Below are 72089 nucleotides of genomic sequence, written 5' to 3' on the forward strand. Positions count from 1 at the left end.
CCTCTGAATGCAACATCAGTCGAAACCCAAACCAGCAATGGCACCTATCCTAAATGATTGCTTGATGCTCTTAACCATCTAAAATTACAACTGTAAAGTTAGCTGCAAATTAATCAATTTAAAATGGCTCGTCATGGGGAAATACTTTTGCTGAGCAAATTTCTAAAACAAGTTGCTTCGACTCCATGTTGTGAAGTCATTATGTGTGTTTCTCACACCTCTGAAACAGATCTGGATGAAACTGAACTGCAAAAGGGACCCCGACTGGTGTGTGCAGGAACAACAATGAAATAATGGTTGACCCTGGAATCCCCTCCAAACTCACCGGATTGTACACCAATACCACCAACGTCAGCAGAGATGCAGGACTCGTGCCACAATGGAAATCCTGCCTAAACCAAGGCTCTGTTTTAGCTCTACAAGGTTTTCTTTCACACTTGCAGATGCCTTAACTTAGTTCAGCACTTGATAAAACAGGTTATTGTAGTCCCATTAGGTACATAGTTGATGTGGGGTCTATGATTTCTGGGTTACTAACGATCCTTTTCAAAAGGTTCAGGGAAAAAGTGCTAATCCAACCCAAATTTTGTACTTTATAATATCACATCCAAGCTGTGCACAAAGAGAAAGACACTTTACGCTTAAAGGTGTTTTACTTCAACAGCTTCATCCTGTTGCTTAGCACATGTAAGATATTCATACAAAATTTTATTAAAACAGCACTACTGCATGTTGCTAATAGTGACAATAAGATGGACATTACTACCATAGTAAAAATATCATTGGGAAACCTAACACCCTAAAACCTACTTTTATGTGGTATCCTTTCAGAGCGTAGAGTTGGCAGTATCTTGCTCAAAAATCTGGGACTAAGGATCTTCCCGTCGAAGTATTCACTTGATGAGCCTTTTATACTGTTCTGTGCGGATCATATCTGATACGGGGAATTCAAAAGGAATTTTTTCCATAACCTATGTGCATCAATATGCTGGTATTAGACATCAGTATAAACAAATATGGTAAATATACTTCAATTCTGCATTATTTAAGTGAATGCTGTTAGCTGATCTTGAAGCACAGATAAGACGTTTGTCCTCAACTGATGTCACATTAGGTGTCTTATCGATGTCACTATCTGGATAACTTTACATCTTCATAGGCTCTTGGAAAGATAAGGGCAAACAGCATTTAACTGAAAGCTGGACATGCCAATGACCAGACGAAAATTGAGTTTTGTTCTGCTCAAAATGAAGTCTGGCATTACAATATTTATTTCAAAAGTCTCCCAGCTGCTTGATTCCTTGATGAGTCTAGTCGGTCTTCATTGAGAGCATGTAGGCTGATTCACTGTGTGGTTGTGTTTATGGTGGGCACCATGCCTGCTACCCACCCTCAAGATTAGCAAATCTTGAACACTAAACACACATTTTTTACTTTTTAGAGCAATACTGACAGAACCACAATCTTTCTTCTTGCTGGATTGGTGCTCACGGCTGCTCAGGGGGTATGTCAATGAACCATGTTCATTTAGAGGAATAATTACTACATTTAAAGGATATCTGCATGGGCAGATCCCCACGGAATGTGAAAACGCTACTACCTTTATCTTGGGGGAGGGGGAAATAATCCTGTTTTCCTGACCAAGGTAATACACAACGATCACTTGTGGACTTGTTGAATGATATAGACAACAGAAGTAGAACGATAATTGTTAATTTAAATGAACCTGAAGTAACAAGTGACAGTGGCCATAAATCAAGTATAGAATATGCGTTTGAGGCCTTCTTGAACACTCTCCTTCCCTCACTTGTTATAAGCCTCAGGGAGCCCCCCCACCCACTTCTCCATAACTTCCCACTTAAATCTATGATATTGTGAGAGCAGGATGACAGTTCACCATTTGCCACTGCATAGTTTGAGTTTATCAAATTAATAGAGTGCAAACAAATGTCCTTGGACTGAGAACTACCCATTAGTGCTACATGAGGTGATTGAAAAGCCAGTTTCCTAAAAGATAGCAGATTTGGCTGATTCCTTAGGTGTACAGGTAGTTGGTTCCAAAGATGGGAGGTGTAGTGGGAGAAAGTCCTGTCACTCCAGGATGCTTTAGAAATTCTGGGGATGCTTAATTTCCTGGCTGTTTATGATCTAAGGTTCCGCAAACCCTGCTTTTGAGAGGAGCCATGCCAGTCTGAAAAAGGGTTTATGGACAATGCAGAGTGATTTAAAAGCAACTCTTTTGTTAGTGGTGTTCCTCTAGGGAAGGAAGAATCTTTTTACCTGTTTTCAAGGTGAAAAAGCAAGATGTTAAGTGATTCGTATGATCTGTGAGAGTTTGGGATCCATAATGACACCAAGATTTCTGTCTTTGACTACTGGAGTAGGCGGAGTTCCCAGAGACTGGGGCCACCAATCAGAGTTCTATGAGGGCGATTCGAGGCTAAAAAGAAGTACCTCGGTCATGTCCGAATTTAACTTTAAGCACTGGGTGCTCATCCTATTGACAATCGCAGACATGCAATTCTTCAAGTGCGAGGCTGTTTCATTAATGCTGTCGGTAATGGGTACCACGATATTAGTATTGTCTGCATAAGAAACTGAAAAAAGAAAAAAAGAAAGAAAAAAACATGGCCCCTTACCAGTTTTTGGAAGGGCAGGTAAATAAATATTTAACAGGGTGTTGTGGAACACCACAGGTATGGGTGAGAAGTTTAGAGTTGAAGTCTCCCATGGAGACAGATTGCTCCCTTTAATCCAGAAAGGAGCAAAGCATATTGAAAGTGTAGTCCCGAAGTCCAACATCCACCAGATGTGTCTTAACCTGTTCTGTGCCTTGGAGGAGGTGACCTGGTCCAAGGCTAGAGTTCCCCTGTGCCTTGGACAAGGTCTCCTCGTCCAAGGCACAGTGGAACTTGGGGGAGCGCTAGAGTGCCCCCCGTGCACCCCCCTCCCCCCAAGGCGGGGATATAAGACCTTCCCCTTCCACCCCCGGCAATCCGATGACATCAGCGCGCGCACAGCGTGCCGACGTCATCAGGTGTTGCCGGATGCGCTGGAAGTCATTTGCTTCCAGCGCGCGAGGAAGAAAGGACCCGAAAGGTGAGTCCTTTCCGTTTTGGGTGAGGGGGAAAATAGACACGGGGGAAAGGAAAGGCAGGGCCCGCTATCGTGGAGCAGGAATCTCCATTAGACACCAGGGATTTTTTTCGCTTTGTTTATTTTGGGGGCGACCCCTTGGGCAACGGTCGCCCCCCTGGGGGGGCAATTTTTTTTTTGTATTTCGCCCCCGCCCCCCCAGGGGCAGATCCGCCGATATTTCGGCAGATCTGCCCCCGGGGGGGGGGGAGCGAAATCCACTAGACACCAGGAATTTTGTTTAGTTTTTTTTATTTTGGGTGTGACCCCTTGGGCAAGGGTCGCAACCGCAAACCATCCCCCCCCCCCCCCCCCCCTTCCGGGGTCATTTTTTTTTTGTATTTCACCCCCCCCCCCCCCCCCCGGGGGCAGATCTGCCATTTTTTGGGCGGATCTGCCCCCGAGGGGGGGGGGGGAATCCACTAGACACCAGGGATTTTGTTTTGTTTTTCTATTTTGGGGGCGACCCCTTGGGCAAGGGTCGCCCCCCGGGGGTCAATTTTTTTTTGCTTCAGGGTTTGTGTGGTGTGTGTGTGTGTGGTGTGTGTGTTTGGGGGCATCCCTTGGGCAACGGTCGCCCCCCTAAAGTGGGGAAAGTTCGTATTGGCCATCTCTGCCCCCTTTGGGGGCAGATGGGCCTATTTTTGTAGGCCCATCTGCCCCCAAGGAGGGCAGAAACCAACAATAGGCCAGGGTTTTTTTTTTTTTGTACTGGGGGTGCCCCCTTTAGGAAGGGTCGCCCCCTAAAGGGGGCACAGAGGTGTTGCACATTTCTGCCCCCCTTGGGGGCAGATTGGCCAATTTTTTTACGCCCATCTACCCCCGAGGGGGGCAGGATCCACTTAGGTACCAGGGACAACTTCTAAGTTCTTGGTGGTGGGGTGTTTGTCAACTGGCGAAGTATTTGTATTTGTGATTATAACAATTTATTTCTTCTTTTTCTTCTAGTTCAACGCTTTTGCTTCCTTTGCTGTGGGGATCCTTGCGGTTTTGGCAGAAGTTGTCCTGCGGTTTGCATAGTTGCATGTTATAAGTAAGTGAAAGCAATTTACTCCAAAGGAGTATTGTTGACATGCATGAATGACATGTTTATAGGTGGTGTACTAAATGCAGTACTGTGTGTTTGACATTTTCCTTAGATTTGAGCACACTGATGTTTGTGTTGTCATATGTCTAATTTGCTTTTTTCTTTTTAGTGGGATATCATTGGTGATTGCTGTGTCTGTGCAGAGTAGTTACTTGGTGAGTAGCTTTTTCAGGCAAGTGGGTGGTATAGTTTTTTGTAGTACATAACTCTTTGTGATAAAGCTACACTTTGTTTATTACTTATTTTAGTGCTAGTTGTTGTTGGCAATCCATTTGTTGTTAGTGAGGATCATGGCTAGCCCCAAAGTGACCGCTCAGCAGGTTGTTTGCATGCTCTTTGAGTCGTCTTCAGACCATGATTACGACACTGACTCTGCATCTGAGGCAGAGGAGGAAGCAGGAGATTCTGGATGTGAGTTTTCTGTTCGAGAGTATTCTTCTGATGAGGAAGCTACTCTCAGTGCAGATGAAGGGCCTGTGTTAGAGGAGGACATTGATGTGCCAAGAGTGCAGCAGCCTGGGGCTGAAGGGTTTCCCATTAGAAACTGACACCTGGATTGCCCCAAACATGGAGCAGCCACAGTTACCTGCATTTACTGGTCTCCCAAAAAAAACTTTTTGCCTGTCCATTTCTTTCACTTGTTTATGGACAATGTATTTTTGGAAGAGATTGTGGAGCAGACAAATATGTATGCAGAGCAATATTTGCGGGACAACGCTGCCAGACTTAAGCCTCAATCTAGAGCTACTCAGTGGGTTCCCACATATCTGGAAGAGATGAAAAGGTTTTTAGGTTTGTCTTTTTTGATGGGGTTGATCAGGAAGCCGTCACTGGCTTCTTATTGGTCTACTAGTCCCTTGATGGTAACTGCAATATTTCCTGCAACTATGACACGTAATCGGTATTTGCTTCTTCTTCGTATGCTGCATTTTGTAGACAATGCTTTAGCCTTGCCACAAGATCACCCTGATTGTGACCGTCTTTTTAAGATTAGGCCTGTCCTTGATCATTTTGTGGATCGGTTTTCAGAGGTCTATGTTCCCGGCAAAGAGATAAGTATGGACGAGTCTTTGGTCCTTTTCAAGGGGCGTTTAGTTTTTAAGCAGTACATTCCTAGTAAGAGGGCACAGTATGGGATTAAATTGTATCTGCTGTCAAAAAGCAGTACAGGATATGTGTATAATTTCCAGGTCTACACTGGTAGGGATTCCAGTATTGACCCTCCTGGTTGTCCGGCCACTTTTGGAGTTAGCAAAAAAATTGTGTGGGAACTTGCTAGACGGCTGTTTAACAAAGGTCACCATTTGTACGTAGATAATTTCTACACTGGAGTGCAGTTGTTCAAGGAGTTGTTTAGAGTGGACACTGTTGCTTGTGGCACAATCCGTTCTAACCAGAAAGGCTATCCAAGGGAGCTTGTCTGTAAAAAACTTGAGAGGGGACAGTGCAGTGCCTTGCGGAATAATGAGCTGCTAGCTCTGAAATTTTCAGACAGGAGGGATGTGTACATGCTATCGACCATCCATGATGAGAGTACTTCCCCTGTGGCTGTTTGGGGTCAGGTTGCGGAAGTGCGCAAACCTGCGTGCATTTTGGACTACAATAGGCACATGGGTGGTGTTGATAGAGTAGATCAGAGGTTGGAACCTTACACTGCTCTTCGTAAGTCTTATGTGTGGTATAAAAAGTTGGCCCTACAATTATTTCATTTGGCAACTTTTAATGCCTTTATTGTATACAAGGATTGTTCACCTGAGTCAAGGATGACATTTGTTAAATTTCAGGAGTCGGTGATAGAAAGCCTTATTGTGGTGGAACCGGCAAGAGTTCCTAGAGTAGAAGTGGTGGAGGATGTGGCTAGATTGAAAGATCGGCACTTTCCAGATCACATTCCTCCCACTCCCAAAAAAGACTTGCCCACAAAGAAATGTAGAGTATGTGCCCAGAGATTAATCCGGAGGGAGAGCCGGATGTACTGCCCCGAATGCCCTTCAAAGCCTGGGCTGTGTGTGCCCAGCTGTTATTGAAGTTACCATACCAAAAACAAATTCTGGGAAATACCGTGAGCGTAAGCGGTCTGTTTTATATTTTCATATGTTTCACGGTTGGCATCTCTGTCATGTATTTAGTTAGAGCTTTTGTGTTTGTAGTTTTGTGCTTATTTTATAATTAGTGGTTTCTTTGTTGTTTATAAAGCTTGGCTGGCGGTGTGCGTGGGGTGGGGCTTGGCTGGCGGTGTGCGTGGGGCTTGGCTGGCAGTGTGCTTGGGGTGGCGCTTGGCTGGCAGTGTGCTTGGGGTGGCGCTTGGCTGGCGGTGTGCTTGGGGTGGCGCTTGGCTGGCAGTGTGCTTGGGGTGGCGCTTGGCTGGCAGTGTGCTTGGGGTGGCGCTTGGCTGGCAGTGTGCGTGGGGTGGCGCTTGGCTGGCAGTGTGCGTGGGGTGGCGCTTGGAAGGCGGTGTGCGTGGGGTGGCGCTTGGCTGGCGGTGCCAGCCAAACAGCAGTCCATACTCCCATCAGCTGGTGTGATTCTTGTATCAGGCATGTCGGCGTATGCAAGTGATGGGCCCTTGAGTGGCGCGGTCTGTCGATCTGAGTGTTGTAATGTGCTGGGCCCGTGGTTGGCGGTGTGAATGGTCTTGTGTGTGTCATGTATGAAAGCTGTGTGAATGGACTGTAAAGTGGTTGGTGCCTTGTCGCGGCTTTACAGCTCACGAGCTGTGAGTCATTGGTTCAGTTTTTTGCCTTTCAGTTATTAGCAGTGCATTTCATTTTTGTGAAATCTCTTGTTAATAAAATTTGATCCACTGAACCATCACTCACCCTCGTGCCAAATCCAACCAGCATGTGTGGTAAAAATGACAAAACCTGCTCTGCTGTAATCAGGCGTCGCAGCACACCTGTGACACGCTAGGTGCCTCGGGTGGGACCCCAATGATGAAGCATGCCACCAACTTGGTTGGTGGGTGAGGGGTCTTCTTCACATAACCTAAGTGTGTTTCTTTTCACAATTTTAGTGTTTGGCACATCACGGACGTATGTGCACACATCAAAATTATATATTACAAAAATACCTGTGTTTGGGGGGGAGGGCCCACCTACGTTTTTGGTCCTGGGTGCGGCCTTCATCTAGGGAAACCTACAAAACCCAGACATTTTTTTAAACTAGACACCCCAAGGAGTCCAGGGAGGTGTGGCTTGCGTGGCTCCCCCAACATTTTCTTACCCAGACTCCTCTGTAAACCTCAAAATTTGCATTAAAAAAGCATATTTTCCTAACTTTTCTTACTAGGATCACCGATCCAGCACAAAATTCCTACTCCCCAGTTTTCCCCCTCAGTCTCCAAAGTAAAATGACACCTCACTTATGTGAGTCCCCAAAGCAGCGTCCGTCTAAAGATGTATAAAAGAATATGCCCTTATAAACTTGCTGTGCTATCCCCTCTATCTCTTCAAGTTTTGGGCCTTATTCTGTTGCAGGCACCTGGCCCACCCACACAAGCGAGGTATCATTTTTATCGGGAGACTTGGGGGAATGCTGGGTGGAAGGAAATTTGTGGCTCCTCTCAGATTCCAGAACTTTCTGTCACCAAAATGAGAGGAAAGGGTGTTTTTTTAACCAAATTTTGAGGTTTGCAAAGGATTCTGGGTAACAGAACCCGGTCAGAGCCCCACAAGTCACCCCATCTTGGATTCCCCTGGGTCTCTAGTTTTCAAAAATGCACAGGGTTGGTAGGTTTCCCTAGGTGCCAGCTGAGCTACAGGCCAAAATCCACAGGTAGGCACTGTTTTCTTTCAAAAAATGTGATGTGTCCACATTGCGCTTTGGGGCATTTCCTGTCGCGGGCGCTAGGCCTACCCACACAAGTAAGGTATCATTTTTATCGGGAGACTTGGGGGAACGCTGGATGGAAGGAAATTTGTGGCTCCTCTCAGATTCCAGAACTTTCTGCCACAGAAATGTGAGGAACATGTGTTTTTTTAGCCAAATGTTGAGGTTTGCAAAGGATTCTGGGTAACAGAACCTGGTCCGAGCCCCACAAGTCACCCCATCTTGGATTCGCCTAGGTCTCTAGTTTTCAGAAATGCACAGGTTTGGTAGGTTTCCCTAGGTGCCGGCTAAGCTAGAGGCCAAAATCTACAGGTAGGCACTTTGCAAAAAACACCTCTGTTTTCTTTTTTAAAAAAATGGGATGTGTCCACGTTGCGTTTTGGGGCATTTCCTGTCGCGGGCGCTAGGCCTACCCACACAAGTGAGGTATCATTTTTATCGGGAGACTTGGGGGAACATAGATTAGCAAAACAAGTGTTATTGCCCCTTGTCTTTCTCTACATTTTTTCCTTCCAAATATAGGAGTGTGTGTAAAAAAGACATCTATTTGAGAAATGCCCTGTAATTCACATGCTAGTATGGTCACCCCGGAATTCGGAGATGTGCAAATAACCACTGCTCCTCAACACCTTATCTTGTGCCCTTTTTGGAAATACAAAGGCTTTCTTGATAGCAATTTTTTACTCTTTATATTTCAGCAAATGAATTGCTGTATACCCGGTATAGAATGAAAACGCACTGCAGGGTGCAGCTCATTTATTGGCTCTGGGTTCCTCGGGTTCTTGATGAACCTACAAGCCCTATATATCCCGCAACCAGAGGAGTCCAGCAGACGTAACGTTATATTGCTTTCGATAATCTGACATTGCAGGGAAAAGTTACAGAGTAAAACGTAGAGAAAGATTGATGTTTTTTTCACCTCAATTTCAATATTTTTCTTTTTCAGTTGTTATTTTCTGTAGGAAACCCTTGTAGGATCTACACAAATGACCCCTTGCTGAATTCAGAATTTTGTCTACTTTTCAGAAATGTTTAGGTTCTCCAGCATTGGTTTCATGCCCATTTCTGTCACTGACTGGAAGGAGGCTGAAAGCACAAAAAAATTGCAAAAATGGGGTATGTCCCAGTAAAATGCCAAAATTGTGTTGAAAAATTGGGTTTTCTGATTCAAGTCTGACTGTTCCTGAGAGCTGGGAAGCTGCTGAGTTTAGCACCGCAAACCCTTTGTTGATGCCATTTTCAGGGGGAAAACCACAAGCCTCTTCTGCAGCCACTTTTTCCAATTTTTTTAAAAAAAAACTACATTTTCACTGTATTTTGGCTAATTACTTGGCCTCCTTCAGGGGAACCCACAAAGTCTGGGTACCTCTAGAATCCCTAGGATGTTGGAAAAAAAGGACGTAAATTTGGCTTGGTTAGCTTATGTGGACAAAACGTTATGAGGGCCTAAGCGCGAACTGCCCCAAATAGGCAAAAAAGGCCTGGCACAGGAGGGGGAAAAGGCCTGGCAGTGAAGGGGTTAAGAACAAAGTGGCTTACAACGTCAAAGGCAGCAAATAGATCCAAAAGGACCACTGCTGCCTCCACAACTTAGTCCAAAATGTCTCTCCTTTCCTCAGTCACTTATCAGGGCTGACTCAAGGCTGTGGGCTTTGTGAAAGCCAAATTGAGTTGAATCCACAATGTTATTCTGACCGAAGTAATCTGTGAGAGAGATATTCAGATGCCATTCTAGAACCTCAGCTATCAATAGGAGTCAGGAGATCTGCCTTTTCGAGTCCGGTAGAAAAGTGCCAGTTGCCATGATGCTGTTAAATAGAGAGGCCAGGGGGACAGACGGCGACGCTCGCCAGTTCATGAAGCACCTTTGCAGGACAAGAGTCTGAAGGAGATATGGACTTCATGAGACATAAAAGCTCAGCCACTCGATCTGGAGAAAGGGGGGAAACTTGCTAAAAGTGGGGTGGCCTAGGTCCAGACCAACAGTAGCTACATGGGGGTGACGGGGTAGGGTTGACATTATTGGGGGGGGGGGGGGTTTGAGAGATTAGGAACCAGTGCTGATAAAGTTACTGCGATCTCTTTAAACTGTTTCAACTTCGTTTTTAAAAAATATGGCTAAGCTTTTGGATTGGTGCGTAGAGGGGGTGTAATCTCAGCTACAGGCAAGGTGGACAGCATCTAGACTGTTCATAAAGGTTCTCCTGGCGAGTTTGTGGCAGACTGAATTATTGGTAAAAATATGCTGTTTTTCAGATTTTATCCATTTTTTATGCTTTTGGATAAGCAGTTATTATTTGGACTGTTCCTTTGGTGAGTGTGAGGTTCTCCAGACTTTGTCCTGCCTTCTACATCTCTTTTTCATCTCTTTGAGCTTCAGAGAAAACCTAGAGGGGCTGAGGTATGAGCTCTAACTATTATCACCTTCTTCAGTGAAACCACCTGTAATGATGTGTGTTTTGACCACTGACTCAACGTTGCACTTAGCCTAGCACTACACCATCACATTAGTGACCACCAACTTCATTTTGCCTATTGACTATTTTAGCATTAGCCACTGCCACATTTAAAGCTGAAAGTAGTTTTCCGCGTTGTACTGTGCTCATGTTTTTAGTCTTCGTGTTTTTCCCCACCAAGGGCTTAGGCTGATAAGAAGAATGTACTCAGACTGCAGGGATGGTCTTGTTTTGAATTGGCACCTTGCGATTGTGGCAACGTCACAATGTGTTATTTTCAAAGCAGGCCTAAAGCAATCAACATTTTTTTTAATAAACTTCTGTAGTGAGAGGGATGTTCTAGACTTTTCCTCTTTTGTTTGTTCAAAGTATAAGAGGCTGAGACAAGATGGACCAGGGACAAAGAGTGTTTGCAGATCTCTGGCACATCCAGGACGCTGGATTCCCATGAGGATAATTGATCTCTCTCTCCTCAATCGATTCTGGGATCTGGCGATCTGATGCTGAATGGGATGGAGATGAAGCAGTGATGCCTTTTTCTCATGGTAATGCATATTTTTTAATTCATTATTTGCTTTGCATTATAATATAGATACAAATATTTGCTGTGTATATTGCAGTGGAGAATCATTTGTACATTTTTTCATTTCATTGCTATGACCATTTTTGAACGTGTGCTTTCAGCATGCTAATCTCCTTTTAGGAAACTTGCGTAGTAAAACAATATCTTCTTTGGACTAAGAAGCGCATTCCAGAGATTTGTGTCAGTACACAAGTGTTTCAGCTCGGTCATTAGCAAAAGCACCACCTTATTGACAGCATTGTCAATCCAATGCGCGTAATTGGATGCCAATGCATTTATATCCCTAAAGAGGGAGGGTTGAGAAGCTTCAAGAATCTCAGTTAAATCTGGACTATTGCTTCTCCCCCAGGCCCGCACCCACTTGGTCTGAGGTATGATGGGTGTAATAGAATTATTTCCCTTCATAGGGAAATGGAAACAGTGCCCTATGATCAGACCAGGTAACTTCATAAATATCATCCAGTTCAAGGCCTGGAAAATTAGAAAAAATGCCATCAAGAGTATGACCAGCGACATGAGCTTTTATAAATTGCCTAAGCTCACAAAATTATCACATAGCGCAGTAGTGTCACTACTACTCAGATCTTCTAAATGAAAATTAAAGTCTCCCAGCACTGTATAATTTCCAAAGTGTATACTGCTTAATAAGTAGGCCTCACAGCTACTCGCTTTCCTAAAGGGGCAATTTTCTTGCATTGTCAGAACGGTAACCCAACACCTCACAAAAGCTTGAATGCTGTATGTACAACCAGTTAATCCAGCTGGACAGGACCTCTAATATAAATGGTGTTTTGATATGCAGCCTTATGCTTTTTCCTACACTGGGTGTGACAACAATCGCTTTAAATGGCTGTCTTCTACTAATTAACAGTCGAACATTTCAGTATGTGCTTCAGCACTGACAAAAGTTGCACTGACTTTCCATCTTTCATAGCATCTCGATTAGAAAGTCCTTTTCTACCCCAGGAAGTTTAACCTTTTGGTGGACTGACACCATTCTAAAGGAAAGCATAGTATGTGTTGCCAGGTAATGATGCCTTGATCATATATGGCTCAAAAGAGGGGTCACCTGAGTAGTGACCATTATAGTCATGCCAACAGTCGACTCAGTCATCTGATGGCATTGGGTCATTATATGAGTCTGACTGGTGTGTATTGTGCCTATAAACTCTGCTGGGACGGTGACTACAAAGGTGATGGTGTAGACTCACTAGGCTCCTTTTCAGCACAGAATAAACCCTAAGCTCTTCAAAAGTTGCATCCTCAACAGATGTACGTAAATTCTCCTCTGCTGCACATAGTACAGCTTGCTACCATTTTTTTCAGAGGGTGGTTTGCTTGGCATCTAGGACATGGCTGGCCTTGAGGTCAGCTTTAAAGTCTCTGATGAAGCTAACCATCTGTAGAGTTTTGGCCTCGGATGCAAGGAGTTTCCAGCACAGAAAATATTTTCTGGAACAGAGCTGCATTGGGAACATTGGGGAGCAGTTACAACGGCCTCTTGGGACTGAAGATATGTCTCTCTCTCAGCCTTTCCTTGCCAATGCTCTGTTCAAGGTCAAACCACGGAGGGAAAATTCTTTACAAGTGTTGTACTGAAATGCCACACAGTATTTTCCTCAGTGCAGGTTTCACGGAGGGCCCCGGAGAAGACTGGAATCTTAAGTCAGAGGCATTAAAGGACACTCAAACTTGGCTCGACTCCCTCAACTATTGGAAACCCCTGCCTTTCACAGTCCAAGTTCATCTGACTTCCTGACAAGACAGGAGACCATAGACGCAGCATACTACAATGCACCCACCATCTAATCCTTTGGTGCTGAATGGTTTTCTTGCAATGATAAGTATTAACAGCTGACTAGGTAGAATCATAGTGGTCCCCACGATACAGAGGTTACCGACCCATTGCTGATCTACCCATGGAAGGGACTACAGGGGGGCAAAATTTTAAAGGTGTGCTCTTCATACCCTCGGCATACTCAAGTCCTACTAGAATGACTGGGGCCCTGGTCTTCATGAGCTGACCGTTTTGAAGATGTCTACAGTCATTAGGCTTTTTGAAGCAGCTAATTACCACACGAAGATCACACATTTTTCAGTCATTTGTCCAGTGTCTGAATGTAAAAAAAGATTCTCTGCATCTATACAGCAATATTGCAATGGTCCCGGAGGTGCATCATAGCATCCTCCTAAGTTTCTTTTTCCCTCACCAATGTCCTTGAGCATTTTGGGGGTTTCATTATGGTGGGGTCAGGGGGGGGTGGGGGGTGGGGAGGGGGAAGACTAAAGTGATCTTGAAACATGAAGCTCTCCCAACGAAGAAAAGCTGCCAACATTTGCACCTAACGGTAGACAGCAGATACATGCACCGGATGGGAGCTTCAGCAGCAAACTTGCAACCACATATCAACTGTTGAACAAATAACTGCATACAAATGCAACATTAATATTTGCCAGAGACCGGTATAGGCTGTGTACTGAGATGGACAAATTAAGACCTTAAAAGACAAGAATTCAACCCAAAGCGCAGGCACAATATGAATTTGATTCATTATGCTTTCATGGATGATTGAAAGTGAAGCAAGTTAGCAGAATTCCAAAAATGAAGGTAACATCACTCATATTGTGTCACTATTTCACCAGTGAGCCCCTGGTCACAAGGATATTTTCCTGGTCTATTCTAGACAAGATGTCTGAATGTTGTTGTAGAACTGAAATTGAAACTAGGTGAGTAAAAGACCTGACTGAGGAATGACAGCCTGTTTTTTTTTTTACATATGTTAGAACATAGAGTTTTAAGTACATTTTTCTTGTGTAGTGAAGTTGTTGCAAATGATTTCTTCTCAGTGTTTTTTCCTTTCATTTTAATTAGAACAAAGCAAATTCAGGAGGAGCATAATAAAGCACTTGTTTTATATTGTACTCCATAATGTACTGCAGAAGTTTCAAAGCACTGTAAATAACAGATGTTATGTATACTCAATTTGTGGTATTCAATTTACAGAACGCCAGAAGGACCGAACGCAGAATACTTGTTCAGATTCAAGGATTGTAGAGATTAATGCACTTCTTGATGCTGAATTTCAGGGTAACTAACAGGTTTCAATAAAACTGCCCATGTGACAGCAAGTAGACATGGCCTTCTGCTACTGTGGAATTAACTTCTTTTGAAACAGATGCAATATTATTGATTATATGTTATACACACACACACCCCACTGCTGTAGATTGTGTATTTTGTTCCTAGTTTCTTTCCTTACCCATCAATATGGTGTGGAACACAATGCAAGAAGCTTAGAAACAACTGTAACAGGTTTAGTAATGCTGCTTCGACAACCTGCAGAAATGGGAAGATTGCACCAATGCCCGAAGCCTTTGAAGGCAGCTTGGTGTGCTTTGAAATGGTCTTGTCAGAATCGGAGAATAGCCTACAATTAGGACTGGCTACCCCCTCTGAAACCACACACAAAAAGTTAGTCTGTTCTATGTTTTCCACATACACTGCATGTTTAGTACTTAGTTGTGTAGTAGTACCGTTTCAGGTAAAAGCATGGCCTGGACAAGGATATATTAGCTGTAGCTATGGGCGTGAGCGAGTTTTGAGTCTCTAGCCCCACACCACCTCCTGAATGATCCTTGGACTGCTCTGCCTCACAATCAGGAGCACTAAAGGGGTGTACTTCGTGTTTAGTCTTGATTCAACATTAGGGTAAGCATCTTGAAATGAGAGGTAAAAGGTCCCCGCTGTTTTAAGTTGAGCCTCATAGCCCTTAGGTGGCTGAAAGGCTGTCAAAAGGCCACAAATGGCCATTATTCATGTGTGCTTTCTCAGAAAATGGTCTGAAAATATATTTGCGGCTAACTACACGCCCACACTTTTCACAAAGCCTTCGAAAGAGAGCAGAAAGAGCCTATAATTCTAACTCTAATCGTACAACACTATATTTTACCTTCCCCTGTAAGACTTGTTTGTTCTCTTGCAAATACCCAATTTAAAATAATCAGACACCTTGAGGGCCTGGCATGCGCTATATGAAACTGCACAACTAATAAATCAGCTAAACCTGTCCAGTAACAATGCTCATTCAACTTTATTTTAGTCTAACTCCGAATTTCAGTTCCATGAACATAATGACTTGTACAAACTTGTTTTTCCTTTGATGACATCTACCTATTTTATTTAATTTTGTGAGCTATGTGTCACAGTAGGTCTAAAGACTACTTTGCTTGGTGTGATGAAGAAAAGAAAAAAATAAATCGGTGGCACCTGCAGAATGAGATTCTTTATTAGAAGTCTTTGTAAGGAGTTGCTCAATTAAATCATTTGTGAGGGAAATACAGATTTGTTTGTCTGTTTAGCATTGCATTTTTTTTTTTTTTTTTTTTAAATCTTAGCAGATCTTCCTCCAGCTGTATTTCACTTAAGTGATGTCATGGGGCAGTTAATGGAGAATCTTCCGTCGCTTTGGAATAACAGGCACTTCCTCTTAAGTAAGACATTTGTATTGCGATTTTAACAATGCAAGTAATTGTTTTGTTGTAAACATCTATGAGGCAACTGTAAGATGTTGTTTTGAAAATGGTGCAGCTCACTGACATTTTGAAAGTGCTCTTTCTCAGGGGTGTCCCCCAAGTGTTGAGTTGGCCCTCTATGCAGCTTCACCCTCAAAGTTTTTGCATTCATCCCTGTTTTTTTTTTTTACATGTTCTTGTTCACTTTTCGTACTTTGTGCACTTAACCACTGCTTAAGTGCTTGATCCCACTCTTTTAAGCATCGCACAATTGGTTTTACACACGATTGGTACATTTAATTTGCTTTTAAGACCCTCGTTTAAGATACCACAGGTACCCAAGTCCAGTAAATTAAATGCTACTAGTGGGCAGCAGCACTCGTTATGTCACTCACTAAAAGTAGTCTTTAAAAAATTGTCTCAGGCTTGGCATTGCAGCTTGTAATGCAGTTTTAAACTGTCCATTCGACCTAGCAATATAAATCTTTTGCTAGCCCTAAACCTTCCTTCTTAATACATAAAAGCCATCCCTAAATTAGGACCTAAACAGCTGATAAAGCAGAGTCCATTGTATTTACAAAGCAGGACATGTGGCGTCTGGTTCTACTGATTGGGTCTGATTTATTTTGGTGTCATTTTATTAAAAACGATTCTATTTTTTCTAAATTGGTGTGGGATCGCTCGTGTTGTGTTTTCATTTTATTACTGTGTGTGTGTGTGTGTGTGTGTGTGTGTGTGTGTGTGTGTGTGTAAGCCTGACTGCTTTTGTGCCAAGATACCATAGGGTTAGTGAGTTTTGTAGCTCACCCCAACAAACTTGTTTCTTCTCCTTGAGATCAGTCTGCATCCCTCCCCCAAACCAAGAACCCAATTTCTCACAACGCATTATCCAGTTACAAATAGCTGTAACTTTTGGGTGTATCTTTGTTTCTGGTGTTGCCATGCACTTTACCTTGGTCCGTGCCGGGCATTATCAATCACACCGGGTTTCCCTTGTTCAACTAGTACTTCACACAAAGTTCATGCAAAAATGAGAAGAGAATAAATGGTTTTCATGCAAGCAAACATCGACTGCGCATTCTCAAGCTGAGACCATTAAGGGCTTTAGGGAGCAAACTTGTAGATACGGAGAGACACAGCTCCATGTTAGTTTTGTTTAATTAAAAAGTTCACACAAAACTTTTCTTTTACCCTAACTAATCAGCCTCACAAAACAAAAGCCTAAAAAAAAAATCATTTGTAGTTTTTGGCTTTCCACTGCACTTGTTTTTTTTTAATAACACACGTAATCAAATCATAATCTGGTTTAAGAGGAAAGGCTGTACCATAATTATAAATATTTGTCAATACCCATTAAGGATCAAACCAGTTAGGGTTTAAATCAGTCAAAAAGGAGAAAAAAACAAAAAATAAATAAACATAGCAGTCGGCGCCACGTACGGGGGTATGAAAAAAATTTGAATATATGAAATTAAACAAAATATGTTTGCATCAGAGGGTTGCTTGGGGACAGAAACCACGATCGGGCTGGACTCATCCGGACATGCTGCGAGAGGCAGAAAATCAACATCCCTTAACTCCCCACTGCAAGCGGGCAACAAACATCCCTTTCAGAAAGTGGTCCACTACAAAAAACGAGCAGGTGTTTTAGCAGATTGGTAAACAAGATGTGAAACTGCTTTATCATAATCTACCACACCAGCGTAGTTAACACACAAAAGCCATATCACATCCATTACAAGTGAGACAAGGAAATTAAATATCCAGAAACATTTTTAATTGTTGGGGGGTATTGGCTAAAGAGAAAGAAAATGAATAATTAAGAATGCTTCAGTGGCTAGTGTGGGGTGAAAAGGACCAGCAAAAGATCTAGCGTCTGAAACTGACAAGACATATCTATAGGGCTCCAGGACAGTCACCCTTTGTTAGTATGAGTTACCACTGACCTAATATAGAATACACTTTTTATTTACAATTTCTGAACATAATAAACTACGTAGTGAAAATTGTGTCTTTCAGCACTAGTGGAATGTTTTATATGCGACTGCTCTCATCAGCAGGAACTCTGTTCATACCCTTCTATAAAATAAATTTTTAAAAAACTACCAAGGAGCACAAGGATGTTCATCCAACTCCCCGGGGAAAGTCAATTCAACAAACATGAAGAGTTGCAGCATTTGTCACTGGCTTTTTGACAATATCAGTAAAGAAATGCCACCAATTTGGGGGAAAGAGTTCAAAATCTGCAGGGAGCCGCCGCACCAATGCTACTGATTGGCTGCTTCACAAGCATCTATCCAGTCACTGTACACATCCACTGCTTCAGAGAGATCTGACAGCCTTATGTCAAGGAAAATACAAGGGATCCCTTGAGGGTGACAACTCACAAGCAGGGTCTTAAATAGAAGCAACAGGTAAATAGAAGGAACAGGAGAGGAAAGCAAATCTGGAAATGAAGCATACATCACACACACCACAAATGCATCATCATAGCTCGGCAGTGCCCTATTCTACTACATACGTTTTATCAACACTCACCCTAGACAAATAACTGCCTATGCCAACACAGAACCAGTCAGCTATATTGTACCTTATTCCAGATGCAAAGTAGTACCTCCCATTTCACCCCAGAGTCTCGCACTGCTCTTAAAAATCACTCTCAATCCTGAACCCCCATGCTTCTGCTATGCCAGCACCAAGGTCCTGTAATTCTATGATTGGGAAGAAGAAAGAGTTCATGCTTTTCAGCACCACACTATTTGTGGCCCCTTTCCACTCCCTAAATATATTCAATAACTCAAATGCACCCAACTACAGAACTAAGGATACACACAACACAATATATTTTTCAACTTACTAACCACTCATAGCTGGGATGTTCCCCCCCTCCATCAACCCTGACAAAAGGATACAGGTTATGGGAGTTTGAAATTCTTCTAGACACACGGTACAGGAAATCACCCCTGTATTTCGAGCTCGATCCCTGTAAGATAAAGAAAAAGGTGTCAGAGGAAATGAAAGATTGATAAGTTAATGCTGCTGTTGTCCCATTACGACAATGTGCTATAGTGAAGCTGTTGTTCAAAGAGAATCCGTGTTTCTCAATAATGTCAAAAACTATTTTTGCCTGACTAGAAAAACATAAATCACGTATCAGAGTGCTAGGGAGGCACTCTGAAAAAGCAACATCGTAGGCATTCAAAAAGCTCAGTATTAGGAAGCCAAGACTTCTTCAAGGCCACAACAGAGGTCAGTTAAGTTGAGAGGCATACCTTCAAAGTTAAGGGAGACTTTAAAGTCTACGATTAAAGGGATGACAAAAGATTACTGTAAGGTAACATGGAAAAGAAACTAAGTTACTTGATGCTTCCAGGCAGGGCTCCGATCTGCACATATGCAAAGTCATATTTAAAAGCTTTAAAAACAAAGTTTAAGACACTGGAAAAAGGCACACTGCACTAATGGAAAAATAAGACTAGCCCAGCAGGCTTCACACGCTCAGCTGGAGCCCAAAAAACCCCAAAAAGGTGACAAAACATGTGGCAAATAAAGGTATAGGGGTACTTCAATGTAATATAGAGCACAGCTCAAAGAAAGAGTGTGTGAGAGAGAGACATTGAGAAAAATTATGTTAAAGTAAAAATGTAAAAATGCTGGCAAACAGCTAATAAAAGTATAAAAGGTACATCGTGAGCAATGGCCTTTGCTACAAAACACAAACACACCAGGTCTACAATGAAAGTCAAGCAAAACGTGCTGCACATTTTTCATGGATTTAATTGCAACTGGAAGTAGAATTCAACAGTACAAGTCAGCAGTACTAAAAGAAAAATGTACATCTCTGTTATGATTACACATTCAACTAAAAGCCTATTTGAACAAGCATTTGCAATGCAATAAGTCTCACATTTGTGAGAAATAGGGATATTGGTGTTGTAAATGACAATATCTTTTACCTATGTTTTTTGGTTTGGAGTGGCGGTATGCCAGGTGCCACAACAACCCTCCCAGGCCTTTTGCTGCAGAAGAGAGGACAACAAGGCTGCCATCTTCTGTGTTTTTGCCTCATTCCTACAGACTGGCTATGACACCCTAGAGATATATTTATGAGTGCTAAACGTTTAAAGGAATAATTCCTCTACACTGGCAGTACCAGCTAAACTTTTAAAAACACTGACTGTATACAAGGAGAATAACAGAAGAGGCAGCTTAATTGAACAGGAGGCTTCAAATCTGTGCAGACTGGTGAAATAGAGCTTCAGTGGTAGATAGGCTGACAGCATAGGTTCCAGAAGTGCGACATCTGGGACCTTGGGTCAGTGTTTTAAATTGAAATAAAGAAGGGCTGATACTCTGTATTCATTTAAAGCACTGCCTTAGGTTAATAGTCTCATGACAGTCCTCGGCTCAAGACTGGACTCTGTAGAACAGATACGTGTAACTGAATCTCCTAGGCCTTGACCGTACATTTTCAGTGCATACATTTGTGCACTGACTGATGGTTTTGAAGTGAGAATGATCTCGGTTGGGATGGCTACTCAAAATTTGAAGTTGGCCTTGCCATCTGGACCACTCAGAGTACAGCAGGAAGCCTGGGTTTGGATGAAAGAGGTTTTTTATACCCTAGACCAGTGAGGCTCCTACAGGGTTGGTTCACTGGCATTTTTTTGGGCTATGAAAAGGATTCAAATGTACGTTTTTTTTGGGAATACAAGGTAGGTCCAGAACCATATCAGAGTTTCTTGATACCCACATAGAATACATTATATAAAAATAATTTATATGGACCTCAAATTTAAATGTGTGTAATGTGAACAAAATCTGTGATGCAACTAGGTAAAAAAAAAAAAAAATAAACACTTGATTTACACTATTCTGTTGTCTGGGGTCTATCCACAATGGCCCTGTGTGAGCCATATTATTATAATACCCTATGAATGTTGTTACAGGGCAAATCTGTACTCGTCATATCATCTATTTGTTGTCTTTCTTTGCTGTCTTACACACACAAAAAAAAGAAAAGAAAAAAAAAAAAAGAAGACTTGTCACAACAACACATTTGAGTAACATAAATACAAGCAGTGACTTGTCCTGATGGCCACAGTTAGTGAAACAACAGGTCTCCTGCGCATAGAGTCTTTACTATTACTGTCCAGGATTGACTGAGATGTAGTCCTTGGGGTGTGTACGCATATAGACAAACACATTTATTCCTATAGACACAGGGAGGCATGAAGCACTGAGAGGAAAACCAGTTGAAGCAGAAGTGAGAAAAGGGCCACTTGATAGGGTCAAAAAGATATTTGACATTGATTTTTCAGGAACTAGGTAACCATGGCAATCAGGAATAATGCATAGAGTTCACATCAAATGATGCATGGGAACTTAGTGGAGTGGTTACATGAAGCCTGGGGTTGGAAGAGAGGAGAGCAGGTTAAACAATACTGGACTGAGAGAGACAATGCCTGGATTATTATACACAGGAGTTCAGAGGCTGATGGGGAAGCACTCTGCGACTGTTGGGGGGGGGGGGGGTATTCATGGTGGGGCCCCTTCAAACAGGAAGCGGTGCTATTTGAACGCTGTTTTAGACAGCGCTTCAGGAAGTGGCATCTGCAAGGTCACAGTAGCTATCAGGGGACTGTCAAAGCCATGATATCAGTGAATTCTGAGAGGAGGAGGAAGAGATGGAATTTGCTCCACTTTTGTGCCATATGATACGCTGCTTTTCTCACTGTGGCACCCTTGTGTTAGCTTATCTGCACTACAGGGTTAGGAAAATGGCTGCCTTTACTAACTGAACTATTTGAAGAGGCTCAATTTATATCCAAAGCCTAGATGTCTTTTGCTATCAAGCTTGTGGCCGTGAAATGTTTGGGTCTGGAGTCACGATTCTGTTTCAAATATTTTGGAGATGTGCTTGGTTGGTGACCCTCCGGAGATTGTCAAAAGCATGTGTTATTGCCTAGTGTTAAGCTCTACTCACGTCAGTGGGTTAATGCACGCACTGCAGAGGTCTTGACAGAACGAGAATGTCAAAGATTACAATCCTGACATAGCTTCTTCTCTGCAAGGTCAATGCAAATTAATTATAGCAATTTTTTAAAGAATGGCACCTCCTTTGCAGCACTATGAAACAGTGGAACCTGTATTACCAAGAACTATATAAAAAAAACAAGGTATTCCAAGAATGCCCCAACACGCACCAATGAACCCTAGGGGAGAGGGACAGAAATCTGACTTTGAAGCTGGGGAAACACGGAGTAGATCTTGGCGCGTTCTTAACATCATGCGGTTCTAGGCAAATCACTTAATTTCCTCATGCTATCAAAAATGAATGTGTTCTTGTGTAATGTAACCGGTGCTCATGTAAAGCACTGTAATACATTTGTTCACGCAATATAAAAAGTGCAAAATAAAATAATAAATAAAACGCACCAAAACATTTGCGTAGAGTTTGTACTACTTAAAACTGCCAATATATATATATATAAAAATAAAAACCCACAGATATTGCAAAGAAACAGCAAGATGCCTGAAAACAAGGAAGCGGAAGAAATAACATAGGGCCACACAGGGCAAAGCTGCGAGGCAAAGGAGAAAAATAGTGTGCCACACTAAGGCACATGGCTGATGTGCAATAAGCCATGTAACAAGGTCAGTCTCCGAGGCGGTAACAGACCAGCCTCAAGGCAGGAAAAACAAAGCATTTACTAACAACATCAAGGGATTTCTGAAAGACAGGCCCAGAAACCAATGAAAGTGACGGGTGTGGTTAAAGCCTACAGAACAGATTACAACATGTCAAGTACAGCATATGGCTTGTGCTATGCTCAACCTAAAAAAATAAATAAAAAAAAACCATAAATAACAAAAAGTCTGAACTTCCTATTTCACTGGCAAAAGAAAAATAAAAATCTTCGGATACCAGAATGATATTTCTAGTAAAGGTACACCCTATAGTGTCATACAGTAATAGTCATACCAACAGGAACAATTATCAAACATTTACAACGTTTAAGAGGGGCATAGCTGCACAGGAAGTATTTACAACTTTAGACCGATGCATACTAGTGTGCCAATCCAAGATCCCCATAGGATCAATAGGTATAGGCAATCACAGCTCACTTTATCTGTGAACTCAAGTACAGACTACCTATCTCTGCAGAAGAAACCTAAAATGTAAACACAAGATAACTTGGATCATTTGTCCTTGCACAGGGTGGCAAAAGAGGTGCCTTTAAAGGGAAAAGGGAGGGGGGGTGTGTGGGGTGATGTGCCCCTCCTTGCAGTTTTTACAACCCCCCCTCCCACTTTAACTACAGAGTGCCACCCAGGCATGGCACCAGTGACTTACAAGAACTCAGATACCGCACCATCAGGTGTCTGTGATGCCATTCACACTAAGTTCCTGTGTGTCGCTGGAGGGATTCCCAGCGGGTTGTCAATCACGCTTAACAAGCAAAGTGCTACCGACGACAGCCATGCTGTGAACTCCTGACCTGTCCGTCAACCATGCTCAATTGTGCAGGAATGACCCCAGTGAATGTGACAAATCTAAGGGTTACAGAGTGCTGCTGATTTCATCTACTCAAAAGCATCCTGAGCCCATGCCTTAATTTGGGCACCATCCATGTGACTGTCCTTTCTTTGTCTGTCTAGCATGAAGTGGCGCTCACCTGCCCAGCTGAGCAGCCGACGAGGGACTCTCAAATCACAACACGCCCTCGAGGAGACCAAAACCTAAATAGGAATATAGCAGGTGCAGTGGCGCCCAGAGTGTTGAGTGGTAAATAAGAGTGGATGCAATATTTATTACTCTAGGAGTCACTGATAGAATGGCCATAAAATAATCTGTCTGTCTGATACACTTACCAGATAACAACTGCAATATGTTTCTTAACCCTTATGATTTATTCAGAGCCTGCTCAATGCTGACCAGGCAGTCCTGGACTTGCAAGTTGCAGTCTTAAGTCTTTCCTCTAGTGGGACTAATACGTTTAAAGCAACTAAGGAATAAATGTTAACCAAGAAGGATTACTATTGGGCAGCCTCCACCCAATCGCAAGTCAAAGTTGATAGTGATAAAGACAACTTGCACTGGCACAGCCAAAAGGTCTCATATCTATGCAAGAGCTCTTGGTTTTGCCAATGTGTTTTCGCCATGTTGTACACCAGAATGGCTCCTGTTCAGAAGGTGAGGGGCATAGAGTGGAGTATGCATTGTGTGGTAGTGCACTGCCATTTACAAACACATTTTCAATTGAAATGACCATTACATTTGCACAGGCATACAGTTTTAGTGATAAAACTATACAGACCACAAACAATGTGTGAATATGTCATCACCTAGTGTATTGGTTTGTTTTTATCATATTAAAATATTTGTTTCCGCCACACTTTAGAATTATAAAAAAAACTGTGCTTCATTTGTGCTTTCTTAATTCTATGCTCTGAAATATTTACAAAGATCATTTACAGACATTTACATTTTGTGTGCTAGAAAAACGCCTTCCTTTCACACCGCTTGATTGTCATTAAATCATGTCATTTTTAAGTGAGAGAAATAAAACACCAAGTTCTCATAGAAGAAAATTTGGCATTTAACTAGCAAATGTGACAAGATGAGAACAAAATGAAAAGGCCCGTTTACAAAAAGTGAGCACTCTGGGAAGAATAAGGTAAATAAGCTATGCTCCACGGGAGGGAGAAAGACATGCTGAACAGCCTCAAACAAAAAGAAAGTAAACAGAAAACCAGCAAATTCTAGTTACAAACCACAAAACTATGGTAAGCAACGGGGGAATGCATTCCCATATCAGCTTTCAGAATGTCCCCTTGAAGAGGCTTTGGAATTTATTTAAAAAAAAAAAAAAACACTGTTGAATGTTAAGGCTACAGCACCAAGTGCTGCTTCCAGACACTGATCTCATTGTAGAGTCTGGGATCGATAAAAATAGCAAACTGTGTATTGCCAGTAAATAATCATTAACAGCCTCAGACAGGTAGTGCTAGTTAAACGATGGCTGGTTGGTACCACGGGTGTATCAGAGGGGTGTGAAGTGCCCTATTTGCTTCTTCTGAAGAGCTTTTTTCACCACAAAATAAATCTGAATACCCTAAAGCACTGAAAAAGGTGCCATAAATACATTTTGGGAAAAAAGCTTCTTAGTTAAAAACATCATGCTGTATTGCGGAAGCAGGAGACTGAAAGTTGAGTTTCAATGATCACATCCAGGGGCACATAACAAGATGTTTGTTGGGTGAAGGAGGACCTGGGCAGTGGAGATCATTTTGAGAGTTTCATTTCGATATAGGGTTATCCATACTCCTGCCACCTAGTTGTGCTACAGTGGGCTGGTCATAATCTGTGGAACCTGTCAACATGATTTTTTTTTATCCCTACCTTTTCAATTGGCCAAACTGCACACTTTTGAGCACTTTTCAAATGTATCCATCTGCCTCCTTTTTTCACAGGATTGTAAGTATTTAGATGTAAACTAAAAGCTGCAAGGGTGTTATTAAAGAGGAAAACCATACAATAAGTTAGTAGTGCTGGGAAGCTTCTGGTTACACTGTCTAGACACCAAAATATATTATGGGAATTAAGTTATAGCCTTGGGATCATAGAGGACTGCTAATCCTACTTTAGCAAACTATCTGATCTTGGCGTTATCACATCCTCCCTGTGGCCCTGTTCACTAATCAGACAACAGGTGATCTGTGGACAGATGTGACTGTGAAGAGATCCAAGGTCTGTTGAAATATTGGACAGGGAAGAGATGCCAAGATTGTGGCTAAATGAGATCGTGACTAGATGCTGAGCCTGTTCAGGAACGACAAAAAAAACAGGGAGGCTGTAGAGCGATACGAGTGTTAAGATGTAGGGATCATAGAGATATTGAAGGGATCCTGAGACTGTAACAGGGATGTGGGTCCAGGGCAACAAGTTTTCATGTTTATTTTGTCCTTGGGACAAGTAGGCCTAACCCACTACAGCACAAACTTTTGGCTGCCAGTTTACAGACATGGAACTGTCTGCAGTTGCGGTAATGTGTGTCCATATGTTAATGCTGTTCGGACTTCTATTTATGGTACATTACTGAAAAGTTGTTATTAGAGTGAGTGCAGTAAAAAAATGTTTTAAGATCACACTACACTACTTCCAGTGTAAACAATTAAAAAGGGTACACACGTTTGAAACGTTTTACAATATGAGGCTAAGTATAATGCTACCTGAAAGATCTCTAATTAGTTGCAAATGTTTGCAGAAGCTTGTAAGCAAGAATGAGGATTTTTGCTTTCAAAATAAAAGGTTCAGGAAATAATGCAAGTAGGAAACAAAATGTTTCGCAATTATGACATTTTAGGTACTATTTCTTTGAAAGGTAATTTAGTAAAATGTGTTGATGCATGCTAGTAATACAAAAAATATTTCTTATGGAAAATCAGTGTAACCATTATCAACAAGAGAATGAGAAGCATGAAAATAATAAAGCACTAACAAAGCCAACTGATGACATTTTTTGTGAGACTTTTGTTTTTGTCAATGCATGTCTTGTTTTGACATGGCTTTTGTAACACCTTATTGTTGTGGGAACTGCCAGGCCCTCCCCATTATCACACTGGCAAAAAGGGAAAGAAAATAAATTGGGGTCTCAAAAAGCACACATTGCCACCAGTGGCGTAACATAGGCCCCGAAACCACCCTCCAGAGTACCCCACCTTCAGCACAGCACCTGCCCTGAGTGAGTCTGAAGGTGGGGGGGGAGATCAATGTTCTTTGTAGAGGGTCACCCTTCAGTTTTGTTAGGCCACTGATTGCCACAGTAGTTGCTGGCACTGAGCAAAACTTTGTGTGCAATATGCTCCTTGTGGGACAGCAGAATGCGATCACTCGCAATAAGGCCACCCGACAGAGAGCGATATATAAGTTTAATAAAAACAAAATGTATTTGTTAACACCAGACCTACTTATGGGCCCAATTCTTAAAGAAAGTCACAAAAGTGCACCCATGGTATAGGTCTTCGAATGTGTGGTTATGATGAATTCACAAGAACTTACAGAAGGAGACCAGGAAATGGTACTCCTAGAAAATATTTGTGAACTGTATTTTAACACTAACAAATACGAATTGTAGATTTGCTCATGTGAAAATCTATTGAGCGTTGTAGGGAGTTGGCTCTGTATGTGCTATTTCAAAGTAAGGAATAGCATGCACAGAGTCCAAGGGTTCCCCTTAGAGGTAAGATAGTGGCAAAAAGAGATAATACCAATGCTCTATTTTGTGGTAGTGTGGTCGAGCAGTAGGCTTATCAAAGGAGTAGTGTTAAGCATTTGTTGTACATACTCACAGGCAATAAATGAGGAACACAGACTCAGAGACAAATCCAGCCAATAGGTTTTGTTATAGAAAAAATATATTTTCTTAGTTTATTTTAAGAACCACAGGTTCAAATTCTACATGTAATATCTCATTTGAAAGGTATTGCAGGTAAGTACTTTAGGAACTTTGAATAATTACAGTAGCATATATACTTTTCACATAAAACACAAATAGCTGTTTTAAAAGTGGACACTTAATGCAATTTTCACAGTTCCTGGGGGAGGTAAAGTATTGTTAGTTTTTGCAGGTAAGTAACCCACCTACAGGGTTCAGTTTTGGGTCCAAGGTAGCCCACCGTTGGGGGTTCAGAGCAACCCCAAAGTCACCACACCAGCAGCTCAGGGCCGGTCAGGTGCAGAGGTCAAAGAGGTGCCCAAAACACATAGGCTTCACTGGAGAGAAGGGGGTGCCCCGGTCTGCCAGCAGGTAAGTACCTGCGTCTTCGGAGGGCAGACCAGGGGGGTTTTGTAGGGCACGGGGGGGGGGGGGACACAAGTCCACACAAAAAGTACACCCTCAGCAGCGCGGGGGCGGCCGGGTGCAGTGTGAAAACAAGCGTCGGGTTTCCAATGGGAGTCAATGGGAGACCAAGGGGTCTCTTCAGCGGTGCAGGCAGGCAAGGGGGGGGCTCCTCGGGGTAGCCACCACCTAGGCAAGGGAGAGGGCCTTCTGGGGGTCACTCCTGCACTGAAGTTCCGTTCCTTCAGGTGCTGGGGGCTGCGGGTGCAGGGTCTTTTCCAGCCGTCGGGATTTTAGAGTCAGGCAGTCGCGGTCAGGGGGAGCCTCGGGATTCCCTCTGCAGGCGTCGCTGTAGAGGGGCTCAGGGGTGACAACTCTGGTTACTCACGGTCTCCGAGTCGCTGGAGGGTCCTCCCTGAGGTGTTGGTTCTCCACCAGTCGAGTCGGGGTCGCCGGGTGCAGTGTTGCAAGTCTCACGCTTCTTGCGGGGATTTGCAGGGGTCTTTAAATCTGCTCCTCTGTAACAAAGTTGCAGTCTTTTTGGAGCAGTGCCGCTGTCCTCGGGAGTTTCTGGTCTTTCTTGAAGCAGGGCAGTCCTCTGAGGATTCAGAGATCGCTGGTCCTGGGGAAAGCGTCGCTGGAGCAGGTTTCTTTGGAAGGCAGGAGACAGGCCAGTAGGACTGGGGCCAAAGCAGTTGGTGTCTTCTTTCTTCTTCTGCAGGGGTTTTCAGCTCAGCAGTCCTCTTCTTCTTGTAAGTTGCAGGAATCTAAATCTTTAGGTTCAGAGAAGCCCTTAAATACTAAATTTAAGGGCGTGTTTAGGTCTGGGGGGTTAGTAGCCAACGGCTACTAGCCCTGAGGGTGGGTACACCCTCTTTGTGCCTCCTCCCAAGGGGAGGGGGTCACAATCCTATCCCTATTGGGGGAATCCTCCATCTGCAAGATGGAGGATTTCTAAAAGTTAGAGTCACTTCAGCTCAGGACAACTTAGGAACTGTCCTGACTGGCCAGTGACTCCTCCTTGTTATTCTCATTATTTCCCCCGGCCTTGCCGCCAAAAGTGGGGCCGTGGCCGGAGGGGGCGGGCAACTCCACTAGCTGGAGTGCCCTGTGGTGCTGGAACAAAGGGGGTAAGCCTTTGAGGCTCACCGCCAGGTGTTAAAGCTCCTACCTGGGGGAGGTGTTAGCATCTCCACCCAGTGCAGGCTTTGTTACTGGCCTCAGAGTGACAAAGGCACTCTCCCCATGGGGCCAGCAACATGTCTCTGTTGTGGCAGGCTGCTAGAACCAGTCAGCCTACACAGATAGTCGGTTAAGGTTTCAGGGGGCACCTCTAAGGTGCCCTCTGGGGTGTATTTCACAATAAAATGTACACTGGCATCAGTGTGCATTTATTGTGCTGAGAAGTTTGATACCAAACTTCCCAGTTTTCAGTGTAGCCATTATGGTGCTGTGGAGTTCGTGTTTGACAAACTCCCAGACCATGTACTCTTATGGCTACCCTGCACTTACAATGTCTAAGGTTTGGCTTAGACACTGTAGGGGCACAGTGCTCATGCACTGGTGCCCTCATCTATGGTATAGTGCACCCTGCCTTAGGGCTGTAAGGCCTGCTAGAGGGGTGGCTTATCTCTACTTGCATAGGCAGTGAGAGGCTGGCATGGCACCTTGAGGGGAGTGCCATGTCGACTTACTCATTTTGTTCTCACCAGCACACACAAGCTGGCAAGCAGTGTGTCTGTGCTGAGTGAGGGGTCCCCAAGGTGGCATAAGACATGCTGCAGCCCTTAGAGACCTTCCCTGGCATCAGGGCCCTTGGTACCAGAGGTACCAGTTACAAGGGACTTACCTGGATGCCAGGGTGTGCCAATTGTGGATACAAAAGTACAGGTTAGGGAAAGAACACTGGTGCTGGGGCCTGGTTAGCAGGTCTCAGCACACTTTCAATTCAAAACATAGCATCAGCAAAGGCAAAAAGTCAGGGGGTAACCATGCCAAGGAGGCATTTCCTTACAAGCGTTTACAAGTTCACTTCCCCTCCAACCACCTTTTTTCCCCAACCCATGAAGAACGTCTGCCATTGTCGAGAGCAAGTTTCCACCCTTTCTCACTATGGGAAAAGATTAAAGAAGAGCTGGTGAAAATCTTTAAAACATAAGTTAGTATGTTTGCAGACTCAAAGGCATTCCAGCCCTATAACTATTGCTTACTGCTTCCTCTAGCCCCAGTATGTAAATCTACAGAAAGGTGGCAAAATAAGGAAATGTCTATGGTAGGGATTTAAATTGCAAGTATTCAAGCTCTACTACAGTAGTATCCCTGGCATATTCAGAGAGGCTATTATCATTGCATCACCACACTGCACCAAAGGGACAAGTAGATTTAAGAAGCAACCTGTCCCATGGACAGGTAAATATTTTATTAAATTCCACACCCCTGCTGTAAAGAGCTCGGGAAATAAAGGGTTGCTAAGACTGTACAGATGTAATAGTGAAGAGATACAAGAGTGTAAAGAAGACGTAGTGAAGAAATGTTGGTCTTATACAGTTATGGTAGAATATTAATAAGGTCACTGTACTGTTGTGGTTTTTACAATGAGAATTTGATTCTTTGTAATGTTTTCCATATTTGACCTCAAGCATTCAAGCTCTTCCACCTAGCCAAAAACGTTAGCAAACAAACACACATGATGGACGGAATATGGAACAAATCAAACATTCACTCCCAGTCACAAATCTGGGTTTAATCCGTCAAGTCTTTTGCTCACCATGTCACCTCAGGTTGGACCCAGCCATATGCAAATCAGTTTTGACCATGTTCACCATGGGTACAGTCCGGGCCGAACTGCTGAGCCAGGTCCTACCTAGACCAGAAATAATCACCCTGGGACTGGTCACCCTTCATCAGTCAGGCTAGCTTGAATCCATGGGAAATAGTGAACCTGGGCCCCATATCTGGGCATATCCAGTGCACTTAGTAATTATAGAATTACCAAAAGGAACCCATTTCACAATTTTTCCAGTCCTAAGCTTTCCTTTACTAAGCACTTGTAACTAGGTGGTAAATTCAACAGTGACCTTTCGTGGGACTCAATACTAGAATGACCACAATGCACTATGTTGTGAAATTCAACCACAAGACCTGATCGTTATTGCCTTGATGGCATACAGGCACCTAGCTACAGTGATGAGGGATGCTCTTGTGTTGCTTGGTTGACTAAAATCAAGTGCATGACAGGCTAGTATAAAAGCCTAATTTGTTGACACAAGACACCACAATATTTTTACACAACATTTGCACAGAGCTACAAAATGATACGTGCATGGATGCCAAAAAGCCCCACATGAAAAGTCCGACAATTTACATGCGACGTGTACACTCCTTTATTTTAAGGTAAACATTGAAGCTACATGTCCCAACATTCAAAAGTACTACTGATATATATGTGTATGCGCATGCACAACCTTCACAGTACGACATTTTAGGTCCCCTAACAAGTATTATCCATGGCTCCTCGTGTGCAGCACATGTACCATCCTTCATTACTCCAAACAAGACAAGGGATTGTTGTGTACACCAGTTGTGAATGGCACACGTTATAGTATGGACGAAACCGATTAACGCAGAGCCCACTACCCATAAGGTATTACATCTCCTGCTGACAGCTGGTGAGGAGGCCCACTTAATTACTAAACTATATCGGGTCCAAATTGAGGAAGGTTTGGACCCGCTGCGGCCAATGAGAGAGAGAGAGAGATGGGGAAGGACGATTGGTAGGGAACTGTTGGACGCAGAGTGGAACAGGGCATTGGCCTACCCCCGGAAGGTCTCCTGCAACACACTGTTGCGATACATCCAATACAATTACTTCCATAGGACGTACCTCACACCACAACAACTGGCGCTAATGTATGGCAGAAATCCTAGGACTTGCCCAAGATGTGAGGTCACTGATGCCAACTATGAACACATGGTATGGGACTGTCCCGAGATCCAGCCGGGCAGGGGGCGGTAATGGCTGATCTATCGAGATTATATGAGCTTACCCTGTCCCGGACTCCTGCTGCATGCCTACTAGGCCTCGGGATGGGACCGCCATGGGGGAAGGTGGGTAGACGTTTTCTGGACCTGGCCCTAGTTGTTTACAGGAGACTGATCTCAAAAGGGTGGAAGGCCCCTGGACGTCCCCCGCTGACTGAGTGGCGACAAGACGTGTCGAAATGGTCCAGAGCTCAACTGCAGGTTCTGCGGAGCGAAGAGACGAGAGGTCTGCGTCAAAACCCAATCACACCAGAGTGGGAGGTCACAGTGAAGAGATGGGAAGACATAATGGGGGGGGGGGGGGGGGAACGGGAACATCCATGGAGGAACCAGCAAGAATAGAGGTCTAAGTAGACAGAAAGAAGGGTGGGGGATATCATGCCTACTAGAGTGTCCTATCAGAGGGTCAGCAGGACCGAGTGTGAAACTCGGTACAGAGATGACAATCGGACTTAACCGAGGGCCCTGGGGAGCAGAAAGTCTGGATACGGAATGACGCCCGTCCAGTGAGGAACGAGGGGAGTAAGAGTATAGCGACATCCCACTCACCGGAGTATGACGTACCTCAGCAAAGGTAGTTACCTACTCTACACAGGGCCATCAAGTTTAATGTTTAATCTTTGTTCAACACGAGTTAAGTCTGTTATGTAGTCATAAAACAAAATAGTTATACAACACTCACATTTGGGGAAAAAGCAGACAAGTGGCGTTGGTACACTTATTTTAAAGTAGTTCTACTCAGAATCACAGACTGAATGAATAACGTGACAAAAACCTCATAACTGGTAAAAAAAATCAGCTGTGCTATTAACACTGATAACTGTGAACAAGATAAGAACGCGATTATGTCATAACTTGTTATGTGTCTGTAAGGCAGCAATTTGTGAATAAAAGTATATTTAAAAAAATAATAATAAATAAAATAAAAAAATAGTATGGACGAAACTTTGAACTTAGGTCCAGGCGGTATACGTCAACTCATAACTATCCTTAAAAGGAGATCATCGTTCTTACAAAAATAGAAGCGGTATATACCATCTTCTTATCGAAAATAGAAAGGCTAGAAAGTAACCGCAGGCGATATCTCACAGCATACCCACTGCATTAAAGCTTTAGAAACAGTGGGCATTAATGTGATGTTGACGGCCTTACACTGGCAGACGAAATAATGGCCCGCACGTCGGAAAGTATAGGTGTATTTGTGGTGTTGCATGAACACATTGCAAGAATACCACAAAGTGAATGTACCCCCCTCCCCGGGGGGGTAAACAAGTCAAACATACATAGAACCTGGGTGGGTGACATGCAGTGAGCTTTCCTTGGAGACGCTACCATCAAAACTCATCCGTGAACAATACCCCATCTATACGCAGCAGTCAACGGCTGCCTCTCAAACAGCCACTAACACAGATTTAAAAGAGCCCCCACCTTCTTACATTTTTACGTCACAGGACTTCTCGTGGTTACAAAAGGGACAGGTAAACTGAGTATCCAAATTCCCTGTCATCTTCTTCTTGGGAGGGGGCTTTCGTTTTGATTTACGACGACCCATCTTGACCTATCGAGAAAAAAAACACAAACCCATAAAAAAATGAAATACATCAAACAAGACACCCCTTCCCTTGCACTACCCTGGTCAAGCAACCTCTTCCAACGCACCCTTTCTCAGAGGACCCTCCTCATAACACTTACGTTTTACTGCCTCCCTTTCTCCACACACTCTCAAACGTATCATAACTTTTCTCACATACCTCCCTTTCTCCCCGCGGCCTCCCACACACGATCTGAACGACAGACTTCCCCACAACCTCTGGGCCTCACGTGCTCTTTTTCCCGTCAGCAGGCCTCCAACAACAACAAATCCACGTTCCGTTAACCACGGCGTGAGACAGGAACCGGAAGCAGAGAGCATCGCAAAAACCACGCGCACAGTTCCCTGACTCGTCCCATTGGTCGAAAAGCAGGCCTCCACTTGCGTTCGCCGAGAGATCCGATTGGTTGAGGGGGCAGCAAAGCGGCGCGTTTCAATTCGTCCTGGGAGAGAGTGGCTGTGGCGCGATTAGTACGTGACTGTCTATTGCATGGTAGGTTGAAACTTAGGTCAAATGGCAGTGTGCGAAAGAGTCGCGTTGTATTTCATAGGACATCCAAACCGGCCTGGTACCTGAACCTAATAAAGGAACAGGAAACTGAGGTAACTCAGAATGACTTCGAGGCGGAGTTTTTTTTTATGGCAACGAGTCGCTGAATGCCCAGATTTGTTTCGAAATTGATAAGACCGTAGATCTAAGGCTACCATTTAAAATTATTCCCAACTTCGCGCCCACGGCAGCAGTTGAGTATTTTCAACACTGGGAAGACTCATTGGCAGTTCGAACTCTATTTCTAAAATATTTTTGGTTGATCAGAGCTTTACTTAAAAATTACTCAGTGGGCTCACTTACTGTTTTAATGTAAGTTCTGGACTATTTTGGATAAAGTTACAAAATGATACAACTGAGCAGAGCCAGCACTCACAATGTTAATGCCCATATTACATAGCCTTAGGGAACAAACCACTGTCTATTCTACTCCTTTTCAAAGAATTTCTCTTTAAGTCCATGGAACTTTTTGAGATTTATTTTATTGCCAGAAGATTAGAAAATGTTCTAGCTCTGCCTCAAGCATTTTAGATTCTGTTAAGGACACGGAGGTGAGGATTATGCTTCTCAATCTTTACTACTCAAATACGGCAGCCAACAGTAAAAACAGAAAACACATTATAATACTTAGGCTTTGAATTGAACCTCTCTGTGAGCCACCAAAAGCAGACCATAACAATCTACAAAATAGAGAGACACCATCTTGACTTCCTCTTTCTTTGCAATGAAGACACACAACTCCTGGATAAGAATTCCAAAATGAACTTCCAACTGCACAGGTCAATCCAATCCAACGAAACGCTGATCTTGTAGACAACCAAGAACTTCTTGAACAATTATGAGATCTTAGAATCCGATCCTGGAGAGGAAGAAAAATTATATATATCTCAGCTCACTATCCGTGACAAAATAAGGGAGGGTAATCTTTAAATGACAATAAAGAACAACTTGATAAAATGTATAACCACACAAAAATTATCTCCATAGGTGGGATAATCCTTGACTCCGTGCCCTTAATAAAATCTAAAATTCTTGACGCAAAGCTAGAAAATCAGGTATTCTATGTCAGGGTTGGAGGCTCCGATTATGCTGGTTCAAAGCTGTTCAACCACCAAAGAAGAAACATGCACAATAGGTTTATACTAAAACATTTTAAACATAGTATCACTGGACCCATAGAATATCTTCCAACCTAGAAACCAAAGTAAAAGCTGTGGAAGTCAATGTCCCTCTGGTGGAATGTGCTCCATAAACAGAAATATCAGTGCCTGCTTCTGACATGACCCAACAAACTCATCGGGCCAAAGTCATAGCAGACAGTGGTCGAAAAGATTTCTGAGTTGCAATCAACAGAGGACCCCGTGGATCACTCAATAGCAGTACGTTGTTCGTACACCTTAAGACACTTGATTACACACAATTTATCATTATGGGTAAAAGCCGGATAATCTATTGATCCAGACATGCATTTAGTCCTAGAAATGACAAAAGAAACTCCACTAGGAGAAAACCTACCTGGTAAGTCCAGGGCTTTCACATCTGAAACTCTACATCATGAAATCAAACATAATAATATGGTCAATTTCGCAGATAACTGTTTAATAGATAATAAATAGTTGTCCGGCCAGGAATTCAAGAACGTCAAAACCACATTCACATCCCAAAGTTGTGAATAGCATGGTTTGTGTGGATGAGAAACCCTGATACCTTTAGGCAACTTACAAGCTAACATATGTTGACCCACTGGCTTACCGTCTATCCATTCATGTCCAGCAGAAATAGCTGACCTAAAATTGTTTACTGACCTGTATCTTAAACCGGATTCTGCGCATTCAGACAAAAAATTCAATACACCCTTGAGTTCAGATCCCTTTGAAGACAGCAACCCACCCATTTGTTCCATGCCAAAGAATATCGTTTGCGGGTGGATGAAGCCCAAGCTTGTATAAATTGGACAGCTGAAGATGAAATGCTCTGCACTTGGCTATGTCTTCTGATATCTTCCAAGCAATGAGGGTTAATTGCCCAAAAGAAAAAGAGGGTGGGGAACCCCCATTGGGACCAAGAGGAGATGTGTAATAACCAGGAGGAGAAGAGGAAGCGCAGTGGATAACTCCAGCAGGGGGGGGGAACCAAGACTGACTCCTCCACAATGGTGTGATCAGAATGAGAGATGTGCTCTGACATCTGGCATGAGACGCCACTCGGGATCATTGTGAATGGAGGAAACGCATATTTCATCTGACCTGACCAATCCTGCAGGAAGCCAGTGGGTCTGGTCTCCAACTGAAGAACCTCAGAAGCTGGTAATTGAGACAAGATTCAAAAAGGTCTAATTGACAAAGGCCTAGAATCCAGCTGATCCACTGAAAGATAGAAGGAAGAAGTTACTAGTCACAAATCCTTCAGGAAATGAGAATTCCAGTCCGTCACAAGGTTGAGTTTCCCCGGGAGAAACTCCGCATTACCATGATCTTCAGCGAAAGTGCCAGAAATCCTTGGCAAAAAGTGGCAGAAGGTGAGATTTGGTTCCACCCAAGTGGTTGGTGTAACAAACTGAGGAAACATTGTCCATCCTGAGAGGGATGCAACAATTGCTCTTGATGGGAGAGAGGGATCTGATGGCAAAGGAGCCCTCTAATAGTTCCAGACAATTGATGTGGAGGTGAAGTTCTCCTGAAGACCACTGTCCCCCGTTGAAAACTGTCCACATCTTGCTCCCCAGCCCCAACGGCTGGCATCTGATTCTATCACTACATCCGGAGAGGTCCTGAAAATAGCTTTGCCATTCCAGTCTTCCATGTGAGACAGCCACCAATGAAGTTCTTTCTGAGCCCTTGCTGAAGATAATACATCTTTAGCCTTTGCAGGGCCCTATAATGCAACAGATCCGGGAACACTGCCTGAATCGAAGAAGGAAGTAATCCCACAATCCGTGCCAGGGAACTCAAAGATAACGTCTGTCTCGGCAGAGTCATCTTAAATTACAGTTTGATCGACTTCATTTTCTGCGAGCGAAGAAGCAAAAGAGCTTTGACCGAATCTATTTGAAACCCCAGAAACTCCATCTGCTGAAACAGAATCATAGAGGGTTTCTTGAGGTTGATCACAGAACCCAGATTTTGTAATAGGGAGACTGTCAATCATAAATGGTTGAGGAGGATAGCTTGATCCTGAGCTAGGATGAGCATGTCGTCGAGATAAGTGATCAATCAAATACCCCTCTTCCGAAAGGTTTCTACTAACAGTTTCAGAAGTTTGGTGAAAACCCGTAGGGCCGACAAGAGGCCTAACAAGAGAGTAAGATATTCAAACCATTTGTCTTTTTAACAGAATCGGGGATACTTTCAGTGGGAAGGAGAAATGGGAACTGTCAAATAAGCATCCTTTAAATCAAGACAAACCATCCAGGCTCTCTCCTGGAGAAAATCTCGTAAAAGATTAATACCTTCCATCTTGAAATGTTGATGTACTACGAACGGGTTGAAGTGTCTGAGATTGAGGACCAATCTCTGCCCACCACCTTTCTTCTGAACTAGAAAAACATTGCTGCAGAAACCTGTTGGATGACGGGCAGACAGTGCGATGGCTTGCTTTGTTAGTAATTCTTGAATTTCGCAATCTATAAAGGCTTCGTCTTGTAGGGATAAACAGAGAGGGGTGGGGACTTGTTGGACTGGGGGAGCAACTAACTTTATGGCGTAACCTCGAACAGTGCTTATCACCCATATATCTGAGGAAATGCTTTCCCAATTGTGAACAAAATGCTTTAACCTGCCCTGCAGAGGAAGAAGGGAAACAGGGAGATTTGTTACCTGCGGGGGTGTTGTTGACGGCTTTGTAACTTCTGGAGGGACCACGAAGTTGCAACCTCTGGCTCTGAACAGGTAGAAACCCACTTGGGAAGGGTCTTGGGCATATCCTCTGCATCTCGAGTAGGTCCAGGTCATAGGACTTTGTTAGAAACAATGGCCGGTCAAGCGTCCTCAAAAACGACCAGCCCTCCTAAAAAGGGGGTTGAACGTGTGCTTCAAGGATGTTTGAGATTTGTCCAACAATGTGAAAGTATTCACATACTTAGCGTTGTCCTTCACAAAACGGTCCCCGAACAATTGACCCTCTGCTAGAGGGCCCACCTCAGCCGAAGCTAGATCCACCAGTTGAGGATGAATTCGTTGAAGGACTGACTTCTGTCGTTCGGAAGTGAGCACACAATTTGCGTTGCCTAGAAAACAAATAGCACACTGGGTCCAACCATCTAACACTTCTGGATGCATGGCACTCCCAGATTCCTGCGCTTGCATGGCCAGTTCCAATATTTTTGCCAAAGGGCCAGAGACGTCCAACAATATGTCCTTACAAGCCCACATAGCTCTGTCAATGCCCTTCTTAGGATCTTTGTTATATTTCTTTTAAAAGGTTACCATGGTCGTCTCAATTTCTGGAGTATCAGCAGTTTTGTGAGGTAGATCCGGGTGGGGGCACTCTGATTTCAACCTGGATAACACCTCCTTCTCAAAACTCTTTCTAAGATGTGCCTGCATATTCTTAGCCATGTCCGGGGCCGAGGACCAATCCGTAGATTGAGGGTGAATCATTTCTGGGGGTTCAAAGGTAAACCGGGAAGAAGTGGGAGGGGGTGAGGAATGTCTGCGTTTTTTGGAGTGTTTGCAGGCTTTCTTGGACTCTAGGGAAGAGGACAAGGAACAGAAGTCAGAATCTTACGGGGGAATTAAAGGGGGTAGGAGAACTGGAAGCCGCAGTGGCTACATAGGTATGCTCTAGTACTTTAACTTGCGACAATTTGGCCAAGATATTAGCATGGGGCCCGGGTTGGTCTAGGGAAGTATGAGCAGGAAGGGACGCGTCCCCTGATGAAGGAGTGATGGGGTTCAAATTCTTTGAAAAAGGTTGTAAAACAGAGGATAAAGCATTGTTAATGGATTTTTGGACAGAGGAGTCATTGACTTGCTCCATATAGGGCTCATAGTAATAGTCCCCAGCCTCATATGGGCCATAGGTGTCAAGCCCTTGTTCATAGTTTTCAAAATCAGACATAGGGGGTCATTTTGACCTCGGCGGTAAAAGGCGCTTTCCGCCGGTCAGAAGACCGCCATAACACCGCTGCGGTCAACCGCCACGGTCATTCTGACCCGCAACTGGCAAACCGCCAAAAACCCGACATCAACAAAAGTCCGCCCCACCAACGGCCAGCGAAAAACTGGCGATGACCAAACCTCCACCGTCACGCCAACAGAAGTACGCCCATGCCATTCCGACCCACAAATCCCCGCAGCGGTCTTCCAACCGCGATATTCCATTGGCGGTACACACCGCCGCGGTCAAAATACACACACCTTTACAAAACATAACCACATTGGACAATTAAAAAAACACACACCTGATACACATATACACACCACACCCACACACCCAATACAATATAAAACACACACCCACATCACCCACAAACCCTTACGACCACAATTGCGACTGAAGGCCAGAGAGAGACAGCACAGAATAGAGTACACCATCACACAGAGGCAAATCACAACATCACCCACACAATATCCACGCACAAAACACCACACACCACCACACTCACCACACTCTACAACACATACACCACCCCACACCTCATCCACACCACCCCATGGCACCCCAAAGACACCCCAGGTTTTCTGACGCAGAACTTAGGGTCATGGTGGAGGAAATAGTTCGGGTAGAGCCCCAGCTCTTCGGGACACAGGTGCAGCACACCACCATTGCCAGGAAGATGGAGCTATGGCAAAGAATAGTGGACAGGGTCAACGCTGTGGGACAGCATCCACGAAATCGGGACGATATCAGGAAGCGGTGGAACGACCTATGGGGGAAGGTGCGTTCCATGGTATCTCGGCACAACATCGCGGTGCAGAAGACTGGCGGCGGACCCCCACCTACTCCCCCAGAATTTACAGCATGGCAGGAGCAAGTCTTGCACATCCTGCATCCTGAGGGCCTCGCAGGAGTAGCTGGAGGAATGGACTCTGGTAAGTCTAATCTTCACTACTTCATTACCCCCACCCCACCTGCATGCCAAATCATACCCCCACCCTCACCCCCATCACACCAATTCCTTGCAAAAGGCACACCATCACAACCCACCCATCCCAACACCTAGCCCTGCATGCGTCCACAAAGCATGGACACCCATCACCAAAGCATGCCCACTGCACATACCCCCCCCCCAAGCACCGTCACAACAGCCCCCACAAGGGAATGCCAGCACTGGGGTACACGGCCACCCACCCATTGCACACTATGGCACACACAGAAGCAATAACCATACTCTTATACCCCTGCAGGACCCGAACGCCACCACACCGCCCAGGAGGGTCCAGAAATGTCCATCCCACCCCCAGAAGAGGCCCCCAGTGATGACAGCAGCTCTGTCTCCCTGGACCCAGATGACCAGCCCGGCCCATCGGGGACCTCGGGACAGTCGGTTCCCCTCACACAGCCACAGGCCACAGCAGACCAACCCCCCTCTGGGAACACCAGCACAGCACACACCCAGCGGGCCCATGCCTCTGTCTCCAGGACACGTCAATCAGCAGTGTGTCCACCACTACACGGCACCCAGGTAGACCCACCACCCCAACAACAGCAGGGACCTGGGAGCAGTGGTAGTGGGCACACGGTCCAGGGGACAGGGAAACAGAGGAACTGGGAGGGCTGCTGTGCGACAGGGGGGGGACAGGCCAAGGGAACCCACTCTCCACGAGGCCCTCTCCTCCATCATGGGAGCATACCACCACTCCCAGGAGACGATGGCGACGGTACTGGCCAGGTTCAAGGAGATCCAGGTACTGCAGAAGGAACAGTACATGGGGTTCAGGGAAGAACTCCGAACCATTAGTTCCGCAATGGGGACCATCGTCGTGGCTCTTAACCAGATTGTCACCACATTGCGGGACCATGTGGCACCACAAAGGGCCCCTGTCACTAGCATGGACCAAGAACAGCCTACCACCTCCACCGGCGCTAGTGGACAGGAGGCCCCCACACAACAACAGGCCACCAGAACCCCACCTCCTGCAGAAGAAGAACCACCCCGCAAGCGGGGCCTGAGATCTCGGAAGAAGACAGAGTAGGATGTCAAGACCCCCGCCAGCAAAGGATACCCCCTGATGTCATCCCACTTTCCCACATTGTCACCCTGTCCAACCTTAAACTGCCCCTGCTCCTCCTTCCACAGGCATATGGACAATGCACATGTGAGACTGAAAATCTGGACTCTGCCATTGACATTATTCCACCATCACCCATCACCGATTCCCAAGCATTTCCCTAAAATTAGCACTTAAATAAAATCACTTATTGCACAAAATTATCTGGAGTCTGCTTGTATTTTAAACAAATGTATTAGACATAAAGGTGCCATAATGTTCAGTTACATTGTGATGACAACATACCACTGTCACACAGCTGTAGTCCATGGGCAAACAAAGCAGAGGTCACGCAGTGGGGCCCACATCTCTGAAAACGGAAGGGAAAGTCACAACTCAGTTAACATAAACTGGGGGGAAACTCAGACAGTAGAGAGGCAGGAGACTGTAAGTAATTGTAAAATGGCGGTGTTGATTCGTACCTCTGTGTTATTGGAGATACTGTTGTATCACTGTGTCCCTGTTGTCTGTGTCGTCCCTGTCATCTTCCTCTTCTTCACTCTCCACAGGCTCCACAGCTGCCACAATACCACCCTCTGGACCATCCTCCTGCAGGAAAGGCACCTGGCGTCGCAAAGCCAGGTTGTGAAGCATACAGCAGGCCACGATGATCTGGCACACCTTCTTCGGTGAGTACATGAGGGATCCACCTGTCATATGCATGCACCTAAACCTGGCCTTCAGGAGGCCGAAGGTCCGCTCGATCACCCTCCTAGTCCGCCCATGGGCCTCATTGTACCGTTCCTCTGCCCTGGTCCTGGGATTCCTCACTGGGGTCAGTAGCCAGGACAGGTTGGGGTTACCAGAGTCACCAATTAGCCACACATGGTGTCTCTGTAGCTGTTCCATCACATAAGGGATGCTGCTATTTCGCATGATGTACGCGTCATGCACTGACCCAGGGAACTTGGCATTGACATGGGAGATGTACTGGTCAGCCAAACAGACCACCTGGACATTCATCGAATGATAACTTTTTCTGTTCCTGTACACCTGTTCACTTTCACTGGGGGGAACCAAAGCCACGTGAGTCCCATCAATGGCACCAATGATGTTAGGAATATGTCCAAGGGCATAGAAATCACCCTTCACTGTAGCCAAATCGCCCACCTCAGGGAAAACAATGTAGCTCCGCATGTATTTCATCAGGGCAGAGAACACTCCGGACAAAACCTTAGAAAACATAGGCTGAGACATCCCTGATGAAATGGCCACTGTTGTTTGGAATGATCCACTTGCCAAAAAATGGAGTACTGACAGAACCTGCACTAGAGGGGGTTGGCGGATGGGTGACATCAGGTCTGGCTAAAGCTGGGCACACAGTTCCTGTATAGTGGCTCGGTCAAGTCTGTATGTCAGTATGACATGTCTTTCTTCCATTGTCGACAGGTCCACCAGCGGTCTGTACACGGGAACATTCCTCCATCTCCTCGCAAGTCCCAGCGGACGGTGCCTAGGAAGTACAACATGGAGCACAGAGTCAATCAACCCACAGGTATGTTCCCACAGTACACGATTCGCTATACATTGAATGGCTTGTATGATTGTTGATGCAAGGCCTAGGCCTGTGTGACGCAGTAGAAATTAAGCCATGTGGGCCCTTGAAATGGCGGCTGCCTGACCTGAGAAGTTTGACAATGGGATGTGAGGTCAATGCGCTGGCGTGGCACACCGTGGCGGTAGGCGGTCGAAGACCGCGGTGCAAAGCCGCATTGGTTAACATAGAACCCTATGGGTTTCAGGAGCCAATGACGAAGTGCTCCGGCGGTCGCGGTACGCACCGCCACGGTACGCACCGCTGCGGGCGTGACCGCCATTTTCTGTCAGCTTAATCACTCGAGACCTGATCATCCACAGGAGACGACCTATACTGCAAGTGCTGCTGTGACCTTGGTCTGGAAGAGACAATGGCTGCAACGACTGGGGAAAGGGCCCCTGCTTTCACTTCAGAAGAATTGGAGAAACTTGTCGATGGGGTCCTCCCCCAGTATGCGCTACTCTACGGTCCTCCAGACCAACAGGTTAGTACACTGGGACCATGCTTTGTGGGCAATGCCTGGGTTGAGTGGGGTGAATGAACGATGGTGCGGATGGGGAGCGTATGAGGCATGCATCAAACGACAGATGAGAGCATGTGCCACATGGCAAGGGTGGGGATGGGGGGCCAATCACATCGAGCATGCAGAAAATGATGATATTTGATTTTCTCTCCCTGTGCGTGTCACATAGGTCAGCGCCCATCAGAAAGTCGACATTTGGCGTGCCATCGCCAAGGACGTCCGGACCCTAGGGGTCCACAACAGACGGGGCACCCACTGCCGCAAGAGGTGGGAGGACATCCGCCGCGGGAGCAGAAAGACCGTAGAGGCTCTGCTGGGGATTGCCTCCCAACGTAGGAGGGGTGCCACTCGTCAATTGACCCCCCTGATGTCTCGTATCCTGGCGGTGGCCTACCCAGATTTGGATGGGCACGTGAGGACATCACAGCAGACACAAGGGGGTGAGTACAAGCACATTCTGCTATCTTAGCGCGCAGTGGAGGTGTCTGGGTGGGGGAGGAGGGATGTGGGTATCCCTAGGCCAGGGCGATTTCTGTAGGCTAGTCCCCTCCGTAAGGCATCCCTGTGCCCCCGCCCTCCACCTCTGTAGGGTGCCAATTACAGCTATCCATGGCCTTGTGTCACCTATGTGTGCAGATGTCGTCCATTGGCTTGTAGGCCAAGTCTCACTGATTGAGTAGTGTACCCCAAGTGCGCGGCGTAGTGCATGGGGCTTCTGTGTCTGTCCTCTCCGCCAACTGTGTTGCCAATGCATGCACTCAACATGTCTTTATTTCCCCCCCCCCTTTTTTGTCTGCTCTTCCTGTTCATGTGTGCATTAGCATCATCTGGCGGAGGAGAAGTGGCATCAGAGCACGAGGGAGCTGCATCTCACATGGCCCCGGTGGGCCATGCAACGGACTCTGATTTGACCAGTGAGACGGAGGGCGAGGGGGGATCCACTACGGGGACACGTGGAGACATCAGCGACACACGACACGTCCTCGGAAGGGAGCTCCCTTGTGGTGGCGGCAACATCCGTGCCCACCGCAACAACAGGTACAGCCGCCACCCAGCGCACCAGCTCCGCCCTCCAAGCAGCCCCTCAGCCTTCGCCTGTGCCCGCTCGCACACCAAGGCGGGCATCTCCTTCGCCCCAGGCACCTCAGGCCCTGCCCCAGTTACCCCTGCTGCCCTCAGTGAGGAGGTCATTGACCTCCTCCGGACGCTCATTGTTGGGCAGTCTACCCTTTTGAATGCCATCCAGGGGGTGGAAAGGGAGGTGCATCGGAGCAATGCATACCTGGAGGGCATTCATTCGGGTCAGGCTGCCCATCAGCGATCGTTCAACGCTCTGGCCTCAGCACTGACGGCAGCCATTGTCCCTGTCTCCTGCCTCCCTCCTCCAACTCCCTCCACCCAGTCCCACTCCCCTGTTCCTCTGCCTATCCCAGACACACCTACAGACCAGCCTGCACACACCTCAACACCCAAGGGCAGCTCATCCAAACATAAGCACCACACATCTCACAAGCATTCACACAAGCAACATCCACATGCAGACATGCCAACAGCCACTGCCTCCTCTGTGTCCCCCTCCTCCTCGTCTCCCTCCTCCCTCCCTGTGACGTCTCCACTCACACTTGCATGCACAACTTCATCAGCCACTACGTCCATCACCAGCACACCCACCAGAACACTCCGCACACGTGCAGTCACCACCCCCACTGCCATATACACGTCCCCTGTGTCCTCTCCCACTGTGTCTGTCACCCCCTCTTCCAAACCACACAAACGCAGGCAGCCACCCACCCAACAGCCATCCACCTCACGACAGCCTCCATCACAAGCACCTGCACCCAAAGACAGCACACTTGACTCTCCTACAACCACATCCTCTTCCTCCACTCCCATACCCACTGCACCTACCCTTCCCATTGCTCCTAAAAAGTTTTTCCTCTAAAAAATTAACCTCTTTCCATCACCTGACCCACCCCCTCCATCTCGTAAAAGTCCAATCAGCACCTCAGCCACCACAACCCCTGGACCTACAAGGACCATAGTCCAGGGTTATTGGAGTCCACCACCTTCGAGGGCAGCTACATCGGCCAGCAGCAAAGGGACAGCCAGCCCACCCCCTGGGAAAAAATCGAAAAAAGGCAAGGGCCGGCACGAGAGGACAGAGACGGCAGCCTCCACAGGCACCACCCTGGCACCGTCAGGAAGTGGGGTGCCACCTGGCACATCTCCAAAGGGAGGCAAGGGCCACAGAGGATCAGGCAAGGATGGCAAGGGCAGCACGGCCGACAAGTCCGGCAGCAGGCGAGCTGCCCAGGAGGGCCCCACAAGCCCCATTGCGGGGGTGAAGGAGGACACCCACGGGCACGGGACACCAGCACAGGAGGGCCCCGCAAGCGAGAAGTCGGATGGCGAGTGAACAACATATATTGGCCGGATCTGGTGCCCTGGAGACACATGTGAAGAACCGCTGAACAGGGCCCTTCAAGGCAAGCACCGCTGAACAGGGCCCTTCAAGACAAGCACCGCTGAACAGGGCACTGCCGTCTCAAGAACCACTGAACAGGGCCCTTCAAGGCAAGCACCGCTGAACAGGGCCCTTCAAGACAAGCACCGCTGAACAGGGCACCGCCGTCTCAAGAACCGCTGAACAGGGCCCTTCAAGGCAAGCACCGCTGAACAGGGCCCTTCGAGGCAAGCACCGCTGAACAGGGCCCTTCAAGACAAGCACCGCTGAACTGGGCCCTTCAAGACAAGCACCGCTGAACATAGCACCACCGTCTCTGCACCGCTCCGCTGGGCCCTTCCTCTCAAGCACCGCTCCGCTGGGCCCTTCCTCTCAAGCACCGCTCCGCTGGTCCCTTCCTCTCAAGCACCGCTCCGCTGGGCCCTTCAACTCAGGCACCGCTCCGCTGGGCACCGCCGTCTCTGCACCGCTCCGCTGGGCCCTTCCTCTCAAGCACCGCTCCGCTGGTCCCTTCAACTCAGGCACCGCTCCGCTGAGCCCTTCCTCTCGAACACCGCTCCGCTGGGCCCTTCAACTCAGGCACCGCTCCGCTGGGCCCTTCCTCTCAAGTACCGCTCCGCTGGGCCCTTCCTCTCAAGCACCGCCCCGCTGGGCCCTTCAACTCAGGCACCGCTCCGCTGGGCACCGCCGTCTCTGCACCGCTCCGCTGGGCCCTTCCTCTCAAGCACCGCTCCGCTGGGCCCTCCAACTGAGGCACCGCTCCGCTGGGCACCGCCGTCTCTGCACCACTCCGCTGGGCCCTTCCTCTCAAGCACCGCTCCGCTGGGCCCTTCAACTCAGGCACCGCTCCGCTGGGCACCGCCGTCTCTGCACCGCTCCGCTGGGCCCTTCAACTCAGGCACCGCTCCGCTGGGCACCGCCGTCTCTGCACCACTCCGCTGGGCCCTTCAACTCAAGCACCGCTGACACATTGGCAGAAGGGGCAGGCCCGGATCAGTGTCGGACAGGGATGCACGATACACTCTGGGCACCAAGACTCCTCCAGTACCGCTGGAGTCTGTCATCCACTTGAGAGACTGTGGCTTTGCACTCCCCAGGATGGCACAGTGGGCAATCCACCCACCCTAGAGACTTGTGAGACTGTGGCTTTGCACTCCCCAGGATGCAGCAGTGGGCAACCCACCCACTGTAGGGACTTGAGAGACTGTGGCTTTGCACTCCCCAGGATTGAACAGTGGGCAAGCCACCCACTGTAGGGACTTGTGAGACTGTGGCTTTGCACTCCCCAGGATTGAACAGTGGGCAACCCACCCACTGTAGGGACTTGAGAGACTGTGGCTTTGCACTCCCCAGGATTGAACAGTGGGCAACCCACCCACTGTAGGGACTTGAGAGACTGTGGCTTTGCACTCCCCAGGATTGACAGTGGCCATGGAGGCCCCTCGTGGATCTGGCGTCGTGGACTCATGTGGCTGAGGTGCCCCCCCTTTTCTTCCCCCTGAGGTGCCTGTAGTTTTCCTATCTGATGCCCCTGCAGTGTTCTCTCCAATGGCTTTGCCCATGTGTTGAGGACCATTGGCCCACGTACAATGGCAGAAAGCCAATTTTGACGGAAAAATGTACATATGTGTATATAGTTATGGGATGTTCGACTTACTTATTTACTTAGCCTTACAATATATTTGAATTCCAATAACATATTATTTTGTCTTTGCATTATTCCGGGGAGTTTGGGGGGTGTCACTCTGAGTTGTTGCTCTGCATTGGTGTGTAGGTAGTTGGGTGGGGGGGGGGTGTGTCGCGTATGTGTGTGCCCGTATTCTTTTCTCCTCCCCCCTCCCCTGTGTCATAGGTGCAGTACTCACCGTTGTCTTCTGCGCCGGCATTCGTGCTCCTGGTAGAGGAGCAGGTAGACAATAGCTGGTAGGATGTGTAGTTCTGGTTCCATGCTGTCCAGATTCCTCGTGGAGTGTGTAGGGTGAGGTTTTCCCGTTCGTAGTCTGTTTCCGCCGTGTTTTTATCGGCGGGGCTCCCGCCCCGGAAAAAGTGGCGGATTGGTGAGTTGTGATAGGGTGGGCAGTACTTTGTCTGCCACCTGTCTGTTGGCGGTGACCGCCGCGCTGTTTGTTTGTCCCGGCGTGGCGGTCAGAGTGTTAAAGTGGCGGGCTGTGTTGGCGGTTCCCGCCAGGGTCAGAATTCCATTTTTTGGGCCGCCTGCCTGTTTGCAGTTTGGCCGCCGCTTTAACACCGACCACCAGGGTTGGAATGACCCCCATAATGGTGATAAAAAAAAACACCAGCCAGAGTCCCTTAAGGAATAAGAGTCTTAAAATAGAGCTAGAAGGGGTAAAACCTTAAAGATCCAACTCAAATTATTGCAGCCCCAGCCTTCAACCGGCCTGGGACATCGTTAATGGAAGCTGGCACAGGTAGATGTTTCCAAAAATTAGTTGGGGAAACAAACCGATCAGTATATATCAAAGTAAACTGAATATACTGCCAACAAATACATTTCCTCGTTATTGCAGCCCGGGAGGTGTGGTGCGAATTGTAGAGACGGACAGCCGAGCGCAAGTGAGCGATCAGCTGCCCCTCCCCCAAATCAGCACGCACCCAACTCACAGATTTGCAGTGCGCACACCAGCTTCAAAAGGAGAGGAAAGGGACATTGGGCCTTGCATCATAGCCCGCAGCGAAGACCGTCAGAACGGTCCTGAGTGCCCAGAGCAGTCGGAGGGCTGCTGCCGGAAGAAAATAGCAGAGAATCTTCGAAGAGGGTGAGAAAAAAAGGAGGGGGGATGGGATGTAGGGTCTGCACCGGATGCGCTCTGGAGCTCACACGCTCCACATATCATATAAAATCGATGACATAATAACATAAATTATCACCTAGTGTAATGTAAACACAGACAAATAGAGAGCCACTTTTCTTGACTGTGGGCAGCAAAGAAAGAGGAAGTCAAGATGGTGCCTCTCTATTTTGTAGACTGTTATGGCCTGCTATTGGTGGCTCATAGAGAGGTGTGGTTCAAAGCCTCAGTGTTATAGTGTGTTTTCTGTTTTTACGGTTTTACTATTGGCTGCTGTTTTTTAGTAGTAAAGATTGAGAAGTATAATCTGAGTCTTCGGTTCTGACACAGAATTTCCAAAGCACAACTCTTGTGTGCAGTCATAGATTACACATATTTGTAGCCTGCAGACAACCTGTTTCGTTCTATACGAACACCATCAGGACTATTACCCCTTACGTTAAAACTATTTGCAGCACAATTTATTTCTTAAAACAACCATCAAATGAGCAGTTATTTCTTATTATCATATCATAATGAATAACCATTACACATGCAGCCTTTGTGATGTGTCAATGAAACAAAGGTATCATAGAATCTTAACATTAGTCAATGCGCCCTATTATTATATTTCAAGTATACTGTTAGCCAATTGCTTAAACATCACTAGTTACTCAATGTCGACTGTCCTGTGGGAAATCTCATAAATCATTGTAATAATACTGCACAAACAAAAAATAAAAATGAGCAATATACCTTAGTATCTGTGACATTAAGGGCCTCGTTACGACTTCGGCGGTCCTTTCACAGGACTGCTGAAGCCGTTGCAGGCCAAAGACCGCCAGTACTGGAGCTCTTTTGCCCACCCTATTAGGAGTTTTCCGCTGGGCCAGTGGGTGAAAGCAGTGTTTCTGCCCGCTGGTGCAGCAGAAAACGCACCACAATATTGACGCCGGCTCGTAATCGAGCTGGCGGCAATATTGTGGTGCGTCGAGTACAATAGCACCCATCGCGCATTTCACTGCCCGTAATTCGGGCAGTAAAATTTGCAACGGGGCTGTCCATGTGGGTCCCTGCAATGCCCATGCCATGAGCATGAGCTGTGGAGGGGCCCCCATGGGACCCGATGCCCCCTTTCAAAGGCTGGAGGAAAGGGGACTTGTAATCCCCAGGGCAGCGCTGCTTGCAGTGCTGCCCTGGCAGATTGCGACCGATGACCGCCAGGCTGTCGACAGGCGGCAATCTGGCAGTGCCGGCGGCCGGACAGTGGCACATCTGCCACAGTCATAATAGGGCGGTTGGACCGCCCTGTCTGCAGCAGTCCGACCGCCACTGGGATTGTGGCGGTCTTGAGACCGCCACACTCGTAATGAGGGCCTAGGTCCATAGCATGTACATCAAGCTCATGATGCCAATTTACTCATAGTGTAAATGTTATTGAACGTGTAAACACAAATAACCATGACCATAGGACATGATACGGTTATGCAAGTCGATGACTGTTACCTCTTATACTGTATTTTGTGATACAGTTGGAGATGTTTGTTTTTAATTATGCGTATATAGGAAGCATATACATGAATATTGAATACAGCAAAATTATTTGAACTACATGATTGTAAGTATGCCTGTATTGCATTTGGGTACATAAAAACTAGCACTACATGAGCCATGTTAAATGGTGTGTTCTAGCACAGCTTCGTTCAACTAATGTGCGTAAAGCCATGGAGTCAGTAGACCTCTTTTTGTGAATGACTAACATGCCTTATGTCATGAGTGCAGTAGTCTCTTTTGATGAAGGACAGGACATAGTATAAAATTGATGACCAAAATGGCACATGGGTTGCATGCTAGAAACACACCATGGCCGTTTGGGTGCTCACAGTACCGTTGGATAGGGTAAGAACGGACTTTCCGCATAACATTGCATTCTGCCTGGTTAAATACAGCTATATCTCGGCATGTAGTATATGCTTTGTGCATGATAGGGGCTCCATTTATATAAGGTTATACTTGCTGAATGGCGCATAATAATAAATGGGGTTTTACATTGCAATAAAATTATATACGCAGTTACCACACTCATGTAACCTCCACTGATACCAGTTGATATTAGGCACATGCATTCACTCGCTAATTTTGTTTAGTAAAGAAGGCGCTTGAAACATAGGCCCCCATTATGACATTGGCGGTAAATCCCGCTTACCGCAGCGATGACGGCCGCCTACATACTGCAGCGGTGGTGACTATCCGTTCGCCATATTATGACACACACACACACCAAAACCGGCAGAATACTGTCACAAACACAAATCTGCCAGCCCAAAGGTCAGTGATAAAGTGGTGGTACCATCACCCATAACGTTACGCCAACAAAACCATACCCACCACATTATGACCCACGAATCACCACAGCGGACATTCACCGGCGGTAAACTATTGGCGGTACACACTGCCGCGCTCAGAATGGACACCCCCATACAAAACAACACTACATTGGCCAATACTAAAAACACACACCTGACACTCATACACACCCCACACTCACCCATCCATCCACAGCACTATAAAACACACACAGTAACCACAACCCTTTACGAACAACAATTATTGCCAGGAGATTGTATTGTAATCGTATTTATATAGCGATTACTACCCCTGATGGGGTGTCGAAGCGCTTTTCGATGAGTAGCACGAAACTCTGGAACCCAACAAGAATTAGTGATGGATTAGTATCGGGAAATAATGAGTACAGTTTTAGTATTATTTTGAGTTAATTTGAGACGCGGATATGAGAGTTTGTTAGTTAGATTGACTGGAGTAATGGAGGAGTGGAGGAGGAAAGAAATCCAGAAGTGTTAATTGGGAGTATATCCTTCATTTACTCAACCCAAAGGCTTGGGATGAGTAAAGGGGGGCAGGGGAGGGAAGAGTATGTGGAAGGGTTAGGGAGAGCATAGTAGCAGGGTGAGATAAATGCGGGAGAATTTAGTAGGGTTGTTTGGGAGGTCACAGTAGTAGAGTAAGGTTTGGTGAGTTAGATGTGGAAGCGGAGGGAAGAGCTTAGGCAGAGTTATTTAGGAGATGAAAGTAGTAGAAGGGATTTGGGATGAGTCAGAGTGAGAATGGAGGATAGTTTGATAGAGACATGACTTATGATGATGAGTAGATAAGTGTGATAAGATGAGAGCAGGAATTCATAGATATCTAGTATAACAACCCACCCAGGAGCCATGCAATGATCCACGAACTTGCCAAGCACAGAAACAACATATACACATCCATACACACACACACACACACACATGAATACACACACATATGCACATACAATACATAATTAGAACCATGGGTAAAAAATACTTAGTCAAACAGGTTTAAAGAGTGTGTGTGTATTTTATTGTTATGACATAGTAGCAATACATATTTTCTAAAGAAACTATAAATAAATATAAATCTACACATAATCTGAAAAAATATTTATCAACATAGGCATATGCAGTTCATAGTTGTTTGAATATGGTGGTTATGAAGGAAAGAGCCAACTCTTGAGTAGTTTTCTGAAGACAAGAAAGTTATCTGTGGCTCTTATAGTTGGGGGTAATGAATTCCATAGTTTGGCTGCTTGGACGGAGAAGGATGTACCACCTATAGTCTTTTTCTTGTATGGTGGTGTTCTAAGGCGGGTGCCAATCTTGAGCGGAGGGTTCTTTGTTGGATGTATTTGGTAATTTTATTTCTGATAAAAAGCGGTCCTGTTCCATGTATAGCTTTCTGGGTGATAAAAAGCAGCTTGAAAGTGCATCTTCTGGCAACGGGTAACCAGTGTAGTGCTCTCAAGGCAGGGGAGATGCGGGCTTGCGGCTTTACATGTAATAGTAGCCTGGCTGCGGAATCCTGGATACGTTGTAGTTTTTTCATAACAGATAGAAATGATCCATGGTAGAGGCCATTGGCATAATCCAGTTTGGATAGTACAAGCGAGATAGTAGCTTGCACCTTGTGTGGAAATCCGAGGTGGGGGAAGATGCGTCGTAAAGTCTTCAAGGTGATGAAGCTTGTTCGTGCTAATTTGTATACTTGGGCATTCATAGTTAACTTGGAATCCATGGTGATTCCTAGGTTTTTAACTTCCTTGGATAATTGAGGAGGTGGTCCGAGATCGTCAGGCCAGACGCACAGAGGGTCATACTTTTTCCAGTCACCACATATGAGTATTTCTGTTTTGGAGGTATTTAGTTTGAGATGGCTCCAGGTCATCCAGTGATCAATGGCTCTGAGGCAACTGAAGATTTGTGAGTTTTCAATGTTTTTGGGGCCTTCTAATTTAAGTAGTATTTGTGTGCCATCTGCATAGTTGTAGCATGTGAGATGAAATCATTGATCAGTTCTGGTAAAGATATCATGTAGATGTTGAAAAGCAAAGGTGAGATGATTGACCCTTGGGGGACCCCTGCTTTTGTGAGGTAGGGTTCGGACGAGAAGAGGGGCGAGTGGATGATATTCGATCTTTTTTGAAGATAGGAAGTAATCCAGTTGAGAGCAATCCCTTGTATGCCGGCTTTGTGGAGTCTTTGAGTTAGGGTGTCATGGTCAACCATATCAGAGGCAGCTGAGAGGTCCAAGAGAAGTAGTGCAGCAACTCCATTTCGGTCGACTGTGTTTTTAAGATCGTCCCAGATTGCCATGAGTGCCGATTCAGTGCTTCTTCCTGGGCGGAATTCAGTTTGGAAGTCTGAAAGTATAGAATTGTCTTCAATGAATTGTGACATCTGGGCGAATGCTGCTCTTTCTATCAATTTGCCCAGGAAATGTCCATTTGTGATTGGTCTGTAGTTGTTGGGGTCTTGTGGGTCTAGGTTTGTTTTCTTTAATAAAGGTCGTATGTATGCCTTTTTCAGGTCTACAGGAAAAGTTCCTGAAGTTAAAGAGTTGTTGATTCTTCTTACAGGTGTGGCAGCAGAAGTAGATAGAAGAATGTTCTTGAAGATTTGTGGTGGGCAAGGGTCAGACGGGCAACCAGAAGGTCTGCTTGCTTTGACCAAATCCATAAATTCATCCTGGGATATTTGTTTGAAGGACTGTAGAGGTTGGGTTGATTTATTCTTAAAGGGTATTTTAGGAAAGGGGTTGGTGCTGATGGTTTTCTTCTGTTTTAAATAGGAGTCCAATGTGTCTGCCTTGGTTGTGTAGTGAGTTGCCAATTTGTTTGTGAAATCTTGAGTAGTGGGATGACTTGCTTCCATGCATGTAGGTTTTCGAAATTCATTGAGAATTTTATAAAATTCCTTGGTTGTAGATTGAGCATTTTGAATTCTGTCTGAGTAGTATCTTTTTTTAGCTTTTTGATTGATAATTTGTATATCCTGTTAAGTTTGTGTAGCTACAGTTTGTCTTGACTGTTGTTTGTTTTGAGCCAGGTCCGCTGCACCTTTCTGATTTGCTGCTTTATCTTTTTAAGTTCTGTGTTTCTCCAAGGTGTTGGTTTTCTTTTGTCGTGTTTAGTTTTTCTGAGTCGTATTAGGACATCAAAAGCTTCCTGTAGCCACTCATAAAGTTTTGGCACAGAATTAATTGTATCTAGATCTGTGTTTGCTGTTAGTTGTGTTTCTAAGTGATCCAAATTGAGTTTGCTCCATGGTCGATAGGTGTATGTATGTAAGTAGTTGTGGGGTGTATGTTGGAAAGTTATCATATGGTGGTCTGACCAGGTGATTGGCATGATGCTATGAATAGTAACTAGTTCAGGCTTAGCAAAAATGACATCTAGGATGTGACCAGCGATGTGTGTGGGATTGTGTACAATCTGATGTAGGTTCAATGCGACTAGGCCAGTGGTGATAGCTTTTGGATGGGGCATTTTGGGTTTGTCAAACCAAATGTTTAGATCCCCAAGAATGTATAGATTGGAGTATAGTGTAATAGGGTTTGAGACTGTGTCTAGAAAAGCATCTGGGAATGTGGAGTTGTTAGGTGGAGGTCTGTAAAGGAGGAGAAAGTTACAGGCGGAAGTTGGAGTAGGGTGGCATCTGGTAAGGAGGGCTTCACAACCTTGTATGGAGATGTTGTCTGTTTTACTGAGGTTCATTGCCTGTTTGAATATAATAGCTAGTCCTCCTCCTCTCTTGCCTATACGGTTTTGAGTGATGGTTTGATAGCCCAGAGGAACGGCTTCGTGCAACACTGGTGCCATGTCATCTCCCAACCAGGATTCAGTTATGAATAGTAAGTCAGGTTGTGTGTCTGTGAGCAGGTCATAGATGTGGTGCTTGTTTTTTTAGAGTGATCGAGCATTTATGAGCTGGCAGTTTACAAAAGGTGTGTTAGTGGTAGTGTTGTTTTGTTTAGGAGAAGGGTAAGTAGTATAATGTGAGCTTGAAGCAGGAGTGTTGCTAGTTGTGATAACTGTTTGAGGCTCACAATAGTCTTGCTTTTCAATATACCAAAAACCAGCAGGTTAAGGATACATTTTGTTGGGTCTGTGTGTGTGGGTGGTGGACTTGGTGGCTGAGAGAGCCATGAGGAGTGTACTGTTTTTTGTAGGGTAGTTTTATTATGTAACAGACAAGGGGATGCGAGGTTGCTATGATTGGCATGTTTTTTATTTTGTTTGTGTTTGTTGAGTGTGGATGGAGTATGGGTTAGGGGTGGTGGAGGAGCATGTGGATCATGATGTAAGGCTCTAAACTGTGCAATGGAGGAGAGGCGAGTGAATGAAAGTTGCTGGGTTGGGGTGCTTGTGGTAGGTGTTTGTGAAGAGTGAGAAAGTAGGGGTGGAGATAGGATGGAATTTGTATTCTTTGTGTAGTCCTGGGGGTGGGAGTGGGTATGACGATAAGTGTAATGGAAGTTTGTGTTGCTTTGATGTGCTGATGTTTGTGGTCGGTATTGTTTTTGTGGAATAGTGAGAGGGGATATTGGTGTAATTGTTTTTGGTGAGGGATTTGTATGTGAGTTAGTGCTGGTAAGTGGAATTTGAGTGTTAGATGGGGTGTTGTTGTGTTTTGGAGATGAATGTATGAAGTGTGTAAGAGGTGATGGGTGTGTGTCAGGGGAGTTAGTATTAGTTGCGATGACTGGAAGAGGTAATATGTGTGGCGGAGTGAAATGTGGGGATCGTATGGTTGTGTGTAATTGGTGAAGAGAGGGGAGGAGTGTTTGTAGATGATGTGTTTGAAGGCAGGGTTTGGGCATTTTTATGATGACAGGTGGTCTGTGTGGAGCAAACAGCGGATAGTGTTGTTGGTTAGCATGAGCAGAGAGTGTGTATCTGGGAGACTGAGACTGAGAGAAATGTATGCTGTAGTTTTGTATTGTGTAGGTGATGGCAGGTTGTGTTGGTGGGAGTGGGCAGAGTAGTGTTGGCTGTGAGAATGCAGGTGTTTGACTGTAGTAGTTGTGGGTGATATGTGTATATGTGTTGTATAAAGGGTATTGTGTTGGGTGATGGGACAATGCAATCTGTCTGTGGTCAGTTTGTGATGCATGTGTTGGATGTCTTTGTAGAATATGCGTTTGCATGTTGAGGGATGTATAGGTGCTGAAACCATTCATGGTCAAATGTGAATTGGGCAGCATTTCTGGCCCTAGTCCCTAGTCCCTAGCTGTCCCGAACAGGCCCAAACAGGCAGCTGCCCTTGTCCTCTCCGCCCAAACAGGCAGCTGCCTTGTCCTCTCCGCCCTTTGGCTGAGACGCCCTGAGTCCTAGCCTTTTATAGCCCTACTGGCCAATAAGAAGCTGGTCCTAACCCTAGCCAATCCAATTTCAAACCCTGATTCAAACAACTAATGGGAGACCCAGCCCTAATCACCTATCATAGCCCTATTCCTGACCACCAATCACAGCCCATCCCTAAAACCAGCAACTAATCAGGATCCCAGCCCTATCTACCAATCACAGCCCTAGAACCAACAGCCAATCAAAATCTCAGACCTATCCTAGATGCCTGCTATTGGTTCATCTCCTTAAGAGGTATTAACAGAGATAGTAGAAGGATTGATGGTTGAAGAGACAGTAGCAGAAAGACATAAAGATTAACGGAAATGGTGGTAGCTTGAGAGTTCATTATTACTGAGATTTGGTTTTTTTTTCAATGATGCTAATTGGAGATATAAGGTTCCTTTAAGTCCAGAAATTACTTTCCCAGAATCTCTGATCTTGCCAATTGTTGTTTGAGGATGTTCTTGGCGTCCTAGTGATAGTGTGAATGCAGTACTGTTTTGCGCTTGCACAGCTTATGCAAATCGCAGGTGAATTGTGAGGTTTGTGAGGGTTTAGTGAGTTCGCGTACTCCAAATGAAGTTGCAGAAGGAGTGTGCTCACTCTGCAGTGTGAGAGTAGGGAAGTCATCGAACTTCATATGTGTGGCGCTTTGTGCTAAAAAAATAGCCACGTGGTTGTTGATGTACGGACCCTGCGTGGTCTAAGACTCTGGAGTATTTTGAAAATTGTATGGGACACTTGGTTTTAGGTTGTAATTTGTCTGGTTTAGTAGGTCGATTGGGTGTGGTCGACAAGTCAGAGAGTGAGTCAAAGTGAGTGAAAGAATTTTGGACTGAGACCTGGCACCAGGACAGACCCACTGATTAGCTGAGAGTAAAATTTGCGGGAAGAATTTTGCTTGCAAATCAGGGAAACTGAGAAACAAGGAGTAGCTGCAAGACCGAGAGCCATTAGTGACAAATCCGTAAAGTTTCTGATGTGATTGTTTTACCTTTCCTGTAGTAAACCAGCAATTTTTGTATTTATGTTGGGTTTAGTGCTTGGGATCTTTGCATTAGTTTTGTGTGAATCAAAGTTTGGGAGGACAATCCACACGACTTTGTCAGCCGCAGTATGTGTGAGTGTGACGTCATTGGATCCGCGCTGGGATAAGTCAGTTACTGAGGATGGGTAACGCACGGATTAGTAGCCGTCCATGAGAGGCAATTGGTTGAGAAAGTGGGTGAAAAGAATTTTGGGATTAACCCCTCGGGTGCCCAGGACGTAACCTTTACATCCAAGTAGGGGCCCTCGGTGGAAGCCTCGCAGCCCCTCCCCTGGGCAGGGATGGAAGGGGAATCAGTTCCCCTTTCATCTTGCCTCCCCTGCCTCCGTGGTGTCTGAGGACGTCAGCGTACAATTACGCACTGACCTCATCAGAGGCCTACCTTCCAGCACGGATCGGAGGAGAAATGCAAAAGCATTTCTCCCTTGATCATGTGGAGGGGCAAAGAGAGCCATCAAAGGAAAGGAAAGGCTTTTCCTTTTCTTTGATGTCTCTCTGTGCATTTCTGATGGCCGATCGCGATGTGATCGGGCAGCAGGAATGCCCACTAGAGACCAGGGAGTTTTTTTTGTTATTGAACAAGGGGAGCGGCCCCTTGGGCAAGGGCTGCTCCCCAGAGGGGCAATTTATTTTTAGGCCATTTCTGCACCACCAGGGATAATTTGTTTTTTTGTTTTCTTTATTTTATATGTGGGGAGTGACCCCTTAGGCAAGGGTCACTACCCTGGGAGCAAAATTACTTTTAGGCCTTTTCTGCCCCCCTTGAAACCACTAGACACCAGGGATTTTTTTAAATTTATATTTATACATAAGGGGAGCAGCTCCTTGGGCAAGGGCCACTCCCAAGGAGGGCAACATATTTGTAGGGCTTTTCTGCCCCCCTGGGGGCAGATCAGCCTATTATAATTAGGCTGATCTGCCCCGGGGGAGGGGTGGCAGAAACCCCTAGACACCAAGGATATTTTGTTTTGTTTATTTTATTTTTTTATATATGGGGAGCTACCCCTTAGGCAAGGGTCGCTCCCCTGGGGGAGGGGGGGAAATTGTATTTAGGCCATTTCTGATTTTTTTTGTCAGTTTCACGTGAGGGGAGCGACCCCTTAGGCAAGGGTCACTCCCCTGGGGGGGGGGACAAATTTGTTGTAGGGCATTTCTGCCTCCTTTGGGGGCAGATCGGCCTAATGTAATTAGGCCGATCTGCCCCCAGAGGAAAGAAAACCCTAGACACCAGGGATTTTTTGGTTTATTACATTTTTTCATATGTGGGGAGTGATCCCTTAGGCAAGGGTCGCGCCGCAGGGGGGGGGGAATTGTCTTTAGGCTATTTCTGCCCCCTTGGGGGCAGAAACCACTAGGCCCCGGGATTATTATTTTTGCACCAATTTCACCCAAGGGGAGCAACTCCTTAGGCACTCCCGGGGGAGAAGGGGTGCACATTTATTTTAGGCCATTTCTGCTCCCCTTGGGGGCAGATTGGCCTATTTCTACTAGGCCAATCTGCCCCACGGGGGCAGAAACCACTTAGGCACCAGGGATTGGTGTGTGTATGTGTATGTTTTGTTTGGGGAGGCAGCTCCTTGGACAAGGGTCGCTCCCCATGGGGGCACATTACTGTTGACCATATATGTCACCCTTGGGGGCAGAGTGACCTATTTTTGGAAGGCCCATCTGCCCCCAAGGGGGATGGAAAGCCCACCAGAGACCAGGGAAGATTTTTTTTTTTTATAAATGGGGCCAAAGTTGTTCTGCCAAGTGGGCAGATGGGGCAGTTACCCCCGATCGACACCCGGGGGGTGCGGGGGGGCAAAAAGTCTTCTAGATGTCAGGGAATAAAAAAAAAAAAATAGTGGGGTGGTGGCTACCAACCAGTATGGGCATGGTTATCTGCACCCCAACTGAAGGGGGTAATAGTCTTTCATCTCCCCACCGTACACTAAAGCATCTTATCCTACAGCAAGCAAGAGGACATTTGATTATTTTGAGTTTTGGATTTACATTTGGGCCATGAGAGCTTGGCTAATTCTCAAAATCGGCCCTCTTGGAATGGTGAGGGCTGCACGTTTTAGACTGTGGGACGCTGCCATGTAGAAAAATCCACAAGACCTACACACATCTGAAAACTAAACATCTGGGTGATTCAAGGGTGGTGTGCTTCACATGCACCCCACACCATTTTCTTATCCACAATGCCCTGCAAACCTCCAACTTTGCTGGAAATCACACATTTTCCCCACACTTTTGTGATGAAACCTTCCGGAATCTGCAGGAATCCACAAAATTCCTAGTACCCAGCAATATCTCATCTTAATTGATACAAATTTCGCCGCACTTGTCAGCCTAAAAATGATTTTTTTCAAACTGCCCTTTTGGACCCGCTTTGGTTCCCCCTCAATTTCGACATGTTTTTGGCTCTTCCCTATCACAATCACTTGGCCAACAGTGAGGTATAATTTTTACCGGGAGACTGAGGGGAACGTTGGGTGGTAGGAAATTTGTCCCAGTGCAGTGATCCCTCACAAAAATGTGGAAAAATTTGATTTTTTTAGATTAATTTGAGGTTTGCTGAGGATTCTGAGTAAGAAAACACTGGGGGATCCATGCAAGTCACACCTCCCTGGATTCCCTCGGGTATCTAGTTTTCAGGAATGTTTGGGTTTGGCAGGTTTCCTTATCTGGCTGCTGAGCCCAGGACCAAAAACGCAGGTCCCCATCCCCGCAAAAACAGGTAGTTTAGTATTTGATAATTCTATGTGTCCACATAGTGTTTTGGGACATTTCATTTTGCGGGCACTAGGCCTCTCCACACAATTGAGGTACTATTTTTATTGGGAGACTTGGGGGAACGCTGGGTGGAAGGAAATTTGTGGCTTCTCTCACATTTCAGAACTTTCTGTCACCGAAATGTGAGGAAAAAGTGTTTTTTCAGCCAAATTTTGAAGTTTGCAAAGGATTCTGGATAACAGAACGTGGTGAGAGCTCCACAAGTCACCTCATCCTGGCTTCCCTTAGGTGTCTATTTCAAAAAAATGCAAAGGTTTGGTAGGTTTCTCTAGGTGCCGGCTGAGCTAGAGGCCAAAATCCACAGCTTGGCACTTTGCAAACAACAGCTCTGTTTTCTTTGGGAGAATGTGATGTGTCCACATAGTGTTTGGGGGCATTTCCTTTTGCGGGCACTAGGCCTACCCACACAAGTGAGGTACCATTTTTTCGGAAGACATGGGGGAACGCTGGGTGGAAGGAAATGTATGGCTCCTCTCAGATTCTAGAACTTTCTGTCACCGAAATGTGAGGAAATTCTTTTTTTTTGGCCAAAGTTTGAGGTTTGCAAAGGATTCTGGGTAACAGGACCTGGTAAGAGCCCCACAAGTCACCCCATCCTGGAATCCCCTAGGTGTCTAGTTTTCAAACTTGCGCAGGTGTGGTAGGTTTCCCTAAGTGCCATCGGAGCTAGAGGCCAAATTCCACAGCTAGGCACTTTGCAAAGAACAGGTCTGTTTTCTTTGGGAGAATGTGATGTGTCCATGTTGTGTTTTGGAGCATTTCCTGTCGTGGACGCTAGGCCTACCCACACAGTGAGGTACCATTTTTATCGGTAGACTTGGGGCAACGCTGGGTGGAAGGAAATTTGTAGCTCCTCTCAGATTCCAGAACTTTCTGTCACCAAAATGTGGAGAAAAGGTGTTTTTTCGGCCAAATTTTGAGGTTTGCAAAGGATTCTGGGTAACAGAACCTGGTGAGAGCCCCATACGTCACCCCCTCTTGGATTCCCCTAGTTGTCTAGTTTTAAAAAATGCACAGGTTTGGTAGGTTTTCCTAGGTGCTGGCTGAGGTAGAGGCCAAAATCCACAGCTTGGCACTTTGCAAAAAACAGCCCTGTTTTCTTTGGGAAAATGTGATGTGTCCACATAGTGTTTGGGGGCATTTCCTTTCGCGGGCACTAGGCCTACCCATACAAGTGAGGTACCATTTTCTTCAGAAGACTTGGGGGAACGCTGGGTAGAAGGAAATGTGTGGCTCCTCTCAGATTCCAGAACTTGCTGTCACCGAAATGTGAGGAAAAAGTGTTTTTTGGGCCAAAGTTTGAGGTTTGCAAAGGATTCTGGGTAACAGGACCTGGTAAGAGCCCCACGAGTCACCCTATCCTGGAATCCCCTAGGTGTCTAGTTTTCAAAAATATGCAGGTTTGGTAGGTTTCCCTAGGTGCCAGCTGAGCTAGAGGCCAAAATCCACAGCTAGGCACCTTGCAAAGAACAAGTCTGTTTTCTTTGGGAGAATGTGATGTGTCCATGTTGTTTTTTGGGGACTTTTTTTGTTGTGGATGCTAGGCCTACCCACACAAGTGAGGTACCATTTTTATTGGGAGACTTGGTGGAACGCTGGGTGGAAGGAAATGTGTGGCTCCTCTCAGATTCCAGAACTTTCTGTCACTGAAATGTGAGGAAAAAGTGTGTTTTTGGCCAAATTTGAGGTTTGCAAAGGATTCTGGGTAACAGAACCTGGTGAGAGCCCCACACGTCACCCCCTCTTGGATTCCCCTCGTTGTCTAGTTTTTAAAAATGCACAGGTGGGGTAGGTTTTCCTAGGTGCTGGCTGAGCTAGAGGCCAGAATTCACAGCTAGGCACTTTCCAAAAAACACATCAGTTTTCTCTGGGAAAATGTGATGTGTCCATGTTGCGTTTCCTGTTGTGGGCATTAGGTCTACCCACGTCAGTGACGTACCATTTTTATCGGGAGACTTAGGGGAACACAGAATAGTAGAACAAGTGTTATTGCCCCTTGTGTTTCTCTACATTTTTTCCTTCCAAATGTAAGACAGTGTGTAAAAAAGACGTATATTTGAGAAATGCCTCGTAATTCACATGCTAGTATGGGGACCCCAGAATTCAGAGATGTGCAAATAACCACTGCTTATCAACACCTTATTTTGTGACCATTTAGGAAATACAAAGGTTTTCTTGATACCTGTTTTTCACTCTTTATATTTGACCAAATGAATTGCTGTATACTCGGTATAGAATGAAAACCCATTGCAAGGTGCAGCTCATTTATTGGCTCTGAGTACCTAGGGTTCTTGATGAACCTACAAGCCCTATATATCCCCACAACCAGAAGAGTCCAGGAGACGTAATGGTATATTGCTTTAAAAAATCTGACATCGCAGGAAAAAGTTACAGAGTAAATTGTACAGAAAAATGGCTGTTTTTTTCACCTCAATTTCAATATTTGTTTATTTCAGCTGTTATTTTATGGAGGAAAATCTTGTAGGATGTACACAATGACCCCTTGGTGAATTCAGAATTTTCTCTACTTTTAAGAAATGTTTAACTATCCAGGATCCAACATTAGTTTCAACTCATTTCTGTCACTAACTGGAAGGAGGCTAAAAGCACAAAAGTAGTAAAAATGGGGTGTGTCCCGGTAAACTGCCGAAATTGTGTTGAAAAATTTGGTTTTCTGATTCAAGTTTGCCTGTTCTTGAAAACTGGGAAGCTGGTGAGTTTAGCCACACAACCCCTTAATTGATGCCACTTTCAGGGGAAGAACCACAAGCCTTCTTCTGCAGCCCTTTTTTCCCATTGTCTCCTTAAAAAAACGAAATTGTTGCTTTATTTTGGCTAATTTACTGGTCTCCTTCAGGGGTACCCACAAACTCTGGGTACTTCTGGAATCCCTAGGAGTTTGAAAAAAAAGACGCAAATTTGGCATGGGCAGCTTATGTGAACAAAAAGTTATGAGGGGCTAAGCGTGAACTTCCCCAAATAGCCAAAAAAAGGCCTGGCAGTGAAGGGGATAAAAGTCACTTCCTGATTTGATTTTGAACAACAAAAAGGTCGAAACCATGAAATTTGTCAAAGATTTAAAGAGTGCTCTAAGGGAAGATACGTACATTACAACGAATATAGACAAACCTACACCGCCAGAAGGTACACCAGCTTACACTGTAATGGAACAGAAGGGTGTTGCGCCATGTCTTTGGCTAAAGCAATAGTGCAAAGTGACGGAGAAAGATGGGAACTTAGCATTTCCTAAAAATGGAACGTTCAATTTGAGGTTTTTGGATCATTTAAGGATGATGCTATATGAATCGAAGCCCCTTCCAAGACCAGCACAGTTCGAGGCATTAGCGATTTGGGAGTTAGTAGCCAGACAGCAGCAACTACAGAAATTCAAGAGGAGAATAAGAAAGACAGAAAAGAGTTTAACAGAGGCTAGGTGGGATAGTACTCAGAGGGTTTGGAGGACAGAGACTTTGCACAGAATTAAATTGTTTCTAGCGATTACCCAGGACAATGAAAAGGAAGGAAGGAAAGCTACTAGAAAGAGTAACAGAGGCCCACCCGAAAGTAGGGAGGCTAGAAAGTCTTCAACAGTGGAGGAAGAATCAAATGATGATGAGTTCATTTGACAGTTATTGAGAAATCTGAGCACCAGTGCTGATCCTATAGCTACGACATAGGTTAATGGGATAGTGAGTCCGGTGCAAGTTGATACTAACTTGACACAGAGTCCGATGAGGGGTAGTCATAATGCGCCTACTACTCCAGTAGTGCAAAATCAGGTGCAACTGCCACAGTTTCAGAGAAGTTACCCTGATGTACCCATTATTGAAACATCTTCGAACTTAATGGTGCCTACAGAACAGGCTTTCCTGAGACGGATGTTGGTTCAGACAGAACCAACTCCACCTTTACTGCCCCAAGTGCAGCCACAAGTTATGCAGAGATTCACTCCAGTAACAGGAACACAATCAGACATGTCTTCAGTGATGAATCAGAACAAGGGAGTTACTCTCTTACAAAACTTAAGTACCAGACCAAACCCAGATGCTATATCTTTATCTATTACTGTTGGTCCAGCCGTACCTTTGTTTGCACAAAAGAAACCTAGTGTATGTGAACAGGGTGTCATGACACAGAATGCAATGGGGGAGGACATAACGAAAACACTTGAGTAGTCTCTCATGTGGGACAGACTTTTGATGGATCAAAATCACTGTTAGACCTTAGTCCATTTGGAGTACTTCCAGATACTATGGTAGGGTCAAGCATTAGCCAGAGTTTGAAATTGTTGACACCGCAGACCCTGAATTCACAGCAAAGCAGGTGCCACCAATCCAAGCCAGTAACATCTTGTTGCAAGGTTTGACTGCTCAACAGCTGACTGAATGGTTAGACAAGCTGAATACCCCGCTGAGTGCATCTAAGAGAGAGGAGTGTTTGAACTATGCTAGGCTAAGCATGGAAGCGTGTGAGCTCTTTAAAGGAACTATGGGTGTGAATAGGCTAGAATCCTACACAGAAGCAGAGTTGAGACATTTGTGCCCGAAGATTAACTGGGAAGTGAGCAATGTGCATCGGAAGCTAGCAGACCTGGCAGAGAAGTACGGCATAGAAATAGAGAAAACAAAGCATTTGAAAAGGAGTTACAGATTAGATTTTGAGACTAAAGATCTTGAACACATGAGATCTGCCAGAATGAAGGCATACCTTAAAGAATTGCTTCAAAGTGCCCAGACCTGGGGAGCATTAGACAAATGGGAAGGAAGATGTGTAAAGAAAAGAGACAAAAGAAAAAGGGATTCTGTGGAGCTGACTGCAAATGTGAAGCAGGGTCAATATCCAGAGAAGAGTTTATTAAGGAGAAAGGTTCCAGGAGGGGATTTTATTCATGTTCCTTGTGGTACAAGTGACATTCTATCATTTACAAATGATTATCCAAAGTTGAAAGAGAAGCCAGTGGAGTGGTATCAGCAGACAGACAGGTTTGTGAAACTCATAAAGTGCCTGTGGGAGGACTTGAACACCTCATTAGTGATAGTGGTCCCAGCTGATCTGTGCATTCAAGCATTACAGTGGCACAGAGACAATTAAGGCGAAGGACACGCTTTATTTTGTGTTCAGTTTTTTGGAAGGATTGAGGCCTGAAATAAGCCAAATCATTAAGGGTCATTTGATTTGCTGGTAAGCCAAGCCGATTGATGACATGTTGCAGTATGCAAAGTACTGTTGTGATGAAATTGAGTTGAAGCAGAGAAAGCTGAAGGAAAAGGCAATGGTGATGCAGATTAAAGCTGTCCAGACAGGCATGCAAGGGAATTTTCCACAACAGCTACCACAGCAGCAGCAGGGAAACATGATGTTTCAGCCCCAGATAAGAGGTAGAGGTTGCGGTGGTAATGTGAATTGTGGTCCAGATTTAGGTACTGTATTGGTTCAGAATGATGTGCAGGCAATAAAGAAATTATTGCCTTGTCACGTTTGCGAAGCCGTTTGACATTGGAAACGGGAGTGTCCAATGATGGTGCAGTTAGGTGTAATGACATCAATTTGTTCCAGAATATGAGAGGACTGAAAATGAGAGCTCCTAGTGCAAATTTCCTAAATAATGAGAATCAAATGCAAGGTTTCCTACCCATGCAGCAGGTGCAAATGCCACGTGTACAAATGACACAGTTGCAGCCAATGCAGTAGCACGTTCCCATGGTACCTAGACAGCAAATTCAAATACCTCAAGCCCCAATGGAGCAGCAGCAAATGATGCTTTCTCAACAGGTCACAGCTCCGAAGTTTAACCAAAGTAATTATACAGTACGACAATTCCCGTTACACAGTGAGAATGGAATGAACAATGATTAGATGAGCGAAAGTTCAGATGAGGAGCCATGTGTGCTTGCAACCTCCTTAGAAGTAGATCAGAGAGGTTCCTATGTGAAGGGATAAGTAATGGGTCACAGAGTTTCATTTTTGGTTGACACAGGAGCTACACGCTCTAAAGTGAGAAGTGCAGAAGTTCCAAACTTTCCCCTTTCAGGTAAAACAGTTCAGATTGTGGGGGTAGCGAATCAGTACTTGACCAAACCGATTACAGACCCAGTTCAGGTTAAAATTGGCAACTTTCAGGGATTTCACAAATTTGTAGTCTGTGATTCAAGCCCAGTATCCCTACTGGGAAGAGACTTGCTGTGTAAAACAAAATGCTCGATTACTTGTTCAAATGATGGAATTGAGATTCAGACGAAGAGCGATGATGAAGATGATCAAGCCCCAGAGACTGAAAGTGAGACTACAAATGAGGAATACCTTCTAACTGAATTTTTCCCAATGTTCACAGTGAAGGAGCTTCATCCTGATTTGCAAGGAACAGTTAAGAAGAAGGTGTGGGATCTGACGGGAAAAGAGGTCTGATAAAGGGAGTTGAGCCAGTTAAAGACACTGTAAAGCCAAATGCAGTTTTCCCTCAATTTCCCAGTACCACATGCCACAAGATGTTCTTGTGAAGGTCGCCTAAATAATTGAAGACTTTGTGAAGTAAGGGGTTCTGAAGGAATTATTGAGCAGTACATGTAATTCACTGATAATGGGTTTGCAAAAGCCCTGTGGGAAAGTTCGAATTGTCCAAGATTTTAGAAAGATAAATGAGACTGTGGTCAAATGTTGTCCTGTGGTGCCAAATCCAGCTGTGATAATGTTTCAGATTCCATGTGATGCTGAGTGGTTCACTCTAATTGATTTGTCACAAGCCTTCATTTCTGTGACTCTTCATGAGGACAGCCAATTTCTCTCTTGTTTAAAATATTTGGACCGAGTTTATTGTTAGTGCAGAATTCCTCAGGGTTTTTCAGAGTCACCTTCCATATTCAGTCAGATCTTGAAAAATAATTTTGAGTCATTGGAATTATCTTTCCAATCTACCTTGGTACAGTACATTGGTGATTTGCTGATTGCGTCCAAAACAAGGGACGAGTGAAAGTATGACATGATTGCGTTACTGAACCATTTGGGAAAGAATGGTCATAAAGTGTCTCCGCTTCGATTGTAATACTGTCAAAAAGAAGTGAAATACTTGGGTCACCAGATTGAGAAGGGATCGAGAAAGATATCCTGAGGAAGGTTACGACCATATTGCAGATGAATCCCCTGACTACACAGAGAGATGTCAGGATGTTTTTAGGGATGGTAGGCTACTGTCGCCAATGGATTCCAAAATGTTCAGTAATTTTGAGTCCATTTCAGAAGCTGATTCATAAGGAAGTCACTGATCCCATAGTGTTAGACCAGGCTGGAATGAAAGCGTTCACTGAATTGAGAGAGAGTCTGTGCATGGCTCTGGCTTTGGGTATGCCTGACTACACTAAAACTTTCACTTTGTTTTGTCATGAGCGAGATGCATGTTCTTTGTCTGTCTTGACACAGGTCCATGGAGGTGTAAACTGCTCAGTAGCATATTTTTCAGCTACTTTGGACCCAGTTGCAGCAGCCTTACCAGGTTGTTTGTGCGCAGTTGAGGCGGTTGGTCAGAGCCTTACACAATGTGAAGGCATTGTGATGTGATATCCTTTGACTATAATCTCTATTGAGATTTTACTTAACAAAGATGAAAACCCAAAATTTGACTGGTGCAAGATTGACCAGATATGAAACAAGTATTCTAGGACCACCAAATGTATCATTGAAAAGATGTACAGTGCTGAACCTGGCAACCTTACTTCCAAATGAAAATGTTGAAGTTGAAAAGTTGGAAGACATTGATCATGACTGCCTTGAAGTAACTGACTTGTGCACAAAACCGAGACCTGACATTAGAGGCATTCGATTGGATGAGAATGACCAAAATATCTTTGTTGATGGTTTTTGTCTGAGAGGCAATACAGGGACACTGAGAGCAGGATATGCCGTGTGCACAATTGCTGGTATCCTGGAAGCTTCTTGGCTTCAAGGAGTGTATTCTGCCCAAGTAGCGGAACTGGTAGCCCTTACTAGAGCATGCCATGTTTCTGCTCAACTGAAAGTTACTATCTATACGAATAGCCAATATGGATTTGGAATAATCCATGATGTTGGCCAGTTATGGTTACAGAGAGGTTTCATGACCTCTTCTGGTTCACCAGTGAGAAATGGTGAAAGGTTTAAAGAACTGTTACATATTATCCAAATGCCTGAAAGGATTGTCGTGGTGAAATGCAGTGCACATCTAAGGTCACAGGACTTTGGCCCTCATTACAACCCTGGCAGTCGGTGATAAAGCGGCGGTAATACCGCCAACAGGCCGGCGGTAAGAAAAATGGAATTATGACCACGGCGGAAACCGTTCACACAGACAGCCACTTTAACACACCTACCGCCACGGCGGTAGCAACAAGCACCGCAGCGGTAACCGCCAGCAGCCAGGCGGAAGACAATGTACCGCCCACCCTATTACAACAAGCCAAACCGCCACCTTTTCCGGGGTGGTACCAACTCCATCAAAAGCACGGCAGAAACAGTACACAAAAGGGAAAAGACTCACCTCTGGACACTCTTGGGAGTGGAGGAAGAGGAAGAGGAAGTGGTGGTAGGAGGTACCTGTCTGCTGTGTTTGGGTGCAGGTGCATGGGCTGGATGCTGTCGTGAGATGGATGGCTGTTGGGTGTCTGAGTGCTTGCATTTGTGTACTTTGGGAGGAGGGGGCACAGACACAGTGGGAGAGGACACAGGGGACGTGTGCATGGATGTGGGGGGTTGGTGACTGCCAGTGAGGGGCGTGTAGTGATAGGCGGGATGGTGATGGAGGTAGTGCATAAGGATGTAGTGCCTGCAGGTGTGAGTGGAGACGCTACTGGGAGGGAGGTGGACAACAAGGAGACGCGGGACACAATGGAGGCAGTGGATGTTGGTGTGTCTGCATCTGGATGGTGCTTCTGTGAGTGCCTGTGGGATGAAGTGTGGTGCTTGGGTTTGCCTGAGCCACTTCTGTGAGTTGATTTGGGTGCATGCTTTTCTGAAGGTGTGCTTGGGATAGGCTGGGGTTGAGGGGAATGGGACTGGGTAGAGGATGTTGGAGGGGGAGGCTAGAGACAGGGACAATGGCTGTCATCAGGGAGGAGGCCAGAGCCTGGAATGATCTCTGTTGGGCCTCCATGCCAGAGTGAATGCCCTCCAGGAATGCATTTGTTTGTTGCAAATGCCCTGGCAGACCCTGGATGGCATTCACTATGGTTGACTGCCCAACAGAGATGGATTGCAGGAGGTCAATAGACTCCTCACTGGGGCAGGCCCTGAGGTGCCTGGGGCGAAGGAGATGCCCACCCACTTGGGTGAGCGGGCACGGGAAACACGCTGAGGGGCTGCTGGGAGGGCGGTGCTGGTACGGGGTGGCGGCTGTACCTGTAGTTGAGGTGGCTACAGAGGTGTCCGCCACCATCAGGGAGCTTCCATCAGAGGATGTGTTGCTGTTCGAACTGTCCCCTCCAGTCTCCGCCGTGGTGCGCCCCTCTCCCTCCGTCCCACTGGAGACCTCACCTTCAGTGGATTTGGCCTCATGGGCCACGTGGGATGCAGCTCCCACCATTGCCGATGCCTCAGCTCCTCCACCAGATGATGCTAATGCACACAAGGACAGAGTGACAAAACAAAAAGGGGGGGGAGAGACAGAGGATACACTTGGTCAAGGCCAGCATCAACACCACCGTTGGTGCACACAACACACATGGAACAGCCCTATGCACTAGGCCATGCACTACCAGTTACAATGCTAGTCACCAGGCCATGGAGTACAATGCCTAACGACAATAGCAGCACAGCTGAAACCCACAGGACCCTGCCCAGTACTAGATGCCCACTAGCATATTTGGGGTTGGAGTGCATCAGATCCTGCCCATCATGGAACCTACCCTGCCATGTTTATCCTGGCCTAGGGGAACCCACAGGCCCCCACCCAGATAACACCTCAGCACGTGCAATTTTCTGATTCTGAAACTGTACTCACCACCTTGTGGCTGACATGATGCCTTCAAGCGCCCATGCAACTCCGGATAGGCCACCGCCAGGATGCGGAACATCAGGGGGGTCAGGGTACAAAGGGCACCCCTTCCTCGTTGGGAGGCCATCCCCACCGTTTGTGACTGTGGGTGCTCCAGGGTCCGCTCGTCCTTGCGATGGCACGCAAAATACCCTTTTTCTGATGGGCGCTGACCTGCAGAAAAAGCTACATAGAAAAAGGTATTAGTCATACCGTACGGCCTGTTACCCTCATGGCCCACCATATCCCTCCCATCCCCTTACGCACAGACATTGACCACCATAAACGCAGCACTCTGCCCAGGACCCCTCAGCCACCTCCCCTTACACACACAGCACTCCATGCATTCATGTCCCATGCATTGTGCTCACAGTGTACTCATCTGTTGGTCTGGAGGACCATAAAGTAAACGGTACTGGGGTAGGACCCCATCCACCAGCCTCTCCAACTCCTTTGAAATGAAGGCAGGGACCCTTTCCCCAGTCACTCGAGCCATGGCCGCTTCCAGACACAGGTCACAGCAACACTTGCAGTGTAGGCCCTCTCCTGTTGAAGGTCAGGTAGCAAGTGAGTGAACAGATAGAAAATGGCGGTCACGTCCGCGGCGGTGCGTACTGTCACTGCTGGCGTACATCACCATTGGCTACTGGAACCCATAGGGCCCAATGATAACCAATGAGGTGTCGCACAGCGGTCATCAACCGCCTCCCGCAACGGCGCACAACGTCAGCAGAATTACCTCATTTCCACTTGCCCCTCCACACAGGTCAGGCGGCCGCCATTTCAGGGGGGAACAGGCCACGGCACCTAACTGCGTCACAGCAGACATTGGGACATTTACATAACTACATGTTCACATACTGTTTCTGTCACAACATGCAAGGCATTTTACGCTGAGGATATGTTTGAATATGACCATCTGGTCACTGTTTTTCACCCTAGAGTTTAACCGCTGAGGATGAATAGGAGATGGAGACGTATCCCTGTGTACAGACTCCTGGTGGACCTGGCAACAATGGAGGACAGGCACATTAGCTTCACCTATAGATTGGACAGGGCCACAATCACAGAGCTGTGTGCCCAATTGGAGCCTGACCTAATCTCTGCTATCCATCACCCCACTGGGATCCCCCCTCTTGTGTAAGTCCTATCAGTGCTCCATTCCTTGGCAAGTGGCTCCTTCCAAGCGACAGTGGCCATGGCAGCAGGGATGTCACAGCTTATGCTCTCAAATGTGCTGACTCGAGTGTTGTCTGCCCTGATGAAACACATGCACAGCTACATTGTTTTTTCCCAGGTAGAGGATTTGGCTACAGTGAAGGCTGACTTCTAAGCACTGGGACACATCCCCAACATCATTGGTGCTATTGATGTTACACATATTGCCTTTGTGTCCCCCAGGAGAAATGAACAGGTGTATAGAAATTGAAAGAGCTTTCACTCTATGAATGTGCAGATAGTGTGCCTGGCGGACCAGTACATCTCCCAAGTATCCTGGGTCATGATGCCTTTATCCTGAGGGATAGCAGCATCCCATATATGATGGCTCAACTCCAGAGGCACAGGGTGTGGCTAATAGGTGAGCCCATGGTCCCCACCCAGTGTCTGTTGGTATATGGGTGTGGGGTTGGCCCTAAGGGTGAGTGTCTGGTAACAGGTATCCCTCGATATTTACAGGTGACTCTGGTTACCCCAACCTCTCATGGCTACTCACCCCAGTGAGGAATCCCAGGACAAGGGCAGAGGAACTTTAAAATGAGGCACATGGGCAAACAAGGAGGATCATTGAGTGCACCTTTTCTGACAGGTGGATCCCTGTGCTACTCACCCAAGAAGGTCTGCCAGATCAATGTTGCATGTTGCACAACCTGACCTTGAGACGCCAGGTGCCTTTTCTGCAGGAGGTTGAGGCTGAAGATGGTCATGTGGCAGCGGTGGAGCCTGTGGATAGTGACAAAGAGGAGGCAGAGGATGTGGACAACAGAACAATTATAATACAACAGTACTTCCAGTGACACACAGGTAAGACACTGCAACCTCACCTTCCATTGCTGTTTTGTGAAGTGTATTTTCTCTGGCTGGCTGCTGTTCCCACTACAAAAGCCACTTATTGTACCCGTTAACAAGTCTATTTGCAGATATTTGTGCCCTCCTGTGGCTCCTGGTGTATTGACTGCAGCACATTACAGGTCATAACTATGTATACATCACCGTACAGTCTATTTGCAATGTCTACTGATTGTTAAACATCTACATCCTTAAATCATTTGACATACTCCATACTTGTTTTTTCCAAGGGTGTTTATTTCAGTGCTGAGAAGTAAATGGGGATGTGCAATGGGCTTGGGTGATGGTGGAGGAAAGTCCAGGATAGGGTCCAGTCTATTGGT

The 72089-nt window shown here is 45.7% G+C and overlaps 1 protein-coding gene across 3 annotated transcripts; it reads right to left on the reverse strand.

Moving 5' to 3' along the window:
* Positions 1 to 17728: 17728 nt before the first annotated feature.
* Positions 17729 to 33431, reverse strand: ELOF1 (elongation factor 1). Of its 3 annotated transcripts, none has more exons than XM_069231919.1 (4): positions 33310 to 33431; positions 32925 to 33046; positions 18514 to 18584; positions 17729 to 17933 (listed from the first exon to the last, which is right to left on the reverse strand). In XM_069231919.1, the coding sequence occupies exons 2-4, from the start codon at positions 33038 to 33040 to the stop codon at positions 17869 to 17871; spliced, it is 252 nt and encodes an 83-aa protein (XP_069088020.1). In that variant the 5' UTR covers positions 33041 to 33046; positions 33310 to 33431; the 3' UTR covers positions 17729 to 17868. The 3 variants fall into 3 exon arrangements, with proteins under 3 accessions (XP_069088020.1, XP_069088021.1, XP_069088019.1); XM_069231920.1 differs by having other exon boundaries at positions 33297 to 33425; XM_069231918.1 differs by having other exon boundaries at positions 33240 to 33374.
* Positions 33432 to 72089: the final 38658 nt, after the last annotated feature.

Source organism: Pleurodeles waltl, chromosome 4_2 (genome assembly GCF_031143425.1).
Source record: "Pleurodeles waltl isolate 20211129_DDA chromosome 4_2, aPleWal1.hap1.20221129, whole genome shotgun sequence".
NCBI classification, from domain to species: Eukaryota; Metazoa; Chordata; class Amphibia; order Caudata; family Salamandridae; genus Pleurodeles; species Pleurodeles waltl.

Bases quoted from the DNA above. Each gene is read 5' to 3' on its own strand.
- ELOF1 (XM_069231919.1), bottom strand. From the start codon at position 33,040: ATGGGTCGTCGTAAATCAAAACGAAAGCCCCCTCCCAAGAAGAAGATG. The intron at 18,585-32,924 runs GTAAGAAGGTGG...TTTATCTTACAG, and splicing joins AAGTCCTGTGACGTAAAAAT to GGATCGAGCTCGAAATACAG. The intron at 17,934-18,513 runs GTATCCTTTTGT...TAAGGCTGTCAG, and splicing joins ATTTCAAACTCCCATAACCT to ATCTCTCTGAAGCAGTGGAT.